This window comes from Perca flavescens, chromosome 3, assembly GCF_004354835.1.
Source record: "Perca flavescens isolate YP-PL-M2 chromosome 3, PFLA_1.0, whole genome shotgun sequence".
Taxonomy (NCBI): domain Eukaryota; kingdom Metazoa; phylum Chordata; class Actinopteri; order Perciformes; family Percidae; genus Perca; species Perca flavescens.
Genome location: NC_041333.1, coordinates 21,140,524 through 21,212,612, shown reverse-complemented (window position 1 = coordinate 21,212,612; position 72,089 = coordinate 21,140,524). Strand labels below are relative to the sequence as shown.

Sequence of the window (72,089 nt, the reverse complement as noted above, 5' to 3'; positions counted from 1 at the left end):
GAACGTCACCTCTCTGTGGGGGAAGGAGCCGGAACTGGTGCGGGAGGTGGAGCGCTACCGGTTAGATCTGGTGGGGCTTACCTCTACGCACAGTCTTGGTTCTGGAACCATACTCCTGGATAGGGGTTGGACTCTTTTCTTCTCCGGAGTTGCCCAGGGTGTGAGGCGCCGGGCGGGTGTGGGGATACTCACAAGCCCCCGGCTGAGCGCCGCTGTGTTGGAGTTTACCCGGTGGACGAGAGGGTCGCCTCCCCACGCCTGCGGGTTGTGGGGAAAACTCTGACTGTTGTTTGTGCATATGCACCAAACAGGAGTTCGGAGTATTCGGCCTTCTTGGAGACCTTGACTGGAGTCCTGCATGGGGCTCCAGTGGGGACTCCATTGTTCTGCTGGGGGACTTCAACGCACACGTGGGCAATGATGGAGACACCTGGAGAGGCGTGACTGGGAGGAACGGCCTCCCTGATCTAAACCAGAGTGGTTGTTTGTTGTTGGACTTCTGTGCTAGTCATGGATTGTCTATAACGAACACCATGTTCGAACATAGGGATGCTCATAAGTGTACCTGGTACCAGAGCACCCTAGGCCGAAGGTCAATGATCGATTTCATAATCGTTTCATCTGATCTGAGGCCGTATGTTTTGGACACTCGGGTGAAGAGAGGGGCAGAGCTGTCAACCGATCACCATCTGGTGGTGAGTTGGGTCAGAGGGTGGGGAAGACTCTGGACAGACCTGGTAAGCCCAAACGTGTAGTGCGGGTAAATTGGGAACGTCTGGAGGAGGCCCCTGTCCAACAGACTTTCAACTCACACCTCCGGGCGGAGCTTTTCGTGCATCCCTGTGGAGGCTGGGGGCATTGAACCCGAGTGGACAATGTTCAAAGTTTCCATTGCTGAAGCTGCGGCGAGGAGCTGTGGTCTTAGGGTCTTAGGTGCCTCAAGGGGCGGTAACCCACGAACACCGTGGTGGACAACGGTGGTCAGGGAAGCCGTCCGACTGAAGAAGGAGTCTTTCCGGGATATGTTATCCCGGAGGACTCCGGAGGCAGTTGCAGGGTACCGAAGGGCCCGAAGGGCTGCAGCCTCTGCCGTGAAAGAGGCAAAGCAGCGGGTGTGGGAGAAGTTTGGAGAAGACATGGAGAAGGACTTTCGGTCGGCACCAAAGTGCTTCTGGAAAACTGTTCGCCACCTCAGGAGGGGGAAGCGGGGAACCATCCAAGCTGTGTACAGTTGACCTCAACTGAGGAGGTAATAGGGCGGTGGAAGGAGCACTTTGAGGAACTCCTGAATCCGAATAATACGCCCTCTATGTTAGAGGCAGAGCTGGAGGATAATGGGGGATTGTCGTCGATTTCCCAGGCGGAAGTCACTGATGTAGTCAAACAACTACACAGTGGCAAAGCCCCGGGGATTGATGAGATCCGTCCAGAAATGCTCAAGGCTCTGGGTGTGGAGGGGCTGTCCTGGTTGACACGCCTTTTCAACATTGCGTGGAAGTCTGGGACGGTGCCAAAGGAGTGGCAGATTGGGGTGGTGGTTCCCCTTTTTAAAAAGGGGGACCAGAGGGTGTGCCAATTATAGGGGGTATCACACTTCTCAGCCTCCCTGGTAAAGTCTACTCCAAGGTGCTGGAAAGGAGGGTTCGCCAATAGTCGAACCTCGGGTTGAGGAGGAACAATGCGGATTCCGTCCTGGTCGTGGAACAACGGACCAGCTCTTCACTCTCGCAAGGATCCTGGAGGGAGCCTGGGAGTATGCCCAACCGGTCTACATGTGTTTTGTGGATTTGGAGAAGGCGTATGACCGGGTCCCCGGGAGATACTGTGGGAGGTGCTGCGGGAGTATGGGGTGAGGGGTCTCTTCTCAGGGCCATCCAATCTCTGTACAACCAAAGCGAGAGCTGTGTCCGGGTTCTCGGTAGTAAGTCGGACTCGTTTCAGGTGAGGGTTGGCCTCCGCCAGGGCTGCGCTTTGTCACCAATCCTGTTTGTAGTATTTATGGACAGGATATCGAGGCGTAGTCGGGGGGGGGGGAGGGGTTGCAGTTTGGTGGGCTGGGGATCTCATCGCTGCTCTTTGCAGATGATGTGGTCCTGATGGCATCATCGGCCTGCGACCTTCAGCACTCACTGGATCGGTTCGCAACCGAGTGTGAAGCGGTTGGGATGAGGATCAGCACCTCTAAATCTGAGGCCATGGTTCTCAGCAGGAAACCGATGGAATGCCTTCTCCAGGTAGGGAATGAGTCCTTACCCCAAGTGAAGGAGTTCAAGTACCTTGGGGTTGTGTTCGCGAGTGAGGGGACAATGGAGCGGGAGATTGGTCGGAGAATCGGGCGCAGCGGGTGCGGTATTGCATTCAATCTATCGCACCGTTGTGACGAAAAGAGAGCTTAGCCAGAAGGCAAAGCTCTCGATCTACCGGGTCAGTTTTCTTTCCTACCCTCACCTATGGTCATGAAGGCTGGGTCATGACCGAAAGAACGAGATCCAGGGTACAAGCGGCTGAAATGGGTTTCCTCAGGAGGGTGGCTGGCGTCTCCCTTAGAGATAGGGTGAGAAGCTCACTCATCCGTGAGGAGCTCGGAGTAGAGCCGCTGCTCGCTGCGTCGAAAGGAGCCAGTTGAGGTGGTTCGGGCATCTGGTAAGGATGCCCCCTGGGCGCCTCCCTAGGGAGGTGTTCCAGGCACGTCCAGCTGGGAGGAGGCCTCGGGGAAGACCCAGGACTAGGTGGAGGGATTATATCTCCAACCTGGCCTGGGAATGCCTCGGGATCCCCCAGTCGGAGCTGGTTAATGTTGCTCGGGAAAGGGAAGTTTGGGGTCCCCTGCTGGAGCTGCTCCCCCCGCGACCCGACACCGGATAAGCGGACGAAGATGGATGGATGGATGGATGGATGATTGAACAATCTGACTGAAAACCGTTTGGCCAGCTAAATTCGTTCCAGAGTAGACATGTTAAACATAAAAACTTGTTCTCTCTAATATAAAGTCTTCTCCTATTCTCAACCTCCTTCAATCCATATCGATTCCATTTACATCTCAATTAGGTAGCCCAGTATTTGCTAGGGAGATGCACGGATCCCATTTAATATCTGATAATTTAATAAATAGCCAATAATATGGTGTATCAATTTGGATCAAATGTACTGTAGGCACTGGACAACCAAAATGATTTATACGGGCTACAGGAAATCACTGGTAGATTACAAGACAAATCAGGGAGAACCGAACAACATTTAGCTAAAACTGGATTTGTACTCTGTTTGTGATCAGGACAGCTGTATTACATCTCATTACATACATCACACTGCACAGCTTGTTGACATCGCTAAATGAATGCATCCATCCCATTCCCACTGACTTTAATAGACACACAGAGTAAAATATGAGCCTTGTAATAACATTTATTGAGTGCATTGAGTTGAATCAATTTGGTGCAATGTAGCTTAGGTCCCCATACCACTCTTAGCCACATGGAAATGTTTTTATTTACATTTCCTTCTTGATTTCAATTAAATATAAAAGGCACGTTCCTACCAGCCTGGTGTATGGACTTCCATCAGAAACCCCTCCAAAAATACGATACTAACCGCTGCTCCTTTAGCTGCATTGCACAGTACATCACAAGTATACCTACTAGATAAAAAAGTTGATTCCAGATCAAGTTTCCTATTGCCTTTTTGAAACTATGAAACTGCATTTTACTTTTACCATTACACTTACATGTGTGTTTCCTCCAGGTACTCCGGTCTCCTCCCACAGTCCAAAGATAAGCTATTTAGATGTACTGAAGACTTTAAATTGGCCAAAGGTGTGAATGCAAGAGGGAATGTGATTCTGTGAGTGTGTCAGCCCTGTAATACACTCGACACTTGTCTTGGGTGTAACCCACCTCTCGCCCGTTGTGTGTTTGGATTGGGTCAAGCCCCTGTACTAGAATCCCAAAGTTAATTGATTAAAACTACTGATATAATATTATAAAATTCATGCAGAAAATTAATGGTAGCATGCAACCACATATTCTTTCAGTTCAGTATTTCAAAAATAATTATATGCTTAATTTGCACTTCAACTAGAGGACAAGAGTTTTTGCCATGGAGGTGCACAGCTCCTCAATTTTCTCCTCAACCATTTTCTGCATGATGTTTTTTGAATGTAAAAAGTCTTGTTTTTTATAAATAACAAATTAAATGATATATATTATCTTTTGCTGCCCTCCAAAGTAAACATATGCAAACAGTTTTACAGTATTATATATTCTGGACCCAGAGACAGGGACTCAAAATGCAGATTAATCAGTGAATGGAAAACTTTTAAGCAAAATGTTTTGCTGAAGCACACACATTCCGTAAACACATATAAACACAACTCACAGTGGCTTCTCTCTGCTTTCTCTTTGCTTACTCTCTCCCTCTTTTCTCTCTCTCGCTCTCTTTCTCTGAATATTTTAGTATTGATGAGCCCATTACTGATGATAACACAGTGCTATGTCAGCATCATTTCTCTCTCTTTCTCAAACACACACACACACACACACACAGTTCAGAGCAGCAGCAGAGTTGTAACCTGATTCCTGATGAGTGTGTGTGTGTGTGTGTGTGTGTGTGTGTGTGTGTGTGTGTGTGTGTGTGTGTGTGTGTGTGTGTGTGTGTGTGCGTGTGCGCGTGCGCATGCTTTCATGTTTGTGTGCTCAGCAGGAGGCTGGGGGATCTGACTTCCTGGCGTCAATCCAGTAAATTGCAATATTTTTCAGGCTGAAGACCGTTCACATGCACACACACCCAAATACAGATTTCAAGGGTAATGTGTGTGTTGGGTGCTAAAATGATGCAAGATGATAAACAAAGTGCATTAAATATGACCGTGTCCTGCTCAAAAGGCTGTGTAAAACAACACAAAGAGCAACATAACGACAGAGCATCCAGACATCTAGAACATCCTGGATGTCAGGCTTTGCCCCTCACCTTCCACTCTCTGTATGTTGCTGTTGTCAAAATCCCTTCGATACGGGAAACAACAACAGACTTTGAGCTAGCAAGCCACATGCTGAAAATAGCAAGTTTTGAAAAAAATTTGGATCGTGCAATAAGAGAGGCCTGCTTGGTTCTTTCAGTGAATGATTGCAAAGACTTACAAAGAATATGTTTACGGCATTTAACTGTGACGGCGATACAATGGTAAGAGCAAATTATGCCATTTATCCAGCTAATTTAAATAGCTCACGTTACTGTATTGTGTGAACATTTAAAGTGCTCATATTATGCTCATTTTCAGGTTCATAATTGTATTTAGAGGTTGTACCAGAATAGATTTATGTGGTTTAATTTTCAGAAAACACCATATATTTGTTGTACTGCACATTGTTGCAGCTCCTCTTTTCACCCTGTGTGTTGAGCTCTCTGTTTTAGCTACAGAGTGAGGCCTCTCACTTCTATTCCATCTTTGTTGGGAGTCGCACATGCGCAGTAAGTACTGCTAGCTAGTCAGTTGCAGAGCATGAGGGAGTACCATGCTAGCAGCTAGGCAAGCATTATAACGTGTGTTACAAAGTAAAGGCTGGACTAGAGCTGTTTGGAGCAGTTTGTGAACAGTGTTTTCTGTTGGAGATGGTAAGTCCCTTTGGGGTGGACTCTAGGCTTTTTCACTTTGTAAACATATAACGTGTACAAAAAGATATATAACACAATAAAGGAAAGGGAAAAAGCCAAAAAGCATAATATGGGCATTTTTTACGTGGTTTTTCTTTTCGCGTGGTGTAATACAAGTTCCTTTCCGAGACTATTTTGCAGAGGCACCATCGCTGCGTCCAAAACTATCACAATTCTGATTGGTTTAAAAAAATGCAAACAACCAAGAGCGTTTTTTCCTCCAATTTTAGAATGTATCTGTAGTGTAGCCAGACCTTACTTCACACAGCGCTGTGGAGATAGGTCTGGCAAGACTAGCTTAGACAGAATATATGGATGTGATTCCTGAAACTGCAGAGCTTGGTTAATATTTCAGATGAATAACTGTCTCTCAAAGTTACATTCCAGGGATCCAAGACTCTAGAAAACCATCACAATGATGGAAACACAAAAGGCTGTGGATGTTGCTCTAGCTTGGGTTTATTCGATCACAAAGTTCAATCACAAGAGACATATCCCAATAGGTACAGGCATGACATCTGCTCTAGTGTATTTCATGACAGCATCACACTTCATGACCTTAACTGATCAGCAATGCTAAGTCTCTAAGTCAAAGCGACTCCAGATTGAAGAGAGCAGGTGAGACCAGCTACTGAAACTAATTGTATGTCAGAGATCACTGACGTCCACCTGGCAGATTCATTATCCCTCCACAAATCTAGTTATTTTCTCTGAGACTGGCCAATAAATGTCTAATGTAAGTAGCTTAGTCTTTTCGAACAAGTGCTGGTGAGGTGAATAAAAGCCATTATCCTTTAGTGATTTCCCTTATTGGATTTAAACCAATAACAAAGGAGGAGCACATTAGATGAGGATATTTTTTTTTTTACTTTGAGACAAAAAGGGGTTGAAACTTGATATCAGGAAGATGTCTCTAATATTTTGTGCAATCAGCGTATAAAGGCATTAGAATGTTATTATCTCCAAATGATGCTATTCAGCTATGAGAGCGGGGGAGGGAACTTACGGTATAGTATTAAAAAAAAAAAACAGAGTATAATCATCAAGACATATCCTGAGGGAAGCACTTATCGTATGTATGTGAATGCTGTTTAACAAGCCACACGCTTTGATCACAATCCCTTGTCTCAACAGCAGCAGATGCATCACTTATTATCATTTGAGAGCAGGTGTTGTGTGTGGCAAACTTTAATTTCAAACAGAAAAAACCTGTTTCAATATCAGGGCTCTATTTTATTAGCTAACATTTAGCTGGACACTGAGTGTGGCCTTGACATTTATATTTTTTGTTTTTTCCCCAGACAGGTGCCCCTGAGAGAAGTCATGACACGGACTGAACAACAACAACACAACTAATGGCTCTAACAATTAGCACAGAGTTCAATGAACACCTTCCTGAAGCGTTCTCTAGTAAACACTACAAGCTTCACAAAGCTAGGATGCAACGCTGGGCTACTTTATTGCTTTAATAATAATCATGTCAGCCTCCTTTGATCCATGGTGAAACCACTTTTCTCCAAAATGTCAACTTTCATGAACAAGGAAAACTGCCTCAGGGCCAAGAATGCTGAAAAACAACCTGGTTTTAAGCTCCTCTTCAAAGGAGAAAACTGCACATAAGTTTATCTAAAAACTTCAAAACCACCAAATTCGGTGAAACCACATGGTCCAGTTTGTGCGCAACCCTGTTCTACAAGGTAAGTCTAATCCATCAAAGAGAAGTTTCCACAACCTGGCAACCTAAAAGCTGTTCTTGTTAATGGCTTATGATTTAATTTCATTTTAAATTTCATTTACAGTGTCAAATCATACCAGAAGTTATCTCAGGACACTTTACAGCTAGAGTAGGTTAAGACCACACTCTATAATTTACAGAGACCCAACAATTCCCCCTGATCTATAAAGCATTAGTACATGTTTTATTAACCATTAATAAAGCTATTAGTTACAGCGTATAACCCTTTTATAAAGGGTGCCATATTAGAAAGTGATACTATACAAGGTTTTACTGGATTGTGAGGTTACAACAGATCAGGACAAACAGTATTTTAGGATGAGATGGTTTGCTCAAAGTTATCCCTTAAAAACACATTTGAACATAAGGATTGAGAGAATGCAATTGGGCTATTGCAACAAATGTATATATCCTAATAGAGTAGCGAGAGTATACTGTTATAATAGCATGGAAGATTTAAGTCATGATAAGGTAAATAAACTCTCTGTAGAGCAGCCTAGACACACTATGAGAACATTTTTGTGATATTACAGAGTGATAGAGATGAGCTACACACCGGTTTATAATGACAGTCACCTGCACAGTTCACCTGGGGTCTTTACTTCCGCTGTCGGGGTGGGGGGTTATGACACCCAGCAGGTCACACTCACAGACTATACCACCGGTCACTATTTGGCTCATGCGCCTCGTTCAGTTTGTGCGCTGTATGTAGAAGTGGCAAGAAGCGTCAAGGTACAAACACAACACACATAGTTATTAGACACACTTACATCTCGGAGGATGGCGGTTGGTTACGGCAGAGGAGCGCGTGTCCGCACGCTTGTCCCATCGCGCATCCTGCCTCGCGCCTCCCCGGTTAACCCAAACAGCTGCAGTCAAGGAAGAGGGGGGGGGGGTGAAGGAGGATAGACGATGGATGGACACAGAGATAGATGGTTGGGTGTGTGCTCCTCTCGCGTTCTCTCCCCTCTGTCTTCCTCTCCCCGGTCTGCTCCCTGCTGCTGTCTCCTCTCGAGCTCTGACAGCGCGCGGGGATTGGTCGGGACCCAGTAACTGATACCCGAGCTTCGGTGAGCGAGAATATAACACTGCTGAGCGAACAGAGAGAGAGAGAGAGAGAGAGAGAGAGAGAGAGAGAGAGAGACCAGTCGGTACTTTAACGCTCAATGCCACATAGTCGAAGCGTCAGTCAAACCGGAGCTGAGCACATCACTCATCTGCGTGCGCTTACAAACAATCTTCCTGCAGGTCATATGCCTGCTCTGCCATCAGCACCCATTCACCCGTGAACATGAAAGTCGTGTTGTGGTAAAAATTCAACTTTCACGGTGTATCTTCACACCGCAGCTGCGTATTTTCACACAACTCCCACCATAGACTCGTCTTCTTCCTACTTCATAGGCTAGGCTACTTTAGATCTGGGACCAGACAGGACTTGAAGTTGTTTTCTCTCCCAACAAACACAGATCATATCGGTTCGTGCTTGGCAGCGTTTCACTATAAACCACATATTGCACTCCACTCCTCTATCACGGGACACAGGCATCAGGGTCCAACACAGATCCTCTGCCTTATATGGCCTGCCCAGTATACACACCACGGAGCAGCACAGGGATTCACTACTAGGAGCTGTGCCTCACAGGAGCCTTTTAAAATGTTTGTTGACATTCAAGGCCTTTAAATATCCTCAAGTGGCTTCATATGTCAGGTGTTTTACATTCCAAAGACCCAGTAAGGAGTTTTGAACATTATCACATAAGACAAATAGAAAATCAGTATTTTATGTAAACAAAGCATTTGAATATATTACATCCCCTGTAGCCTACAGCCATGGTCCACCTACACAGGTGTTCTCAATTACTCTTTTGCCTAAATTAAGGCTACTCAAGGCTGTGTGAGCATGTGCATGTGCATGTGCAGCATGATTGATTGACAGCTCTGTCACTCACCTGACAGTTCAGACTGATTTGTTGTTTCTGTTCATCATCATCATCATCATCATCATCATTATTTGATAGTGAGTTTGGTGACCTTAGGAAATTTCTACTACCCAACTCCAACCTGAGCAGAGGACTAATTAGCCATAACTGCTAACACCTGTGTGAATATACACAACCTCCATATAATTTGGATTTATAGTGTTAATCCATGTAAAACATGAAAACATTTTTGTGCTTTAAGTTTTGGTGGAGGGGCTTCACTTGTGTTAGCGTTTGGATTATAAATTTCACCTTAATTTTGTCCTTACCTTTACATATTAACCTTAATTTTTGACACAGAGTAATACGTCTGTGGCTGAGTCTTTAAAACATTCTAGAAAAAGTCTTGCAGTCTGATTGGCTTCCCAGTGATTAGAAAAAACTCAAGGCATAATTCAAGTCAAACATTACTTTGTGTCAAAAAACAGATGCAACTACTAACATTAATAGTCTGTTCCATTAAATGTCTCAATAAGAAATATTAGCCAATATACATAAAACCAAGACCCTTAGAGTGGCACTCTTAAATTGAATGCAGACACTATTAATGTTATGAATTACAACTGTGCTGGAATGTCAAAATACCTGCTATGTACAGCAGATCCCTTATTTGTAATAACAACAATATATCTGACAGAAGAAATACAGAAAGTTCAGAGGTCTCCTGGCAACCAGCACATAAAAAATGGAGGGATGGCAATGGACCTTACAGATCGATCACTGTGGTGGATTACTTATATCCTAAGTTTTATGACAATACCGTTATAGTGTGCTGATATGAATGGAAGTTTTAATGGGTTAATTATTAGAGGTAAAACTATGCAATAGTACAAAGGGCAAAAATTAAAGGCCAAATAATTTTTTAACAGTATTTAGACTGGGATATGCTTTAATTAAATTGTGGATGTATTTTTTTGTGTTCATGTGCATCTATACATGGGTTATATTTGATTATAGCAGTCCTTCATTCGATAAATTGTGTCTTTGGTTTTATAAATATAAACATAAAAATTTAGACATTACCTCAATGTCATCTATAGTTACACAAAAAGTCAAAACAGTTTATTTATAATTTGTGGCATGTGGATGATCTCCATATCACTGTCTAAACAATACAATCTGATTTAAGCCAGACTATCTCACTGTAGAGAAATAGAATTAGACCAGAAGGAGTTCAAAAATTAGATCTGTTGTGCCCGTGTAAATGTATCCATCTCTATCCATCTCCATAGTTTTTTATGTTAACATAGGATACATAGTTGTTGATATAGATTGTGTTCAAACTTGTGTCAGGAAAAGCATTTTAAAAAGAAAGCAATTTACGACCCAATAAGATGTTGTTGTTTTTTGTCTTCTTTCAGTTGTCACGTATGGAACCACCAACTGGAGGCATGTGGCACCTAATTTTATGAAACACCAATTTAGAAAATACAAAGGGACAATGCATTACAAGGAGGACAAGACAGAGACATATGGAAACACGGAGGGGGAGAAGAAAGAGAGAGTGTGTGTGTGTGTGTGTGTGTGTGTGTGTGTGTGTGTGTGTGTGTGTGTGTGTGTGTGTGTGTGTGTGTGTGTGTGTGTGTGTGTTTGTGTGTTTCGGGGAGCCAGATGGCTGCTGGCAGACTTAGCAGCAAGAATTAAAGGAAATCATATGACACAGTGCATGCTTATCATTCCATTAATACATTTCAGAAAGAGTGCCTGATATGCACACACACACACACACACACACACACACACACACACACACACGCACACACACGTAAACATGCACACACATGCACACGTTGGCTGCATGTACATCAGTGTTTTCAGGCTTGATCCTCTTTCCCATGACATTTTTGATGGTTCTTTGACAACAGTATTTCACAACCTTGTTTCTATGCTCATTCATTTATATGCTGTTAGCACTGACAATTGTCATTAAGCCAAATTCATGTGATTAGCTTTCCAAAATCATGTAAACACGATTATTATAGATAAAAGATATTCACCCCTGTTGCCATGAACAGTACCATCAAATTGATGGTACATTTTGACACGGTTCCTGATTAACCCTTTCAGTCCCAGCAACACACTCACTGTTTACAGTAAATTAACTGATTGGTGAATCTCCTTGTCAATCAACATGTCCATACTTTTGAGCAAAATTAGTAATCGTGATTGGTTGTAATCCGTCCTTATGTGTTGTTATGGCCATCCAAGCAATACGTGTGCATCAAGTTTGTGTGCATCATGTTGCTGTCCGTTTAACCTCACAGATTTCATTTATTAGTTGGATTACTGTTCTGTGAAGACCTATCATATTTGACACCTTCAGATTTCTAATAAATGCATGTATATAATATAAATGCATGCATATAATCCTTTTATATATCTCTGTTGCGATTCTTAACATTAAATGTTTTTATTTTTATTTAAAAAATTCACTGGTTATGGTGAAAAATACATTTTTGGTTAATGTTGTTTGATAATAAAGTAACTAACTTGTGCTGCCAGTTGCAAATGCTCACTTAAGCTCCCTGGAATGTAACTGTCCAGAAGTCATCATCCATCGCCTCTGTGATCTCCTACTGCATGCATCTCTGGTTTCTGCTCTGCAGCCACCTCAGCTCTCTGGCCTGCTGGTTCTTCTCTGCTGAGTCAGAATCAGAATCAGAATCAGAAAGGGCTTTATTGCCAAGTACGTTTTTTTACACATACAAGGAATTTGTCATGGTGTTGTTAGTGCTTGTCACACATTCTCTAAATATAAGAAGGATAAAAAGAATATAAACAATATAAGTATAAATATATACACACAGTATGTATTAATAAAGATAAAAATAAAATGTAAAATAAAATAATAAAATAAGTTAAACAGTAATAAAAAGGAACGCTACAGCAGAGTAAGTACAGTGGCATGTAGAGCCAGAGGTGGGGTGTGGGAAGAGTCAGGGTGGGTTCCGGGCCTTGTTGGTAAGGCTAGTGGCGGAGGGGAAAAAACTGTTCATGTGGCGTGTGGTTTTGGTCCTGATGGACCTCAGCCTCCTGCCAGAGGGGAGTGCCTCAAAGAGTTTGTGCCCGGGGTGGGAGGTGTCCGCCACAATCTTTGCAGCACGCTTCAGAGTCCTGGTGGCGTAAAGGTCCTGGAGCGGCGGCAGATTGCAGCCAATCGCCTTCTCTGCAGACCGAATGACACGCTGCAGTCTGCCCTTGTCCTTGGCAGTGGCAGCAGTGTACCAGATGGTGATGGAGGATGTGAGGATGGACTCAATGATGGCTGTGTAGAAGTGCACCATCATTGTCTTTGGCAGGTTGAATTTCTTCAGCTGCCGCAGGAAGTACATCCTTCTGTTGTGCTTTCTTGAGGAGGGAGCTGAACATCTGAACTTGAGGTCATGGGAGATGATAGTTCCTAGGAAGCAGAAAGACTCCAAAGTGTCAATTGTGGAGCCACAGAGGGTGATGGGGGCAGGCTGAGACTGGGTTCTTCCTGAAATCCACAACCATCTCCACTGTCTTTAGAGCGTTGAGCTCTTAATTGTTTTGATTGCACCAGGTCACCAGGTGGTCAGCCTCCCACCTGTAGGCGGACTCGTCTACTAAGACAAACCAATACAGCAATTTAGTCTGATTTGTACTTTACATGTCAGCTTATAGTAATCCCATGTAGGCCTATCGTCATGAATAAACACGCAACACAGACACTCAGGCTTCAGAGTCTCACACAAATGGTGGCATTTGTTGGAAAAAGGAGATATGTTTTTGCAGCTTAGTGGCAGCCTGGTACGTCACACAGCAACATACAGCACTGTGCTGTTTGTGCACCCACTTGGCCGAGACATGCACTGTGAAACGAATAATGAAGCTGGAAGAGAGAGATGAGGGTGGTGATTTTGCAGAAAAGAGAAATGAGGAGAGAAAAGAGGATTATGCTACAAAGTCAAAAGTTGTGTGCACATTAAGAAAAGTGCTGAAAAAAGTTAGGAGAATCGTAATGGAAAAATACTTTTTTAGTTTTTGAATTACTGTGTGTGTGTGTGTGTGTGTGTGTGTGTGTGTGTGTGTGTGTGTGTGTGTGTGTGTGTGTGTGTGTGTGTGCGTGTGTGTGCGTGTGTGTGTGTCTTAGGGATTTTATCCCCTGTAAATTGTATTTTTGATACCAACCGCACCCCCGTCCCTGTACACACACACCTTACTGTGTGCAGAGTTTAGCCCAAATAGCTTACATAACTCAGAGAGCATAACCCAGGACTAAACACACACACACACACACACACACATACAAACACACACAGAGGACAAGGCCCTGTGGCGACATCATCTGCACAGTCTTTCTATTTTCGCTCCCGTTCCCTGAACAGAACCCATGCTGTTTTGTGCTCAGAGGGGTGATCCTAACTACAGACATATGATGCATGAAGGCCTCCCTTTGTCTGTGCAGTGGTCTATCTTTATGTCATTTTTTTCAGCACTGTGGCTCAACCACTGTTAGCTTTCTCACTGGGCATGATAATACAATTCACACAGTTGGGCATTGACATCCATCTTATGAAAGTAGCAGACAGATAGGGCTTTGGTGTGGCTCACAATCTTTAAGAGTAATTTTTAAACCAGAAACTGTAGAAATAAACTTAGTAGTATTAGTTTACACTACTTTTGTGACCTACAGGTTATGACAAATTCCTGTGTATCTCCAAGAGCCAATCCAAGCAATCACTATGCTTTCTGTAAAAACAAATAGACACTACATGTTTATTACAAGATACACTTATCATTTATCATCATTATCTCTTGAGTTATCTCTTGACTTGAGTTGTACAACACAGTTAATGAATGTGATTTACTCACATTAACCCCTCCCATACCAAAATTAATTTTACAAAGTAAAATTTAAGTCTTGGCACAAAGTCTATGGTGCTTAGACTCTAGAGCAGGGGTCACCAACCTTTTTGAAACTGAGAGCTACTTCATGGGTATTGAGTCATACGAAGGGCTACCAGTTTGATACACTCAACAAATTTGCTCAGTTTGCCTTTAGTTATATATGATTATTAATGATTAATGATACTCATCTATGTGAAGACACTGATCATGTTAATGATTTCTCACAATAATTATCAACAATAACTTAACAAGGTGGGAAACAGATCATTTTACAACAGGCCTGAGGGCTACTCATGTGGTCCTTGGGGGCTACCCCTGCTCTAGAGGGAGATCTGTAAATCGGGAGGCGTCTCATCTGAGCAGCAGCAAGATCTATATCCCCCCATGGAGTCCAGCCACTGGTGGTGGTGGTGGCTGCTGGTTCTGATGAGGCTGATGGTGCCGAAGAATCGGCAAAGACTGTCAGTGAAAGGAAGGTGGAGGGGTTTGCACTGAAATGACAACTGACAACAACAGAGGGAACAGATTTGAATAGTGTAACAGCTGGGAACATGCCACGCGCGTAACAGCAGCATGAATGTACTTAAGGCAGAAAGAGAATCAAATTTAAACAGAGGCAGCAGCAGGATGATAGGCTAACAATGTTGGTGTGTCACTGAGCTATTGGATAGATGCGATCAGCTGATGAGAACAGCTGATATCATGATTGACAGCCCCAGACAGGACAGGACAGCAAAGAAAAAATGAGTAAGCATGATGACAAATAAAACTAAAGCCTAAGCATGCGAAAGAATAGTCTGACTGAACTTGTGCTTTAGCTTCATTCAACACGTGATACATTTACACTCAGTTTTGGTCCCTTACAGAAATGTGTAGAAATGTTTAGACAACTGGAGGAAGGATTAAATGTTCCTTTATGAGTTGAGACAATTCCCCTACTTCTTTGGCTAAGTAAAGCATTTAAAACCTGAGATCAGATGAAAGAAAAGTTTACATTTTGGAGATACAAGGTTTACATAGAACAGTGACATTATGGGTAATTGATGTTACTAAATGTCCCAAAACCACAACAGCCTGCATGTGATTTTTATGTGATTTATATGTTTTGTTTTGTTTTGTTTAAAATATGATTTCCTATATGTTTTCTATGGCTGCACCATTTATGCTTCATGCATCCATTTATACACACTTTTCAAAAGATTCGACCTGGCATTGTTAGTATCTTTATGTTAGTATGTTAGTTGTTAGTATTTTTATGTTTTGTTTTGTTTTGTTTAAAATATGATTTCCTATATGTTTTCTATGGCTGCACCATTTATGCTTCATGCATCCATTTATGCACATTTTTCAAAAGATTCAACCTGGCATTGTTAGTATCTCAGGAAAACCTGTTAGCCCTTGACTAGATCTTAAATAAGGCTGATGCACACAGTTTGTGCGCACAACATGAGTTTGCAATGACAGTTGTGTCCTGGAGTGGGGAGGGCCAAAGAGGGGATTCAGACGTCAATGAAATACGCAAACACAACACTGTTGTGTCATCTGTGCTCCTGAGGGAGGGGAAACAGATGAACAATAATAGGGAGATAATGTAGAAAGATTTGCTCTCAAAATGTTTAAAGAGATAAGTAATAATTTAGGAATTTATGCCATTGTGTACAGAAGAGAAATTTGTCTGCCAGCACTCCTACTACAGCTGCCTTTACAACGTTTATAACGTATATCTGATCATAACATTGAGCACAAAAGACAGGTGAAGGTCTGGAATGAAGATGCCTCTCTTGCTCTACATAGGTGCTTTGACTGCACAGACTGGTTTCCAGTCTTTGTGCTAAGCTAAGCTAAGCTAACCTAACCAACAGCTGGATCCAGCTACATACAGACCCTACAGACATTAGGAGAACGGTATCAATCTTTTCATCTGACTCTCTGCAAGAAAGAAAATAAGTGTATTTCCCAAAAATTCAAACTATGTAGCTTAAACTATAGAAGCGTATTCTACTGTTTCACTCAATTACAAGCAGATCTGGATGAGTAATGGCTAATGGTACAAAGTAAAAATGCCTTTTTGTCTTTTTCCTCCATATGCTTGTCTCATTTTACCTCTGTCTTCCCCTCTACCTGTCTGTTCAGATCTCCATTTTTTTTTCACTCTATTCCTACTCCCTCCTCCCCTCGTCGTCTTTCTTTGACTTTATCTTTCAGTCTGCCCATTTCTCACCTGCAGCAGACACACAGAAATTGGAGAACATTTCGTGTCTGACACCAAGCTTATCTCACAGATAAAATCACCATGGAGGGACTCAGGAGGAGGAGGTGGTGGTGGTGGGGAAGAGGAAGCCTGGAGGGAGGAAGAGAATCAATTACAGAAAAAGGAAAGAGAGACCAAAAGGTAGAGGTATGAAAGGGATAAGAGGTGGGGGGGAGAGAATGATGAGAAAGACTGGAAAGAAAACATGACGGTAAGGACAGATTAGGTGAAGAACAGTTCAAAGGCAAAGAAAGAGAAGATGGTGAAGGTAAAGAAAAAACAGTGAGGGCCCTGAAAGTGCCATGAAAAACCTGATCAATGAATTAAGATTTTGTCATTTTATATTTACCACTGTTATTTTTCAAAAGATGCTAAACCCTTAACATTCAACAAGAACCTTAAGCTGAAATCAGTGAAGTAGGAGAAGAAGAGCAGAGGAAGAGGAAGGCAGTGGTGAGAAGGATGGAGGAGGAGGAGAAAGGGAGGGCCTTGGAGACAAGTGCTAATAGTAGATTAGTCACTCTAAAGATGCTGTGGGCTAGTGCACCACTAGTCACTATGTGTGTGTGTGTGTGTGTGTGTGTGTGTGTGCATAAGCCGACAGATTGCCCCTTAATCATTGTACAGTTTAATTAAACCTGATTGACTTGATGAATGTACACACACACACACACACACACACACGCGCACACACACACATACACACACACATACACACAGTGGTGCAGGGCAAGTCAAAGTAAAAAGTCAAGGTCTTTATTGTCCTTTACAGAGAAATTGGTTAGCAGCCAGGATTCATAAACAAAACACAGGACATACTGTAGTTTACAGAGTGGTTGGAATTTCTTCAGCGTCCAGGTCATAGGAATGAGCAATCTGAGCAATATAAGCAATTTCGGCAAAGGAACAATCTAGGCAAATGAGGAATCTGCAATTTGCGATCTGCAGACAACAGTTTGATCTACCATTTAACATGTGAAGGGCAGCAGGAAGGAAACCTTACTTGGCACTTTAGAAGGGAAGTAGCCTTCCTAAGCACTTGCTTGTTATAAAGTAGGTCTGTGAAATTGGCTTGACTCCTCCCTGTTTTACATTTAACTAGCCACTTTGATGAGGATATCAAACCTGTTTTTGTTGGCCAAAGTCAAGTTCCCATACCAAGCAACAATATAAAACATGTAAAAGAGTCATCAATCCCAGAGGGGACATTAAAAGAAGACATTTTCCTCAGAGAAAAATAGGTGTTGTTGGACCTTTCTCATCATGAAAGCAGCATGAGATTTAAAAAAAAAAAGAACAAAGTATTTAAAGCTATCCACCAACCCGATATCAGCATCTTTAATGGTGCTTAGTACAGGATTTGGAGAAAACTTTCAGAAATCGATTGTCATGCTTTTTGTTTTTGACACTTTTAATTGGAGGAAGGAATCATCACACCAAGATACAAAGTCACTGACCACAGGCCCATGCTGATGCTCCTTTCCTTCAAGAAGACTTATGATCACAGAATTATCTGCAAATTTGACAATGTGTGTGTTTGTATGGTTGCTGCGTCTTTCATTAGTTTACAAAATGTAGAGATGCTGGTGTGGTTAACTTTGGACAGAGCCAGGCTAGCTGTTTACGCTTGTTTCCAGTATTTGTGCTAAGCTAAGCTAAGCGAGTAAAAGTAATATTTAGTCCCTGCACCTCTCCTTTTTTAGGCTAGTACAGCTAGATAGTCGTCTGATTGATTGTGCAGTAAAGGAGAGGAGGAGAGCGGTTGCCATGGGGATGAGGAGCGGGGCCTTTTTCCTTTTTTTTTCTCTTCGAGGACCAGTAATTGGTGATAAACTTAAAGGGAGGAGCAATCAGACGCAGCAAATCACAACGGCTTTTGCAGAACTGAAAAAGTGCTGCAGGTCTCAGGAAGTGTGTGTGACACAAGACAGTTTGTGTGTGTTAAAGGCAGAGAAAGTAAGACACGTGTGTGTGTGTGTGTGTGTGTGTGTGTGTGTGTGTGTGTGTGTGTGTGTGTGTGTGTGTCAGCTGGAGGTGACTGAAGACAAGGTGTTAATGAAATGTACAAAAAGAAACTGTTCAGATGAACTGCATCCAGCTGAGAGACGCTCTCACTTGACGGTCAGAGAGCAGGCAGTGTGTGTGTGTTTATTGCATGCAGGGGTTTGGTGTTTCGGCTCAAAAACCTGGAGAAAACGATTGGAGATAATGGCTTCTCGGAGATTTGTGATTCTCCTGCAAGACATCAACATCAGAAACTGTTTGTCTGTTGTCGCCAAAACAATCTCACCTCACAGTCCATTTAGTAGCTGTTGTGGAGCTTTAGATCATATAATTTGATCATTTGTCATGGGATTGTAGATGTTCAAATTTCCATTCTTCTGAGCACTTTAAGGACCAAGTAAATAGGTTGTGTTTGTCGGTTTGTTTGATGACTGGATACAATCATCAAATCCTGATGTTTGCAATATATTTTAGCTATCATTATTATTCAATTAAGGTCAAGTTGGGGGTCCTGCAATACATACTGTATATACTGCAATGTCCCTGTTTTAACTCCATGCAGGGACATTTTGTTGCATGTTTTCCTGTCCGTATCTCGACTATGAACAATCCAAAGATGGCAAAAATATTTTAAGTAACCTCCAGCTGTGATGATATTGTAGCATCCAAGGAGGTTATGAAAAGCTTCCTATAGGCCTGCATGGAGGCAACACGTTTACATTAGTCCCTGTTTTACTGCAATTCTTTTGTGTGACATTTTGACCTGTAATGTTTCCATTGGTCCTACAGTTCATCTGTTGTTATTTCAGCCAGTATTAGGAGCAAATATGGTTGGACCATGCGTGTTGGTTTGGTGAAGGTCTGTTACTGTACTAATGCTGTACATCAATTTTGCCATTTCAATATGTTTGAAATATACTGTATGTTTGATAGGTAAACATGTTAAATTAAAATCAATATTTTGCATCTGGCTGCTGACCTGAAGGAGTTGATGTAATGATCTGCATCAATTAATGAATGTCTTATGTAAACATAATTTGGCTCATTTCTGCATCAGTATTTTGCTCACTAGCTGCAAAGTCTCTTGGGATACACTCTCTTCTCTCTCATCTCCCCAGCTGCCATTATCTCGCCACCATCTTGTTGAGAAGTTCTCCTGGGGTTAGAGTGGCTCCCAATCTCAAAATTCACATTTTCATTGATAGACAATGTATACGTCACAATTCAGAAAATAGTAGACAGAAAAAAAGAATACTGTACCATCATAACTGACTACATTTTAATGCCTTACATATTTTACAGCATCACATTCTCTTTCTGCATGAGCCCCCAAAATAATTCTGAGGACATGACAGAGCGCCTCTGACTTTTTTTTTTTATCTCTCACCTCTCATTATCTAAATCTAAATGACAAGTTATTTGAGGATCCAGTGACAAAGAACCAAAGTCTTGGAAGAAGGTAGACGTGCTTCCCCTCTCACCTGTACACATCTCTTCACATCTCATCAATCTCTCCGACAGCTGCTTCAATCAACGCGTGCTGCTGGACTCGATGTAACAGACAAGAGAAAGAAAAGGCACATGCTGCTTTAGCGCGTGAACCATAGACTGTATATTAATATTAACATTCTATGGTGTGAACCTCGTGACACAGCTTGATACTACGAGCACAGCCTACTGATCTGAAGTATAAGATTAAATAAAATACAGCATGACGATGCTGCCAGGATCAACACCTTTGATTTAATCGGTTGCTTGCTTGGCTGGTTTCCTTCACAACACAGCAGAAGATTTCTGAGGCTGAAATGATTTTTGTTTAGGGTCAAAAAGGAAAAAACATGTTTAGAATATGAACTGGAAAAAAAAAAAAAAAAAAAAAAAAAAAGTTTGACTGCGGGTGGCAGAAGGTTCTGGCAGGGTAACAACGAACAGGAGGCAGAGTAATTATCCAAATCTGGACTGATGCCTCATGCAGCTAAACACTGCAGGTGGATGTAAAAGGTGCAATGAAGGACACAAGGTATGACAGATAATCATGATTTATAGGTTAACATCTACAGTATGCCACAGATAGCTGGAGTACATGGTTAATGAGCGTTGTAGACAATCAAACCTCTATGGTTGTAGAGCAGGTCAGGGCATTTTGCTTTTAAAACAAACACTGGATGGTAGCGAAGAAAAAGAGATCCAAACCAAGACAACACACAGTAAATTACATACATTTCTTAAGATGTGTTCTATGTAAATGCTAAGCTGACATGAATTACTGATGTCTGTGAAGGTTTTCAGGTTATACAGTTGTGTTCAGAATAATAGCAGTTAAACATCACTAACCTCATAAATCACATTTTTTGATAGAAGTGATATTTCTACATGGCAAATAATTTACTAGTAAGTGTTGTAGAGTCATAGAAAACCAACAGACCCAACAGTCATGACATGCATGCTGCTCATTCTGTGTAATGTGTAAAAAAATACAGATGTGAAGCAGTTCTCAGAAATAATGGTTATGCAACTAAATATTAGTGCAGTGATTCAAAGTAAAGCAAACCCTTGAGACATGTTTCAGTTTATACAGTAAATGTTTGAACAGCCCAATATTCCTTTTTCTTCATTTTCTGTAAAGGTATAACACAAACTTGATCAATTTTGGTCATGTTTTGATTTAGAATTGAATGTGCAGTGTTCCCAATGCATTGGTATTATGAAATGTAGAGCTATTCTAAGGATCTTGAGCATTATTCACGTTTTTAAAATCACACTGCTATTATGTTGAACACAACTGTAGTTATCCAGGGAAGGGTTAAAATCAAGGGCAGCTGGACTTGGTAACGTCTGTTATAATACACTCAACCCGACATACGCTTCTTCAATTGCTGACTGGGTTCAGGCTGAACTTCACATTTGAGAAGCCTCCATGTCTGCTGATGCAGCACAGCATGCAGTAAAAGCCAATTTAAGTGTCACTCACTCACACGGTTTCTGTTGCCCGTGTACTCTGAGTGGAAATGAAGGAAATTGCTTTGCCCAGGTGGATGTCTAGATTTCTGTGGGAGGCTGCAATTGTCCCTCCTATTGTTTGTCTGTTTCAGGATTTGTGGCATACTGTGCTCAATGAAAATATTACATTTTTGGGGAGCTGGCAGCTGGGCTGGCATGCCCTGCCACCCTGCAGGTCCCAGTTTAGACTTTATCTCGTTCTTCCATTCGTTCCTCATCTTTCGTCATCCCTCTGCTTTATGCAACTGCTGCTATGACCTATGTCGTAAAGGCCATTTAGGTGTGCGTGTGTTTGTGTATGTTCATGCGTCTTCCTGTGTGTGTTTTTCCCCGTGTGGGTATTCTGTGCTTGTGTATGTGAACGGTGAACATCTCCTGTGTGTGCGAGTCCCTCGAAGGCCTCTATGGGGGGGAGGGTGTGTGTGTGTGTGTGTCTCGAGGTACAGAGTGACCCTGATGTGTCAGCTCTGCTTAGAAGAATGAATGGAGAGCTGGTGGACCACCGTGAGGGCTCTCCCTATGATCACTATACTGACATTTTTCCTCGAAGCACATCTTCAGTAGGCTTCCATTTTATGTAGCATGACATTGCCATGAAGCCTGCAGGCCTTGTAAAACTTCCTACCCCTATACAGTTGTGTGTACAGTCTGTGCATGTGTAATGGGTTGTGTACGTGTCTGTAGCCCAACTAGTTTTCACGGTTAGCCTGTAGGACAGATTAGAATTTGACTGTGTGTGTGTTTGTACATTCATTTTTTAAAAGCACTGATGAAAAACAAGTGGATTTCCGTGAGAGCATAGCAGAGCTGGAGGGCATCAACCTTTTGGAAAAACACTTTTATAATTCTATGCATGTTCAGAAAGACACAACATGCACACACAACTAGCTGAATGTGTTTATTAGAGTTTCAGAGATGCAAAATTAGTAAAATGGAAAGTAACAGAATAAGTAAAGAGGCAGAGATAGAACAAACTGCTTATAAAAAGTATTCCCCACACCGTTGGACTTCTATACTTTTTAGTTTTACTACATTGAATCACTGATGTGCTACGATGGTTTGGACAGTGATCACTGTAAACAAAATATCTCTACAAACTTCTAAAACAGGGTCAGGTCTAAATTACCCTGAAAGTGCAGCAAGATCCATCTTGACATTTTTTTTAAAAAAATGACACAATTGGAAATCTGCCTAGAACAGCTGACTATGTAAAAATGGCACAAACTTCAAAATGTCTGCCAGAAGGTACACAGGAGACAAAGTGGAGTAAGATTATACTATCTGATGAGGTTTAGTTAGCTAGTTAGTTTTAGTTATATAATTAACGCTATGATTGTCCTAAGCTTAATATCACACATCACCATCTCCAGAGTTAGGCCTGGTGTGAAACTGAAATTGATTTGATAGGACTGAAAACCTATGCAAACAATTATTTTGTGATTAATATTTGTACCCAATTCTCTAATGATCAGTGTCAAAACAGTACGTATGGTGCATTCCGTGATTCAATGTTAAAAACAATCAAATATGAAGTACATGGAGGGGAAGAATACTTTCTATTATGGATTTATGTTACTACACAGAATGGAGTCTTTTCTCAACTCTTGCTGAGGTCTGTGCTAGAGGGAAGACACGCACACACACCTTAAAAAGGTGTTAAAAAACAAACATTTAGCTTAACATCATGATGTCTCACCAGCAGAGGTGGAGCTCTCTACAGCACAGCATCTAGCGTCCTCTACTGTCCAAATAAATAAGAAATCTTTACAACCAAGAAAACCTACAGGCAACACTGATGCTGGGCAGTTCAATGCCCTTGCTAAGGCAACTGTTGACAGGTTAATACAGTTAATACAGATTGTTTTATGGCTCCCCTTTTGACAAAATATATACAGATTTGGACCCAAGTGGAAAAAAAATAATTAAGAAGATTATAATGCACTTTCATTTGTTTCTTGTGCTTACAGGTGTTTCAGTGGAACTTCTGCAACCTGTTTTCATGAACAAATTATAATGATGCACTGTTACAACAATTCTAATTTGTGCAAAACAAACAAAAAAAGAAGACGTGTTTATTCCAATGTGACTAATTCATAATCTAAAAATTCATAAATACTGCTGGTTAAGGACACAACTGCCCATGTATGTACATATAATGTTTACCTAAGCAACACAGGGTTCTGAAAAGGACCTACAGAGAGGAGACAGTGCTGGGGACAGAAAAAGAGCGCACAGCGAGAAAAGATTAGACTACTGATCTGGCCAGGGCAAAACACATTGTTTTGAATATGGTTTATAATGGGATTCAGAACAAGGGAAAATAGTGAATGAAGTGCTTCTCTTATTTAACTGCATTTTCCAACAGTGTTTGGCAAAAGCCAAACTGTGACTTCAGCTCATACCTCTCGTTCCTTCATTTCCCAAAAGACACAATGTCTTATGTTAAAACTTGCCCACTCACAAACACACTTACTGTACACATATTCACACATACTGTATGCACACTTGTGCATATATGCAACTCTGACCAAGGAGTGCAGGCAAATGTCCTGCAGAGTTAACAGACATGGATCCATCACCTGTCATTTCTTAGCTTTTCCTCTTAGTCCCGGTCTTGGCCCTTGTGGAACAAACTCTCAGGTCAGAATCAGGTCACCGTCTCCTATGACATCAGCTTTGCTTACAATAGCAATTATTGTATTTTTAACCACAGGCTTTTCCCCACAATTCTTTGATCAATAGTACAGAAAGAGAGTTGAAAACATCACAGAATTATAAATCAGATTCAGCCAAGTCAATAAACTTCAATTTTCTATTTAATTGTTAAGCACACAATGCTAGTGCCTAGAATAACCCGACTAAGTCTTTTCTGAAACACATTAAAGAAATAAAAGACTTCTCTCAGCATGTCTTTCATGCTTACGACCCATAAAGCAATGCAGCCATTGAGTCACATGCCACTGATCAATGGAAATAGTAGAACGTTGGGCGCAGACGAGTGATTGTAGTCCATCAAACTGTCACTCTTTGATTTGAAATGCCACCGCTCCCAGCTGATTCTATTGTACATCAAGTCAAGTAAAATTGTTTTGGGCAGGGAGACCAGTGTAGGTTATATTTGACATGTAATCCTGTTTGTCGGTTTATATTTTGGTCCAGGTCATTTTAAAAAAAAGGAGCAGATGGCAGTTGAAGGCCATAATCCACATACAGTACGAGTGTCCACCATCCTGGCCTTTCCTGTCACGGAATGATGATGTCACTGGAATGTTTAGAGGTCATCTGAGGTGTCAGCCCTTTAAAGAACAGAAAACCAGAAAGTTAGGCATTTAAACCAGTGCCCTGACGTACTAAACTTTGTATGAATTAGTCTGTTTTATACAGTACAGCAGACTTAAATTACATAGCCAACGCCGCTTTCATCCCTACACCTAAAACCAGTTTCACAACTGCTTAATAGGTTACCCAGGCTACATATGTCTCGCAGCCATGGCAACCAGATATGAGGCTGCTGAAAACATGTGGACTCAATAAGCAGCAGTCAAAAGAGCAGACACAGCCTGACAGATAAACCTTCAAACTTTATGTGTGTAGAACACCCTTATATACTAGGGGGGCTGCATCTAATTATTCATTGCTGATTAACCTGTTCATAATTCCCCCCCCGAATGATCTATTACTTTATTTTGTCTATAAAATGTCAGAAATGAAAGATATAAGACAAGCCGCATGCTCACATTTTAGAAGCTGGAACCAGCAATTTTTTAAATGTAATTTTTGCTTGATAAATAACAATGATTTATCAAAATTGAATACTTTTCTGTCACTCTGACAAAGTAGCCTCCGGAAAGGGACTTACTTTGGTGGAACATGTACATTCAAAAGTGGTTTTAGTCATGCAATGCAACAGAAAACTCAGAACAGATAGTCTAGCTAGCTGTCTAGATTTAACCTGCAGAGATCTGAGGAGAAGTTACCATAGTCCTCATAAATCGATCAGAGTTTAAAATTCCAACACAAAGAAAGCGGAAGGTACCAGACATCCGGCTGAAAAGAATTAAATCTGGCGGAATTTCCGGCAGCAACGGAGCAATCCTGGAAGTGGAATGTCGTGGATATAGACTACTGGGTTTGTAACCCTGAGTTCATCATGTTTTAACAGCTATAGGTATAATAGTGAAAAATGTAAGCATTAAGAGAAAATAACTAACAGAGTAAGTTCCCATCTACTGTAATTACTCACATTCACAAGCATTGGTTTTATCATAGAAGACTCACATTTACATCGACCAATGAGCTTAATGAAGCCCACAGACTACATAACAGAAAACTCTTCTGACATATGAATCAGTTATTTAATTTTGAAAATGGTACATCTAGAATTTGTGTGTTATCCACTTTAAATTGTCTTACCTTGCTTGCAGTGATTATTATCGAACATCTCTAAAGAGCTGAAAAATAAACAACAATGGGTTATGACAGGGAGAGACAGAGCGAGAAACCGGGAGGTGTAGAAATAGAGGGAGGTGAAGGCAGTGATGGACTGAAGACAGGAGAGAAATATAGGGTGAAAGAGATGAAGAGTGAGGCAGGTGGTGATGGTATGTCTAAACAGCAAGAGACAGAGAAAAGAGATGTGATATCAACATTCAAATGTCATCGTTGGATTCACCTTGAGTCATAAACAAGAGCAGTCAAGAATCCTCACTCTCACTCACACACACACACACACACACACACACACAGTCTTTCATTTCACATTGAAAATAACACACACAAAACTCCTTGTCCCCCACATACACAAACATCTTGCATAAATCCAGCTTCTGCTGCTGCCCCATCACCAAAGCAATCACACCTCCCCTCACACACTACTAACACATTTTTTTTCCAGTCAATACACTGAAAAGAGGAGGATCAATAGAACATATCTTGAAGGCAACAACAACCCTGGAATTGTGTTTTTGCCAATGAAAATAACGGCAGACTGAGTTGAATTCTTATGTGGTGCTGCCGTCTGCAGCAAAATAATGAGAGGCATGTGATGGCTATAGAAACAGCAGGAGGAGACAACTGCATCATCAGATTGTGGACATTTTGTCCCATACCACCGAGACGGAGTGCACAGTGAATTATTTTGGATGGCTGCACTCAGTTTTTCTATGAAAATAAGCAAACAGATGGAGAGGGTGATATTGAGGTTGTTGAACAGGTCTGGTTTAATGTCAGTGTGCTTCAAGTGTAGTCCAACAAACCAACTGTGCTGTTTGTCAAACTCTTGCCAAGTATACAACTCTGCAAGCTGATATGGCAGCAGTGCTGCGAAACACGGTGTTTACCATAGTTTACGGTTCTTTTCCGTTTCTGTCTCGTTGGTATTTTTAAGCAATGTGTTGGCAGAGCTTCACCAAAATGATTTGTTTTAAATCTGTTTTGACAGTTCTCAGGTCAAACCTCTAACAATAGGATGATGCTTCTGTCTACTCCTCCTCACATCATCTGGATTCTTAAAACATTTTTAGACCCAGACACAAATTAGTGATTTATTCTCTTGTCCTGGAATCCAGGCTCATGAAAACACTTTATTTAACACTATATTTTTGGTATAAACACCCAGTTTAAGAACCCAGATCCTGTCATGATGATTAAATCAAAGATGAATCATGGAACAGAGATTATCGATTCTGCACAGGTGGAACCCCCAATTCCAGTCCTCCTTTTGGCAGGATTAAACAAAAACCGTATAAAAAAAAAAAGACAAATGTTGAAAGACCACTGAATGTGATGCAGTTGGTCATGCCCAATCATATATCTCAAATATTTAAACTAAGTAGAATTCTGAATAGACTTCGGTCATCCAAATGTATGGTACATACTACACAACTAGCACACGAGCAGTGCAAATTTGTTTACCTCAGTGAGGACCAAGGTTGAGGGTCTGAACCACCTGTTCAGAATGAATGTCTCCAATTGGCCAGTAGCTTTTGAGCTTCCTGGTTTGTCCTAGATTAGTCCCAGTGATTGGTAGGTTCACTCACAGCAAGCGTGTCTTGACTGAAAGCTGCCACGCTGTTCCGCATCTCATTCTCACTGCCACGCAGCGGTATCAGTGACACATTACCATGACGCGTATCCGGCAACATGCGGCTTACTCGTGTCTGCTGGAGTCCGTCCTGAGGCCACACGTTGCCATCATACTTTAACGAGGAGTGGACACGGACAGAGGGAGAGATAGCAAGAAGAGATTTTACAATACTATCAGCAGGTTTAAGACATTTTTTTTAAAGCATGTTGCATGGCATTTAAATTGTCCTGTGATGTTAAGTCCATCTAATAGTTCTATAGTGCTAATAGTGTTATCACTAATACTAAAGGACAACTGTGGGTTTTTTTTTTTTTTTTACAAGCTTTGAAGATTCTTTTCCAATATCACAGATTCATACATTTGTGTGTATATATATATATGCAAATAGCTGAGTTACAGAATGTCTGTAAAATATGTGTAGTAAAACCTGTCAACATATTGTGTGTGTGTGTGTGTGTGTGTGTGTGTGTGTGTGTGTGTGTGTGTGTGTGTGTGTGTGTGTGTGTGTGTGTGTGTGAGAGAGATAATTCGCACCTGGATACTGAGAAAAGTAGCATACCACTCCCTCATTTCTGACTGGATGTCACAGCAGAGATACCTGCAAATATATGGAGGAGTAAAAAGTGAGGGAGATAGTGTGATAATAATCAGGAGGGTGTGTGTGTGTGTGTTTTTTGAAAGAACCAGAAGAAAGAGAGGTATGCAACTGAAATTGACATATCCTCTCTTATGGCACCACAAGCATAAACACTGAATGCGATTCCTAATTTAAACTCCCAACAAGAGAGACACTGATTAGGACCTTTAGTGATCGGCGTGTGTGCCTGTGTTCGTGAGAAGTATATTTGTGTCTCTGTAATGTCTGTGCGTGCGTGCATATTCTGTGCCACTCAGGTTGCTGTTACATAGCCCTCCGAGTCATCAGCCATGACGTGGTGCTCAATAAATAGGCTTTATTTATACAATTATTATTGTTATGAGCATAGATTCAGACTACAACAATTATTCAAGTGCTCTCCACTGAGACACAACAAAACACTGATAGACTTGAGAACCAAACATTCCGGCTTGTCATCGTCACACACACACACACACACACACACACACACACACACACACACACACACACACACACACACACACACACACACACACACACACACACACACACACACACACACACACACACACACACACACACACACACACACACACACACACACACACACACACACACACACACACACACACAGTTTGCATCATTAGGGCCAACAAAGCTCATTAGTGCTTACTGGGATTCAAAATAGGACAGTCACTCTAGTATAGCACGCATACCTACAGTGCAGTATTTGGTAATGTTCTACAATATATTGACTTTCTATGCCATTACCTGGGCCACTAATATAAAAACAGTATCAGCTGCAGAAGAATTAATGCTGCTTATTTATCATCATGGGTTTCCATTAAGACACATAATGAAATTTACATAATATTCTGAAAATGTATGTAAGCTTAAGTGCAGTGACTGCAAGAATATGCTGATCAAATTGATGTTGAAAAGTGTTTTGAGGGGATAAAAGCGATACCAGGACAAAACTAAGCGACATTTAGTACAGGTGGGTAAGTAAGATTTGGAGAGAGAGCCACATGAGCACATCCTCATCCATTAATTTTTCAATTTCAATTTTTCAGTCACTGTGACTTCTAATGTGACTATTATCACCACTGTTCATCACGCCCCCAACCGGCCCGTCAGACACCGCCTACCAAGAGTCTGGGTCTGCCGAGGTTTCTTCCTAAAAGGGAGTTTTTTCTTGCCACTGTCGCAATAGCCACTGCTAATGCTTGCTCTTGAGGGAATTACTGTAATTGTTGGGGTTTTGGAATTTATAGAGTGTGGTCTAGACCTACTCTGTCTGTAAAGTGTCTCGAGATAACTTTTGTTATGATTTGATACTATAAATAAAATTGAATTGAATTATTTCACTGTCTGCCTTATCTCTTACTACTCTTCTCTCACTACGTTTTCTTTTACCTGCAGTAACTGCAAAATTTCTCACTTAGTATACAGTTTCTTTCCTTCAGCGTAACACGTTGCTTCTCGTCTCTACTTTCCACTTCGTCCCACTGACTTCTTTATATTTCTATCACATTCCCTCCCTCTCTCGGTTTTCTTCCTCTCAGGTGTGTTTTTTTTGTTGTTGCTTTAAGTGGCATGGCGATGGAGCGTAACCAAGAGATGATACCGCCTCCAGCATGACGGGAACAGCACTCCCATTACAACAGTGCTGATGTCTACTGCTGTTGACAGAGCAGAGGCCCACTGTGAACATGAACACAAGGACACACACGCACACAGAGAGAGATAGATAGATAGAGAGATAGATAGAGATAGATAGATAGATAGAGATAGAGATATAGATAGAGATATAGATAGATAGAGATATAGATAGATAGAGATAGATATAGATAGAGATATAGATAGAGATAGATATAGATAGATAGAGATATAGATAGATAGAGATAGAGATATAGATAGATAGAGATAGAGATATAGATAGATAGAGATATAGATAGAGATAGATAGAGATAGATAAATATATAGATATAGATAGATAGAGATATAGATAGAGATATAGATAGAGAGATAGATAGATAGATATGAATATATGAACAGATTAGAATAGAGGCATGGGTTACGGGTGTACACGTGTTTATCCCTCTTGGGTGGATGCCTCCTTCTCCAAACTCTCACGCAGGGATCTGACCGGTTTTCTCTGCCTACAGAAAAAACGCTAGCTTTTTCTAAAATTGGTTATGTATACATGCATAAAAATGTGATCATACTGCCACTAAGGGAAACAAATGAAAGTGCTTGATAAACGTAGGAGAGCAGACATGTCAGAACGACCTTATACGTTTGCACTGAAGGCTGCATGCCACTAAAGCTGTAGTAGTTTTAGTATTATGCTTTAAAACAAACTCATATTATATTTCTATTTTATTTGCCATACTAAGTGACACTAGGTTGATAAATGAAAGTTAAAAGCTTGGAATAAACTGCGTCTGCTTGTTAAAACTTAAAAACTATGAGCAGGACGGGCCGCAGCTGTGAGTGCTCTGGGCTGACAGCGGTGTATTTTATATAAAAAAGGTCTACAGTGGGGGAAATAAGTATTTGACCCCTTGCTGATTTTGCAGGTTTGCCCACTTACAAAGAATGCAAAAATCTACAATTGTAATCATATGTACATTCTAACAGTGAAAGACAGAATCCCAAAGAAAATTCCAGAAAATCACATCATATGAATTTATTAAAATTGATAACCATCTGATGAGGAAAAACAAGTATTTGACCCCCTGGACAAACACCATGTTAATATTTTGTAGAAAAGCCATTATTGGCCAGCACAGATGTCAAACGGTTTTTATAGTTGGTGACAAAGTTTGTGCACATTTCGGCAGGGATGTTGGCCCACTCCTCCCTGCAGACAGCCTCCAAATCATTCAGGTTCCGAGGTTGTCGCCTGGCAACTCAATTTTAAGCTCCCTCCAAAGATTTTCAATCGGATTCAGGTCTGGAGACTGGCTAGGCCACTCCAGAACCTTGATGTGCTTCTTCTTCAGCCACTCTTTTGTTGCTTTGGCGGTGTGCTTAGGGTCGTTGTCGTGCTGAAACACCCATCCTCGACCCATCTTCAGCTCTCTCACTGAGGGAAGGAGATGTCGGTCCAGAATTCCACGATACATGGCCCCGTCCATCCTCCCTCAATACGATGGAGTTGTCCCGTCCCCTTGGCTGAAAAGCACCCCCAAAGCATGATGTTGCCACCACCATGCTTGACGGTGGGGATGGTGTTCTTGGGTTGTACTCGGTGTTCTTTGCCCTCCAAACACGACGAGTTGAGTTGAGGCCAAAAGTTCTATTTTGGTCTCATCTGACCACATCACCTTCTTCCGGGCCTCTTCTGAGTCGTCCAGGTGGTGAATGGCGAACTTCATGCAGGCCTGTACATGTTTCTTCTTGAGCAGGGGGACCTTGCGTGCGCTGCAGGATTTCAATCCATGACGGCGTAGTGTGTTACCAACCGTTTCTTTTGTAACTGTGGTCCCAGCTGCCTTCAGTTGATTCATCAGTTCCCCCCTTGTGGTTTTGGGATGATTCCTCACCGTTCGCATGATCAGGGACACCCCACGAGGCAAGATCTTGTGTGGAGGCCCAGACCGAGGGAGGTTGGCGGTGGTGTGGTGCTTCTTCCATTTCCTGATAACTGCACCGACAGTTGATCTTTTTCTCTCCAAGTTGCTTTCCGATTCTCTTGTAGCCCATCCCAGCCTTGTGCAGATCAACAATCTTGTCCCTGATGTCCGTAGAAAGCTCTTTGGTCTTGCCCATGGTAGTGATGTTGGATGCTGGTTGTTTGGGTGTTCACAGGTGTCTTTTATACAGGTAACGAGGTGAGGCAGGTATATTTGATGTAGATAATTGGTTCGGATTGGGGCTGTGTTTTAAAGAAAAACTAACTGGCTTGTAGGAGCCAGAATACTTGCTGTTTGTCCAGGGGGTCAAATACTTGTTTTTCCTCATCAGATGGTTATCAATTTTAATAAATTCATATGATGTGATTTTCTGGAATTTTCTTTGGGATTCTGTCTTTCACTGTTAGAATGTACATATGATTAAAATTGTAGATTTTTGCATTCTTTGTAAGTGGGCAAACCTGCAAAATCAGCAAGGGGTCAAATACTTATTTCCCCCACTGTATATGTTGTACATACAGAACTAGACATCTACTCACCACTGCTGTCTCTCTGGCTTCTCTTGTTTCTTACTCTCATGCACAACTGTCAATCCCCAACTAGAAACACACAAAAGACAGAAAGATGAAATTAGTTTTACAGCAGTACAATTATAAATGCCCTTATGATTGATGTGCTTATGATTCTTGTGCTTAGTATGTCCCCTAGTGGTCACTCTGTTTAAAAGTCTTCATGTATCCAAAATTGTAAAATGAATTATTTAACTTTAGCCTTTGATTAATCCTTTAAATAAAGAGTAAGTGGAGTTACAGAAAAAGCTTTTAACCTCTGTACAGCTTAAAATGATTAATTTTAAAGTCCGCTCAGGGGCATTGACAGATTTGGATCAACTAAAGAAAAAAAGACTTAAGTCCATTAAAACATTTTGTGAATTTATTCTATTGAAATGTTCTTTGGACTATTTCTAGCATTTATTTGCATTATTCAACTGATACTTAATTTCAGTATATACATATGTGTAGCTTGTCTTCATCACCAGTGGTTTTATACTGTATACACACAGACAACACTAGTCACAAAGCTAAAGGCTTCAGAGATTAAAATAATTTTTTTTTTTAATCTGAATTACAGTTAAAAACATTGCATTTTGCTTAGTAGCTTATTAATACAAGCTCCTACCAAGTGGTGCGCAGAAGGCATTCCCTTTATGAGAAAAAAGGTAAATCAGGCTTATACCTCTTAGCAAGAAGTGTATATTCTTTAAAAAAAAAAAAAAAAAAAAGATTGGTATATTTTTTTTTTTATAGCTCTCGCCATTCAGAGCAGCCACCTGTTGCTTTGCAACTCAGTAGTCGTGAAGAGGACAAGAAACGGTATCACTGCCACATTTCATGCACTCACCACGTAGGAGGACGGAATTTCTTCTTAATACCCAGGTAGACCTTTAGGTTTTTCACTGCCCAATCACGTTCTGGACGGTTACTCTGACAGACAGAGATAGATACAGAAAACATAGTGAAGAGCCCATGAAGGAATGTGACAATAGAACATGAGAAAGTCAAATTTGTTGAGAGTAAATCTGACAATCTTACTCTGACTTCCTTGTACATTCTGAGAGAGCTGGAATTGAGGATGAAATATCGGTCGTGGAAACTTCCAGATGACAGTCCCAATCCCAAGATGCTTCGCTCTTCTCTGAATTTCATTATTCCGTGTTTGGATGCATCCACTTTACTGGCTGGAGGACAGAATGAGAGATTATTAAGAAAGACGAGGGGACAAATAATGCAGTGATTTAGAGAAAATCATTTTTATTGGCAGTTGGTATGTGTTTACCCAGGTAGACAGTCATCATCTCCATAGCAGGGTGTTTCTTGATGAGCAGATGGGAGTCGGTGCCAAAGGAGTGAAGGATGGGTAAGACTCGCTCCTGATAGTGCAGTGGACGCTCTGAGGGAAGCACAGTGACACACAACACAGGGTGATATAAAAGGATCTGAAGTATCGTCAAATAATAGGTTTACATAATCATTCTCAAACTTGACACCATGATTGACAGTGTACACAATTTCTAAAAGCTATGTAAATGTTTTTGTGTTTCTATTAGGGCTGGGAAGATTCGTTGATGTAGTCGATGTCATCGATTACGGAAATGCGTCGACACAAATAATTTGCGTCGATGCGTCACTTGCGTGCAAACAAAGAATTTTTAATAAGGTGCAAATTAATTAATGTAATGCGGAAATAATGTAATGCGGAACTACTGTTAGATATGTGGATTCTAGGAACACTTAATCTGTAGTCCTGCCTTGGCTCTGAAGCTAGCCGAGCTCCGGCTACATGCAGTTTTTTTGTCAGGTCTACGGTCCAGTGAGCGAGTCAGAGATAGCAGCACGAAAGGATGAGCATGGCGAGTGGTGGCGACCCGCAAGAGTTAAAGGACCCGCTGGCCTCTTTAAGATCGCAAGTTTGGGAAAACTTTGAGACTGTATGTGTGCAGCCTGCAGCCTTGCCCTCCCGCCTGGTGCCGTCCCCGCCTAGAAAACTTCGGTCTTCGGGTCAGTTCCAGTAGTAGGCTACAGGCGAGAGAGTGGTGGATAAGACGAGGACTGTGTCGGCATTGTTCAGCAGTTGTTGGGTATGTGAGTGGAAATACATCTAACATGCTAACTCATATTCGACTCCATCACCCAGATGTGCCAATCACTGGAACGAGACAAAAAAAATAAAAACTGTCCAACTTCTCCTCCCTACAGTGCTTAACCAGCCTTTAGATACAAATAATTAAAGTTAAATCAAAGGGAGAAGAGCTTGGATGTTAAACAAGAGCTTATTCATTATTTTACCTACTATTAAAAAAAGCAAATACAGGTTAATCTGTCATACACTACTCTTTTTGCACTTGCTCTGTTTACTTTAAGTTTTTATTTTTGTATTCCTCCTGAAAGTGACCTGAAAGTGACTTGGTTGGATTGAATGAGCCTACATCTGGCTTCAGTTGCACTACAAATTCATTTTCCTTGTACAGTGCAGTGTTAAACAATTTTAATAGATAGAAATTTTAACCTTACTGAAATTAGTTTTGTGTAAATTGTTAATAATTGAGCAATGGGAAAATAATCGCTAACCGAAAAATTTATCGTTAGATTAATCGAAAAAATAATCGCTAGATTAATCGTTTAAAAAATAATCGTTTGGGACAGCCCTAGTTTCTATTTTAGCGAACAATGGAATGCAGATTTGGCATACAATGACGTGGCTTTACATCCTTCCAAGCAGTTTGTGCTTTATATGCCTACATCAGAAGTTTCAAGTACCGAAGCACAAATACTTTGTTACCTTACTGAAGTAGAAGTTTTGGGTATCTATACTTTCTACTCTTTACATTTTTAAAATAGCCTTGTTACTCCTATTTCAGTTTGGCTTGTTTTCATTCCGGCATGTCATCGTCTCACACACACACACACACACACACACACACACACACACACACACACACACACACACACACACACACACACACACACACACACACACACACACACACACACACACACACACACACACACACACACACACACACACACACACACACACACACACACACACACACACACACACACACACACACACACACGATAAATCACGCCATTCGGATAGAGTGAATTTGATTGTGGTTGGATGAGAAGTATAAACATATAGGCTACCATTCCGACACCCTATTGGTTTGTACGCGATCCATCGCACCTGCACAGACCCGGCGCTAATTCATGCCTTAACGACCGTTATCTACCGGACCGAATAACAACGCGGATTTCGGTGCCTTATTAGGGAACTGAAACATCGCCGCACGGGACGCTGGTTTACACTACACTTGACAGCAGGTAACATTAGCCTACCGTTAGCTAGCAGCTGGAGTAAACACGGTTAAAATGCTGACAGCTAAATGGTGTAGTGTGTAAGTGTGTCTGTATTTCACCGGAGAGGATTGTAACACCAGACTGTAGCTGCCATTGTCTGAAAAACACAGCCTGAAATAAGTTATTATTACATTTTTAATAAATCATTTAATTTTGACCCTGTGGCCTTAGCAATACACAAGCCGTTCTTTAACGTCGCCTTGTGCTCCTTTTTTTTTTCTTCCAACTTTTTATTGTTTTATATTTTTGAACATACAGAACAGACAAATACAATTGAACAAGATGCTTCCTTTTTTGTGTGGAGGTGGGGTAGTGCACTATAGGCCCCTGTGGGGGCTAAGCTTTTGTCCTTAATGGCATTTTTTTTCCCCTTACATTACTTTTACTTTTATACTTTAAGTAGTTTTGAAATCAGTACTTTTACACTTTTACTTGAGTAAAAAGCTTGAGTTGATACTTCAACTTCTACAGAAGTCTTTTCAAACCCTAGTATCTATACTTCTACTTGAGTAATGAACGTGAATACTTTTGACACCTCCGGCCTACATACCAAACTCAAAAATAGCTTTAGATATTTTAGTAGTAAAACAAGTGACAGACAGGACTTCCTCCAGCTCTTCTTGTCACTCGTACGCTTTTTATATCCTTTTTCTCAGCATCATTCCTCCATCTCTTCCTGGAATCAGCACGTTGGTTTTCTGGCTAGTGATGGGAAATCTGCCAAATCATTTAAGCGTTACTGGCATTTGCTGAGCCACCTACAGGCTTCCTGGTGGGAAACCGAATGGCCCACATACCAGGCTCAAAACAAACCACGACACAGTCACATTGTTAGGAATGATCTTCTTGCCTCGAGATCGTGTGTCACTTTGAGTAGGTCATGCTACAGGTTGAGTGGAGAGCACGTCACAATCTTGGTATCATTGTGTTTGTTTCGCTGAGGGCCTTTTTTATCTTTCATGTTCATTTTACAAACCTATGTTGCTTTCTTAATCAAAAGAACAATAAATGGAGCGTTTCAGTACGTGCACAACGTGTATACAAGATAAGAACAAAAGAAATATAATTATCTGCATCAACATAAAAAAATTCAATCAACTACTGTGTCATCTCCCTCTGTCTTCCCATCTTTCTTACCCATTTCTTCCTTGTCGCTGACCTCCCAGCAGCTCCAGAACTCTCTGTCTTTAGCCAGGATGTTACGGCGGTCCAGGACCTCACAGGTCAGCTCTGCTGCTGTCATAGAACCAGGGATCTGAGGGAAAAAGAGTTTTACTCTCTTCAGCAAAAGGCAAAAGTGTGGCTGAATACTAATATAGCCAGTTGTTTTCCCCCACGTCACTCATTGTACACCACACGAGAGAAGAACTGGGCGGTAAACATGTAAAATGTAAAGTAGGATTGTGTCATGTGGTGAAGTCCAGGTCACCTTGACATGTTGCTCTGCTGTTTCCTTCTTTTCCTCCAGGTACACTGTACAGATGAAGTGCCCCCCAGGTTCAGTACTCTGAAGTGTTCGACACACAACACACCACACACAGAGAGAGACACAGAAAAGGTCAGACAGAAAGACAACAGCATTACAATAACAAATAACAGCGTGCATAAATGTCCAACTGCAGCATACACTGGAGAGTGTTTTGTGTGTGTGTGTGTGTGACTCACAGGAAACTTTGTGTTGAGTGTCTCTCGCACTTTGATGATAACCGTGATCTCTTCCAGCTGCTTGTTTAGCTGCTGCTCATCCACCTGCAATCAAGTATGACCACATTCACACAAACACAATCAATCATCAAATGACATAACACCCTCATTACAGCATCATCCCAATCTTTAGATCTCTAGCGGAAATCTTGTAGTCAATGTAAGATGCCACGTTCTTTGACATCTCAACCTTTTAGATCTATGATCTGTGTTGTGTTTACCCTTTTTTGATGTCATCACTTACAGTAGGATAAATGAATTCAACATGTTTTGCCCTCCTTTCATCACTAACAGTAAGCAGTGAGTCTGACCTCAAAGATGAGTGTGTAGTGCTGTATGAGGTCCTCTATCACGCGGCCAGCAGAGAAGTCCTTCCCGTCGGTCTGGAAGAGCGTGGGACCGAACACTATAGCCAGGTTATGGAGGTTCATCTGGTTCAGCTCAGAAAAACGCTGCACGCTGAAACACACGCAGGGAAAACACACATATGTATGTGCACACTGACATGATACAAGGTGAATTTAAAGTGTGTGTACGCGTTTCTCACCAATAGAGGTGGTTGATTAGGGCTTGTAGTGTAGCTTTGTTTACACGAGGCAGTCTGTTGAACAACAGCTGGTACTGGGAGATTTTCTTGCTTTCTTCCTGAATGGCTGGAGTAAGAGTCAGCGAGAGGGGAAGAAAAAGAGAAAATTATGAATACAGAGGGAATATAAAGAGAAGCAGGATCACAGTGTGTGTCAGCAGGCATAAGATGGAAAATGTAGACAAATACAGCAAGCAGGGTACCCCCGGGAACTTAAATTCAAGGCTTTTTAAGACCTTTTTAATACCATTTCAAATGAAATTCAATGCCAACTTCGTACCCATTCCGACAGAAGTATGAGGGGAAAATGTCAAATCTGTATACATTTTAAACCCTAGAAAATAATGTATGTACAAGTAGGCTACTTGAATAAAATAACACATTGTATTTAAAGTATCAGTCATTTAATACAATTTATTGGATTATAATATAATCTAATAAAATATATTACACTGCATAATGAGCACTTTTACTTTTGCTACTTTAAGTACAGTATATTTTGATAATACTTTTGTACTATTACCTAAGGACAATGTTGAATGCAGGACTTGTAACTGACAAGTAATTTGTAACTCTACAACATTGTTTTTTCTACTTTTACTGCAATACATGATCTGAGTAAGTCTTCCACCTCTGGAAATCACAAACAACAGTTGTGCATGAATACCTGCAGCTTTGTTTAACACTGAAAACACACAGCTCAGTTCAGCATTTACTCAGGGCTCTCAAGTTTTAAGGACAGTCAAGAGTCAACCTCCTTAAATGTGCATATGACAATTATTCACCTCAATGTTAAATTCATTCATTTTAATGAATTAATACACCCCTGGACTGTAATATTCCAGATGTGTTTTGAGCAAGATTTCTGCTCATGTTCAAAAATGTGTACACATTCAAAATATATCTGAGATTTGGAGGGGTCATGATATTTTGAAAAAAATAAAGTAGGCTACCTAAAAAAAAAAAAAAAAAAAAAAAAAAACTATAAAATAATCTACCTGCACCATAGTATGCTGTGCATTACGTGATTCCTCTGCTGATACGGTAAATATCAGACCGTCTGACAGACACAGAGCCCCGTTTGCTTTTTACATTGACTGTCACGCTCAATGTGTGACACTTGAGAGCCCTGGTTTACTTGCAGCTTCGCTACAGTAGCAGATAACCTTTAACGTTACCTGCCGGTCACATCGTCTCTAAACGGTCCGCTCACAGTGAACTCCTGCACGGATCAACAGATGTTAGAGTCCGGCAGCTGCTCGCTCAGTTTGTTATAAAACGCACCGAGCAGATTAATGGAGCCGCTCGGTGTTTGGCTAGCTAATAAGCCGTTAGCCTGTTATCTTGAGCTTTATCTGAAGGCGGCGAGCGGCCAGCCAGGCTCCGACACACCCGACACATTCCGCACATCCGCCGATCAGTTTAACCGAGAACCCCCATACCAGTCAGAGAGGCGTGTTTTGGGTCTCGGTCCTCCGGTGCGTCCAGCGACGGACTCCGGTCAGTTTTTAAATTAGCCAACATCAGTAATAGTTAATATTGTTATGGTATGCACTTAATCCTAGGGAAGGCAAAAAATATAAGACATTTATAACGAAATCCAAGACTTTGTATACCAAATTCAAGGCTTTTAAGGCCTTAATTTGAGATTATCAAATGTAAGACTTTTGCAATGCTTTTAAGACCCCGCGGGTACCCTGGGCAAGAGAGAAAGAAGGAAAAAAAAAACAGACAGCAACCTAAAGCGAGATTCAAAGCTGAGTTAAAAGTGACACGCTGATCAAGATTTAGTGTAGTGCTATTACACAAGGCCATATTGGATTGTGAACTGACAGGCAAACAAGTTCAGACGTATAAGCTTTGTATCAAAACAGCTACAACATGACACCTGACACACAGCTGCAGCATCTCCAGCTAACTGATCTGGCAACTGAAATCATTCTGCTTCCATTATATTTTCAGTGTAGTTTCAATTGTGAACACAGTTTGAAGTAACTTCTTCCCTAAACCTTTTTTTTTGAAAAAGGTTTAGGTTTTCTTGAAAACTTTTCCTTTTCCACAGTTGTTTCCTTCATTTCTTGCCCCTAAAAAGGTTCGAGATATCAGCCACTGAGACTTCTCCTGCCACACTAATGGTGCTTTTCCATTACATGGTACCTACTCACCTCGCCTCGACTCTACTCGCCTTTTTTGGTTTTCCATTACGACAAAAAGTACCTGGTACCTGCTAACAGGTACTTTTTTTAGTACCTCCTCAGTCGAGGTTCCAAGCGAGCTGAGGCGAGCCGAGAAGGTGACGTGAAACCCTGCAGGCTACAGATTGGTCGGAAAGAATAGTCACTGATCACTGCATTGCTAGCGACAGATGGCATTTTTAAATAGTTTAGCTAGCGGTGTTTTTTTGCTGCCGGAGGCTCCACGCAGAGCTTTCTCCGTAGCATACAAGTGGCTTGATGTTTATACTTGTGCGCTGGTGTGTGTGTCGAGTCGCAATGTGTGTGTGTGTAGCTGGTGAGCGAGGGAGAAGTGAGAGAGTGACGGCGATTAGCTCCGCAGCGAGTAGTGACTCTAGAGTCATATAGTGAGAGAAACAAAGTGTCTCCACTGGTCTTTCGGACCACGGTGGGAAATCTGGAGCAGGAAAAGTTAACTATCTTGTTGATTTCATGTTGTTTACGGCGAAGGAGAACCAGGAAATCAGTCGGGGGAAATGCAACGCTACCAAGCCACGCCCACGGCAGTCGCTATGATGACCAGCCACGCTGATGCGGTACTAAAATCTGCAATGGAAAAGGGACGCACAGTGCGCCAAGTCGAGTCGAGCAGATACCATGTAATGGAAAAACGCAATAATACAACATTAGGTCCGTTGAGACTACTTTTTTTAGTAGAAAATAGTCGCTAGTCCCCACAGCAAGGTATGTGGATTATCATGAAAAACCAGGACATTATCCTTTTTATTTACCTCCATTGTGTTGAAGCGGCATCAGAAGTTTCACTGCATCTCCAAATCTCATAAAATAAATACAAAACTATATACTATATACTACTAAATAGTTGTTTTTTTTGTGATTTGAATGAACTGACCCATCCTCAAATCACAGCTTGACTATACAACAGTATATTGTGAATCTTACCAGCAGTACTGAGCCAGGTGCAGGAATCTTCTGCCGTGAACAGTCCCATTTCTAACTCCCTGAAGAAGCGTTTGAGTGTGTTGGAGACGTCGTCCACCTGGTGCTCTCCTTCCCTCAGACAAAGACTGCGAGCATCACGGCGAAATCTCTCACACAACGCTGCCACACGGGAGTTCACACCGCTCTTACGATATATCCCCTCAGAGGTCAAGCCTAGAAAAAAAAATAAACATATATACATAGACATCATTTTACAAACACAGGCGATGTCCATACTGTAACACTATTGTTGGATAACAAAACCTTGTTCCTCCAACTTGATATTTATATTTCAACTTTAAAAGAAAAAGCATCATATGGTCCAGTAAAGATTTAGAAAAGTCAACTGAACTCATAAGAACTTAAAAACGTCATTGTATAAAGTGTAATGTACAAAGTTTTCCACCTCAAAAATACACTTACTTTGTAGATGGGGTTTTAAGAGGATCAATACCCAATACTGATGTAACATTAGATATTGGTTATGAGGACAGAATATGTGGCTATTCTATGTTGGGTGTTATAGATTGTTATAGATATCTTATAGATTGTTTTATGAAATAGGGCAAAACTGCTGCTGCTGCATCGTTCTTTAAAAGGTTAAAACTTTAAAGCCTGTTGGTAAACTATAACGTCACAGAATGTGGTATGTGATGGAAGAGCCAGAACAGCAACATACTTAGAATTTTCTCCACTGTGTGTACAAAGTATTTTGGTGTTAATTAGAAAAGTGTCTTGGGTGTAAAACTTTTCAAATGACTCAGTGCAGGTTATGTCCACTAGAGGGCTTCTGGTCCTGTTCTTCTGTTACAGTAGCTGCTTTTGGTAGCACTGAGTCATGATTGAAATTCCAGGTTCAAGGGCCTACAGTTCCCCATATGGCTCCAAACACCCAGTAGAAGTCACTATACTTTGTCAAAAAGGTTTGAAAAACTTGATCACAACATAAACGATGGTTACGTCAAATGTTGTGTCATGGTAAATGACCACTACCAGCACATGAAGGCGAGAACGGGGACAATTCTACCCTGGTTTCCCAGAGAGCTGACCAGAGGGATTAATGTCAGGAAAGTAGAAAAATAAGCCTCCCCCACACACACAAAGCTTCAAAAAGTGCTTTCTGTTAGGATTGCACATTAGATACACTGATGCATCAAGACTGCCTTTCCAACTCACGCAAACACAAGCATGAAAACACAAACACACTGCCGCCCCCCCACCCCACACACACACACACACGCGCATATGTGAAAACAGAAGTGCATACAGTTGGCAAAAGGGATACAGAAAACTAGTCAGAATGAAAGAAGACAGGTCAGCTGATGCAATCAGATACAGCAATGTAACCGGTATATAGACTCCTGTAATGTGTGGCAGAGAGATACGGAGCATGACTTTGTGTCTACACAGTGTGTGACGGGCAAAATGCTGGGACTCGTAAAACACGTTTGTGTCCGAATATGTGAACATCTCTGCATGTCTCTTACCGCACTGTGTGATGTAGCCAATGCAGCTGTGTACTATGACAGGTATGTCTGTCTCTGTCAGCTGCTGCTGGCTCAGTGTGTCACCTCCACTCCCTGCTGCCGCCTGGATGGCCCCACACCAGCCGGCAAAATCCAACTTCCTCTCTCCTTCTATGTACAGAGTTCTGAGTAAAGAGAGAGGGGGACAGAGGGGAAAGGGAAGGGGTAAAAAGGGACAATAAAGTTCAATAAATGAAGAGGAGATGGAAAAAGATCATCAAAAAAAAAAAATCTAGAAAAGACCAAAAAGCTGTGAATGATTCACAATAAAGATTACATTTTAAAAAAACACATTCTTCTACCATAGACTGTACACTTTGTAAAGTGGCTTGACATTGTGTGACAGGTGGTGAAGTCAAACACAGAAGCAAACATTGATTTTTCCCTTAAGCATCATCATTGTAACAACCAATCTGCCCTCTCACCTGCCCCTCTCCACCAGAACCAGCACCTCATTGTCTTGTTGGATCGCTGTAAAACACAAATAAATCGTAATATTTCAGATACTGATTTATTTCTAGATACTGATCTGTTTATTTCTGGTTGGTCAATCATCACTCTGAGCACTCCCACCCGGTTACTATGTGTGTGCAGATTATGCAGTAAAAGTGCAGTTTGTATATGTATCGATGTATTTATCCTAATGCATCTCACTCACAGAGTTCATTTAGTTTGCGGAGGTGGATTTCCTCTCCCTGGCTGTCCTCCAGGTAGACGTGAAGTGTGGAGCCCACCAGAGCAAACCAACCAACCTTGGATGTTTGCAGGTTCAAGCCGTCTTTACATTTCAGCCGCCCAATCCGCTCAAAAGCCAACCTCAGTAGTGGCTCTGCAGTGGCTGGGATAAAGCTCTACAAATACAAACAGACAGTATGGCTGTACATTGCACATTAATCATCATTTCCCTTCTCTTTTGATGATGATTTAACCACTTTAGTCTGTGCATTACTGAACCAAAAAAAGAAAAAACAATACTAATTAAATTGTTAGAAAGGTTAAAGCTCCTGTGCAATACTTCAATGACAATGAGATTTCTAGAAAAACTGCCTTTGTGGCTATTGGCTAGACATACATGAGCCATAAGGCATGAGGCATAACCCCCGCTTCGACCTACCAATCCAATCTGAGTGATCTGATCACAAGTGCACAAGTACGCACACTTTTCTACATCCACTTCAGCAGTTTCAGCACAGCAGGTCAAAGTAACTGTTGCTGCACATCATCATGCAGCTGACAATTATATCAGCTGTAAAGAGTGCTGTTCTGACGGAAAATAAGCAACATAGGAAACAAGTCAGCATTAGCCAGCCCTGTCCTGACCACTAGACAGCATAGTTTGAACCGCACACCATCCACTTTTCAGAGCTCTGCAATTTCACTACAAAAATTACAACTAATTACTAATTATTACTATGTTAAGTCTTCCTTCTGTAGGGCCCCACCTGAGAAGAAAGTAAAATGATTTGTGCTTGTGTATCTAGACCCCAATATGTATTTGGTGGTTACCTTGGCAATAGACTTGACCCATTCCTTGTGGCTGTCTGGGTCATCAGTGCCAAACAGATAAAGACGCTCTGACTCTGAGTAGAGTTCAAAGGTGCTGTCATACCTAAGGGTTAGAAAGAGAGGTTAGGAGGAAGTAAGACAGAGTGTTATATAAAAAAAATAGAAGGGAGAGAGAGAAGTCATTTTGCATCAAAAAGCTATTTTCATGAGGCCAGACACACATTTGGTATATCTCACTTGAACAGCCAACTGTGAATGATAACATACAGATTCAGTTTAGAGCTATGTATATTATTTAATTTTTTTTTAGTATTAATAATTTGATACAGACCGTAAAATCAAGGGAAAATGGATCAGTTTGCGTGCGTGTATACCCGTGTTTCTCAGGCGCGTCGACAGCCAAACAGACTATCTCCGAAGCCTTCAGAGATCCGTTAGGGTTTGAGTTCTTGTCACTCTCATAGTAGCTGAAGGCGCCATCATTCAGCGTGCACCAGCGCCGACTGAACTCTACATGGAGGGACGAACAAAGATTTATCAAGCATAATATTCAGAATCATAATAAAACAAATGACATCATTGGACACTGTAGTTTTGTATGTTTACTGCATTTGTGAATTACTTTGTTCAGAAAATGGCTTTATAAATACACATTGTATTCATTATGAGTGTTCTTTATCACTGTGGGGTGGAGTGTAGGTGAGTGTCAGTGTTGCAAGGTGTCTGTGAATACCCTCTCTGGCCTTGCGCTCTGTGATGGCCCGAGCCATGGATGCAGTCTTGAACAGGAAGCCATTGTAAGACACACAAGGTGGTGGTGAGTAATGTACCGCCTCCATGCCTCCGCCCACCTCTGATCGTGGTAGCTCTGCAGAAGAACAAAAAAATAAATTATAATAATCATCTTGTGTAAAAACATACTGGCTGTAATCTACTGGGAGTCTATCTAAAATAGGAGAAGTGCATCTGGTAAAATTAAGTGGAAAACATTAAACATTACAAACACTCCTGGGTATAACCGGAATGTGTGTGGTTATGTAAAATTTAGGAATGACATTGTTGCTGGAAATCAAATGTTGCTGGTTTGATAGTGGCAAAAAAAAAAAAAAAAAAAAAACAAGGAATATACATTAAATTGTCCACACAATAAATTTGACAGTATTATTGTCACATAGCCAGACAATACAGACACTATGAGGCTTACAGCACATATAAAGCAAATACCATTTGCAAACTATAATGTAATGTGTACACTGGGGGTGAGCCATTTTCATCCTGAGTTCTGACTAAACAAATTAATCACACTGTACAATATAAACCCTAACGTTTTTTGTTTTTTGAGATCTTTATGTAAAGTGGGCATGGATCCAACCCAGATGACAATCTAGATAGTATATCTGTCCCACATAATTGATTAACACTTTAATGAATTAAAAACAAAGAAGCTTTTTTGTGACCCTGTGTACTGTACCTGTGTTGAGATTATGGCGAATTAACTCAGCCTGTAAAGGTTGGGAATGTGCGTTGGCCAGGGAGAGAGCAGAAGGCCAACTTGCTATACCAGTTGGACAATTTACATCTGCACCGCAGAAAATCAGGCTTAACGTCTCCAGCACATCACTGCACTGCACATTTATACAAAGAGCCTAGGGAGAAGGAGAGAGGAAGAGAAAATTATTATATGATTAAATCCTCATGTACAACAATAACAACTGGAGACAATGATGGGTTGCTTGTGCAATGACCTCCAGCCTTTCAATTAAATTTTATTGTATTAATAGTGTCAAATCATAACAGAATTCATCTCAGGACACTTTACAAATTGAGTAGGTCTAGACCACTCTCTATAATTTAAAAGAGACCAAACAAATCCCGCAAGAGCATGCATTTTGTGCAACAGCCAGTCTGGGGGGAGGGGGGGGGGGAAGTCACCCAACTTTTGTATTCATAGTAACAGCAAAATTTCAAAGTGGCTCGTTTGGTGCATATTTTTCCATGTAGCCCTCAGTCTCGGCCCTCCTTCGCTACCAGATGGGTCTGACCCATGAGTTTGCTGGGGAGCAAGGGGAGCACTGTCCCCCTGGTAGCTGAAACGGATTATTATTTAAAAAATGAGTGGAATAATTACGTCTGGCATGACCAGATATTTTATAGATATCTTAAATAACACAAAACAACTAAACAGTGGTAGGTAGGTAATACATCGGATTTCATATACTGATTTAGTAAAAAAAATATTTCCTGGCTGACGATGCGAGCAGCAAGACGCAAAAAACAAAAATGACTCGCTAGTCTGGACATCTTACTGTGCCAAGGTTGTAATAAAGGTTTTCTACATGCCACATTTGATGTCAGTTTACTAATTTATTGCAGGTTTTGTGTAGATTTGGACTTACGTTTATTCCTCTTTGTTTAAACGCCAAAGTGGAGGAAGCCTAGTGATGAGTCGATAGCAACCAGTTTGTTTGTTGAATGTTAACCAGTGTCCTTTGCTGAATGGTCTCAATGTTTTATTGTTTTATTTCATGTGAATACTAGTTTACTAGAGGAGTAACTTAGTATTTGAAGTAATGCAGTAAGTGTGCATTTAGTTTCCATGCTTATTGTGTTTCCACAACTATGTTAGTGTAAAGAGTAAATGTGTTAGAGTAAATCTACTGAAATGGCCACCACACCATAACAGAGGAGTGTGATGCGTCAGATGAGAAAGCAGAGGTTTAGTCACGTATGTCATTGCTGTAAAAAAAAACAAAAAAAACAATGGGAATCTGTATATCTTTGCCAAGCGCAAACCAGTACAGAACGTATCAGTAAATTGTCGGGGGGTGGGTCTTCTTTGTTATTGTTGAAAAACAAATATACTGTACTGTCAATAAAAACCCCAAGTAATTATTTGGGGATTTATTGGTCCTGATGGGGTTATTATTGTGATAAAACTACCAACATAGTGTTCTCAAGTGTTTTAAGTCCTGTGCCCATTGCGGAGTCCACTCTAAATACACTGTATGCTCATTTAATAACAAAGTGACCTGGAGCCATTTTATTAGTATATATTAGTGTCTAAGTCCACATGAACCTTTTGCTTCATTTCAGAGGAGCACTAGTGAAGTGAACACTGATCTAAGAGCAGATGGAAAGCTAACTGATCTGATAAACCTTTGCTGCTCTTTGTGGGGGATGGCACAATTATTTGTAGATTACTGTATATTTGAATAATTGTCCTGTAATTCAGCGGTATTAAAGTGTGACATTTGCTGTTATTTCACTGAAGGAACTACAGTATTGAGGTATTTTCAATACTTCCATTATATTCAAGTGGACAAATTACAACCTTTAAATGTGCAACATGAAGCTATGTGACTAAAAACAAAAGTTAAGACGGAAATGCACATAGGGAAATAATGGTGGGTTAGGGTCAGGGTGGGAAATAAAAACAATCTCACATACTGTATATCTTTGGAAAAACAATTTGTTGAAAGTAGAAAACAAACTGATAACGTCCAAACAACAAAAGAGGAATGTCTTCCTACACTCAGAACACAAAACCACTGTTTAAATTCCTAGAAGTGGATTATCATCATCATCATTTGGAGATCGTTTGATTTTAAACAAGATTATAAACAAATACAGAATTTGGTACCTGAAAAGGATACAACTACTGCGTTGTCTTTAGACTGACATTTTGTCCAAATATTGTAAACCAAATTGTAAAGAAATAAAGGAAGGAGGGGAATGTGGAAAAGGGAATATGTTATGACTGAGAAAAGGAGGATGCAGTGTTTTTACAGCTGAGGAACCACACACAAGCTCTTTTGGATCAGACTGAGAAATTCCACAGCACCCTGTCACACTCACATAACCCCTCCTTTATTTAAGCAGGGTTGAGCCTCCACACACACACACACACACACACACACACACACACACACACACACACACACACACACACACACACACACACACACACACACACACACACACACACACACACACACACACACACACACACACACACACACACACACACACACATTAACAAAGATTCAAATTGCACAAGAATCCTCTCCACACAGTCAGAGACAAACTGCCTTTCTTGGTCTCCTACACCTTTAAAGACATCTGAAGGTGTAATCAGCCATCCAGAGTGGAACACATCCATGTAGGTATTATGTACACTCAAACAGCCTCACCCTATGGATCATAGGAGTGAAACGGTATATAGGGCCTGGGAATGAGTGTTATTTTACGTATTTCAGTGGCTACAATGGCCTGCCAAAGTTTTTTAGCAGCTTCTTCCCGTTTACATATGGAGTAAATAATACAGGTGTCATTTAAAGATACACGTGAGCTGCTGTAGCAGATTTAAAGAATGGCCTGGAGTAATGTTAACATTATCAATCACAGGGTAGCTCACAATACGATACGCGGCTCACGATACTGATAATATCACAATATAACGATTCTGCGATAATCAATATATTGCTAGACAATCCTATAATGATACATCACTAGATCGGTCTAACTATGAATACAAAATGCCTGTGACAAGGTTAAGTGCAGGATTTCTCTCTATTCACTACAAGTCCAAACTGTTAGAAAACAGCACAATTTTGCAGCACAAGTTTTTCAGACTGTAAATTATAATTACAGAACTATAGAGCACCTATGGGTCCATACTTTGGACTTAAACGTGGATGGGGCATCTGTAATTTTCTTTAAACTGCTGTTCGCCGTCCTGTTAAAATCCCCTCCCTATTTGGCTAGATAACTTTTGTTCAAGTTTCCCTCATTCATGGGTTGAGCACCACCTCGAGGAGCCGTGAAGCAGTGATGCAGGGAAATCTATTTAGAGCACCTTATTTTATTAATTAAAATATTCATATTTGGCGCCAGCATATCGATAATCATGTCGCACAAAGGACAATGATATATTGCAGTATCGATATTTTGTCCCACCCCATTGAATAAATTATTAAACAGCAGTGTGAAGATAGGTACAGATATATCCACAACTTGCTGTAATACTTCTAATACCAATGTCACAAGGTGAAAAGATTTTTTTCAATTGTGAAGGCTATGAGTTAAGATGTCATTAAAATGTTTTAACCATTGTCTTTTTGTATTCTTTCCATAATTTTATCTAAATTATAAATGTAATAATTTCAATAGAACATTGATTACATCAGGTATTAGACAGTATTTATAATCATACCTGGAAAAAAATTGGCAGGTACATGTAAAAGGCCAGCTTTCTGATTGCTTCAATACAGCGGATCGCATTATACAGTATTGTTGCAGAAAAATAGGGAAAAGGAGTCTGAATACCTACAACTAGAAAGAATAGTAGGAAAACTGACTGACTGACAGTGTGTTTGCAGCTAATCTCTGGGGTGGGTTTGATCAACATTTTATATCTTCACTTTTTTCTGCTTGGATTTGGCACCACACTTTTCTCTTTTTCTTTGCCAGAGACACAATTCACTGCATTTCCCCTGCATTATTAAAACTCACCTCTTGTAGTCTTTTCCTTCACTTTCCTGTAAACTCGTGTTTAGTCTGCTCTACGTCACTGGGTCTTTGAGAGAAAAAGGCTGCCCATTTGTTGACTCTTATTTTATCCATTTTAATCATCACATTAAAAATTGACCATCTTGTTTAGTTGTACTACTGACGAACGCCACAAACCACAAAAAACAATACTGTAGACCAATCCCTGCAGGCTAACATTGGCCACCATGTTACAAGGCGAGCCAAATTATAATATATATATACACTGTAATTTTACCACAAGCACAATGCAGTTCAGAAACAGTACCTCACTGGAAACAAGTACAGTATGACTTTTTTGTGATGACAAATTCCTAAGCCCATTAACTGTGTGTGTGTGTGTGTGTGTGTTCCAGTAAAAATGAACAAAACCAGCCCTCCCTTCCATGTGGCCATACATGTGAAAGCCATGTTGTATGTAGGTCAGTGTGCTGTAATGTATCAATAACCAAACATGTGTCTTCTGACCAAGAGAAGTGCACCAATCAGAACAAAATACAATATGGAAATGGTTATTTCAAGACCTCACGCCCTCCAACATCTGCTGCCTATGAAACAGGGAGTAATGTTATCACAGACAGACAGAGAGAGAGAGAGAGAGAGAGAGAGAGAGAGAGAGAGAGAGAGAGAGAGAGAGAGAGAGAGAGAGAGAGAGAGAGAGAGAGAGAGTTCAAGAATCTTACCCAATTTCCCCAGAGAGAGGGAGAGAGAGAGGGAAAGAAAGAAATAGAGATATTTTATCTGGGTGTGTCTAAAATCACAGGCCTCCATCTGGCCTCTGCAGTTATATGGGACAGAATTGGAGGAAAAGAAAGAGATACAAATATTGTGAAAGGAAGATGAAAGCGTTTAGTGGGGTACATTAATCAGAGACGGATTGTACTTGAATATAAACTCAACATAACACTCTTAGATCTCCATACAGACGCACTGTGCTTTGTCCATTTTAGCACATACTGAACATCCAACCAAAAACACACATTTATTTATATATGTATGCACGTCCAATATATAAAATCCAGATGAGGAAGAGCAGTTATCCACATATGTTCCGTCATTACCTCACCAGGGACAGTATATAGAGGGGGGGAAGTGGAGGTGAAAAGCCAGATAGATGAAGAAGGGGAAGAAAAGGATGAATATGGCATAGAAGAAAAACAGAAAGACAGACACACAAATTTAGGAAGGAAAAGAAAAGAACTGGGAAACAAAAAAGCAGATCCCAGATCCCATCTCCCTGTACAATTGAAAAGGATTTCTGACCTAAAATCCTACAGTGTGAATGAGGAAATGAGGATACTCAGTTGGAAAAGGGAAAAAAGATGAGACAAAAGAATGAGTAACAGCAGGGAATGGACAGAAAGAAAGGGTAAGAGAGATGGAGCTTTTCTTCTATGGAAGTCACTTTCCAAAACTGTAAAAGCACAAAAACTAAAAGAGAAAATAAAGAGTTTTTAGCAGTGTCTGTTTGCTATAAGTACAAATAACCTGCTGATTGTCACCAGCACACAGTCAACATATACATAACAAACACATGCTAAAGAAGGCTGGGATCAGTCATTGGTTGTGGCTGTCGAGGAGGGAAGATTTTCACTAATACGCCCTTATGCTCATAACAAAAACGGGATGTGTAATCTAATGTAGGATGATAACAGTGAATGGGTTTTACAATCTTTAGAAACAAATAGCTATGTTTTATCGAATGCAACAAAGCTGCATAATGTGAGTCTTACTTGTGATAACCGTCCCTAACTTAAACTTGGCACACACTCTCAAAATGCAACCCCTTTCCTCTGTGTTAATAACTCTATGCAATACTGTGCATTTCTCTATCAAACATCTTTTATGCTCCATCCAGTGCTCTTTGGCTTCTTTGCACTCTCACAAAGACATAAAGGAAACCAACAAACAACAAAGCATTTTAAGGATTTTGAAAAGCCAATCAGAAGGCTTTGATAAAGGTTCAAATGTTAGTATAATATAATAAGACACCATGAAGGAAGACAGGCTGGAGGCGGTTTTCCAAACATACTACACACAATATGTCCTCCAAAGAAGAGTTTTTATATGCTCCAACGCATTTTAATTAATTCTTTATAAAAACATGAACACTATGTTGTAGCAAGAGGATATTAAACCCAATTAAGGAAAGAGTGTGGAAAGTATTAACAGTTACCCAGTGCAAAAGAGAGAGGCGAAGAGAGAGGGCACTTAAAGCAGGAAGGAATAGAGTGAGAAAGACAATGATGTCCATTGACAGAGGTGAGCCTATCATCTACTCTGAGCACACAGAGAACACATGGACACACACAAGCACAGACTGAGAGAGCAACACATATCAAAAATGCAAAAAAGGCAGAGAAACATGCCTACACACATTTATATGCATGTTAATGTATCTCAGCCCACTCCCAGTGAAAATCATAAACACAATAACTCTAATGTGCTCACTTACAGAGCAACAGAACACAGTCTCAAGACCGAACTATGCCACACAAACACATTCAAATATGTTTGTTTTACTGCACTGAGATCACATACTGTCAGATATCCAAAGTCCATTCACCCACATTCCTATACTCGCACTAACCTACCCTGTTTAAAACTCACATTCTTTACGGATACAAAAACACACAGATGCAGACAAACAACACTTTCAGTACCCTCTCCTACAGCACAGCAGCAAACACAACCTTACCTGTAAGTTTTCAGTTCCTTTCAATCGCTCCTCTGTTTGAATGTCAGTCGACACAGACAGACACAAAGTTGCAAATGCAAAACAAAAACCTAGTTTGTGATGCTTTAGTCTGGCAGACAGTTAAGGGTATACTAGCAACTGACAAATAGGAAAACGAGCCAGGAGTGAAGAGATCAACTTTCTTCTCCAGTCGCAGCCAAACAATGAGGAGGGTAGAGAGTTAGAGGTGGAGTTACAGCACATTCCAGCTAAAGCAGTGAGTAATGATGTCACATTTAGAAAAAAAGAAAAGGAAAACCACTGAAGAAAGGAAACAGAAGTGGGGATATAAAGCCAGGACTAGACAAACAAACCTGAATGTGATCCAGACACCCCACAACTCAAACCGTACACAAATGTCAGTTTCTCACACACACACACACACACACACACACACACACACACACACACACACACACACACACACACACACACACACACACACACACACACACACACACACACACACACACACACACACACACACACACACACACACACACACACACACACACACACACACACACACACACACACACTTCAGCTGCTCCCTTCATCATTCAGTCCTCCTCCATTATGGTTCATTCCAAATCCAGAACTTCCCATCATGTCAAACATATGCTGCTCTACCTGTTCTTTTAGAAAATACTGGAAGTTCCTCACCTCTGTGTTGCTCCTCTTTCCACTTGGGTGTCTTAAAGAATAATAGACTCTGCAATATGTTTGTGTTACCAATGCAATTATGTGAAAAGGCATTGAAACAAAACTGTCTGGAGTGCTGGCAGGCTGCTCAATAAAAGGTACGTCTCTGCAAGTGTGTGAGTGAATATTGGTGTCACTGGTCAGAGAGACAACTTCCTTTATCTCCTTCTGCACATCACAAACAAAGTGACTCACTCACACAGTCACAGACAAGCTTAAAGCTTGAGGGAGGAAAAATAGAATTCACAGTCAGGTGCTAACTGTGACTGTCTGTGAGCAGTCCACGGTGTTTGTGGTAAGTGGGTTAAGCAGCTAATGAGTGACCCAGCAGGGTCCAACACAAAGACATTCACTGCACACAGTGGAGCACAGCGAGGGCAAAATACCCGAGAGATTCAGTCAGCTTTTGCAATCTAGGAACCTGCATTAAACTAAAACAGTGTTCAAATCAGTCCGTTGAAAAAATTTTGCTTGCCTGAAATAACTAGCTGGGAAAGAGAAAAACATCAAGCACTGAACGGGTTAACTGTAGACTGGCTACTTTATTGTAGCTGACTGGAGGAATGTATTACAAAATATTTGTTATTACAGACTATTAACATGAGTTTGCTGAGTGCTTTCACCGTTTGTTAAAAAAAAGAATAAATGCTCCCCTTTAGTGCAATATTAGACTCTAAAACTATATTTACACCCAGAGACTCACTTCGGACAGTCAGTCAGTCAATCAGTCAGTCAGTCAGTCAGTCAGTCAGTCAGTCAATCTATCTATCAGGTCAGTATAAGAACAGTTTGGTTACTTCTTTATTCTTGGAATCTTAGTCACGGTCTGAGTAGTAAGCATGCAGATGTACAGTGTCTGGTATGTGTATATGACAATGCATAATACAGTCACAACTAAGCCTGTGACCCTCTATGAGACACATGCATACAGCTGCTGGAAAAAAATCTTGAAGGAGGCACTGTATTGTGAGGCAAAGGGAGCAGTCAATACTACATTCAGCCGTAACGCATAAAGTGAATAAATGAATTAAGTCCAATGTAGTATAGTGGATTGCTAAACCAACCCTCTCAGCTTCCTCTTACTGTAACCCTCCCTACATACAACTCTCTTTCTCAAGGTCTGTTGACTAACTATATTAGATCTCCATAACCACAAGCAATACAGTGTGTATTATTCAAGTCCGAACATGAGGGTAGCACAGACAAAAAAGCAAACAAACAATCAAAGCAGTGATTTCAACTCACATTGTTGAGCTCTCTTTGGTTTCCGTACAGAGGGTGGTACTTCCTGTATTTGCCCTGGCGGTATTTGTTGGCGATGAAGCGCCGTCGCTCTTCGCTGCAGCTAGAGGATGTCAAAGCTTCACTTGGTGGGACGTTAGCTGCCCAAAAACTGTTTACCCGCTCGTTGCCCAGCAACAGGAACACCTGCATCACAGGTGGGGTTTAGGAAAAGTATTTCCACATAAAAAAAGGGTAGGAGGCATGTGTGTAGAGGTCAAGATGTGCACTGTCGTCTGACAATATACACTGTGCAGTTTAGTAAGTATGCCTGTACATTTTTACCATTATTATTTACATTGCATTATATTGGACCAAGTGTCTACCCTTATGTGTGTAAATCAATATAATGCAACACCTCCACTTAATACTGCCTCAGAAATGACCACAGCGTTGAATCCAAACCCTAACACAACTTGATATTCTAAGCTTCACAAAGGTTAACTGCAGGGCCATTATTAGACTGTATTACGTTATACAAGTGTACCTAATAAACTGCTACCTCAGTATAAATTAATCAGTAGCTCCATCTGGGTTTAAGGAGCTATATGTGAATAGGCCATGTGTTTTTATATATACAGTACAGGCCAAAAGTTTGGACACACCTTCTCATTCAATGTGTTTCTTTATTTTCATGACTATTTACATTGTAGATTCTCACTGAAGGCATCAAAACTATGAATGAACACATATGGAATTATGTACTTAACAAAAAAGTGTGAAATAACTGAAAACATGTCTTATATTTTAGATTCTTCAAAGTAGCCACCCTTTGCTCTTTTTGATAACTCTGCAAACCCTTGGTGTTCTCTCAATGAGCTTCATGAGGTAGTCACCTGAAATGGTTTTCACTTCACAGGTGTGCTTTGTCAGGGTTAATTAGTGGAAGTTTTTCCCTTATTAATAAAAAGCAAAAGGTGGCTACATTGAAGAATCTAAAATATAAGACATGTTTTCAGTTATTTCACACTTTTTTGTTAAGTACATAATTCCATATGTGTTCATTCATAGTTTTGATGCCTTCAGTGAGAATCTACAATGTAAATAGTCATGAAAATAAAAAGGAAACGCATTGAATGAGAAGGTGTGTCCAAACTTTTGGCATGTACTGTACTGTGTGTATATATATATATATATATATATATATATATATATATATATATATATATATATATATATATTATAGTTAGATTGCAGATTATATGACCTTTTATTCTGTAAAAAAGAAAACTCCTGTGTGCGTGTGTGCGTGTGTGTGTGTGTGTGTGTACCTGTATGAGCTCCTCTGTCCAGATGTTCTTGTCCATCTTCAGACTGCGAACCTTTGAGATGCTTGGACCCAGTCCTCTGTGCTCTCCTGGAACAGACACACACACATTTTTATGACAAAGTACATACATACTGTTTAACAGTACTGTGAAATTCTACTGCAACCACCCTAATAACCGTTTTTAAACCAGGCTAATTGATATTTTCCATGTCATTGCAACATACTGTACAGCAAAAATTAAATCAATACATACACCCCTCCATAATTCTAACCATATCAACATCAAAACTTTTTTTTTTTTAAAGAAAATATTCACATTGACAAATGTACAAACACAGATGCACACACCAGTGTGTGCACACAACAGGTGAACACAAAAATACACACAAATCCAAAACACACACACACCCACACACACAAACCTGCGCATCGTTTGCAGACCACCACACACAAGTTGATGGCAGCCCATTCCGGCTTGGGAGCCTCACAGTCAGCACATAGGCTGTTGCTAGGCTCAGCCCAGATCCGCTCTGCCACCTCGCTATTTGACAGCGCCTCATCTATCGCAGCCCGCATGGCGTCCACCCACTGCTCTCGCAGTTGCTCTGACTCTGCGATAAAACTGCGGAGAGACAAACACAAGGCTATATGTTTTTGCCGGCATGATGGTGTCGATAACAACTCCCAAGTAATAGAAATGAGAAAGCCTGTGTTTTCTGTGTGTGTGTGTGTGTGTGTGTGTGTGTGTGTGTGTGTGTGTGTGTGTGTGTGTGTGTGTGTGTGTGTGTGTGTGTGTGTGTGTGTGTGTGTGTGTATTTAGCCTTTACCTCAGATTACATGTATAACCAAATTATCATTTGAAAGTGTATGTTCTGCTCTTTATATGGGTTGTCTCAGTTTGTTTTTAGCACTAACACTCATGGAGATATTCAAGCAGTTTAGCACCATGGATTTCGTTTTTTAGCTTGTGCTCACCTTTCTTTGAAAAGAAGACAGTTACCAATTGTTTCCCCTCATTTAGTTTTCTCTCCTTCTCCTGTCTTTTCTTTCTTTTTTGGTAGCATGATTTGACTTTCTTTGAGAAAGACATTTCTACAGCAGAAGTTTGCGCTCCAACAGACGCTCAAGCGTGCAGATGGACTAAACCATTTGGCGCATTAGCAAGGGGTGGGTGAGACCTTAGTCTTTTTCTGTATACAAAATGTAGTCAGTCAATCAACCAAGTTATTCAGCCAATACACTAACTTTACATTTCATCTGACATGCATTATGAAATGAAAATATCCAGGTGAAATAAAAATATATTACAGACTTTTCAATGGCCCTCTCTCCCCTTGGGCCCTAGTAATCAGTATCGGTTTTACCCCCAGTCCAACGGCCCTGTCTCTACTGCCTTCATCACTAATGTGACCAGTGTGGGGGAGCTGAAGTTTGAGGTTGTCACAAACAACCGAACATTTATCTGCAGGGCTGAAAGTGAAGGTCTGCTGTGTGTGTGTAAGTGTGTGTGTGTGTGTGTGTGTGTGTGTGTGTGTGTGTGTGTGTGTGTGTGTGTGTGTGTCTGTGTGTGTGTGTCTGTGTGTGTGTGTGTGTGTATCCTTATGCTGATGAGCCCACTGGGCACTCTTACTCTGCTTTTGTTTTGCTAAATATACTTGAGGACAAAGACTGGAAACTTTACAAAACACATGCACAAATTTAGATAAATTTGTGGCTTGATGCATGTCTGAATCCTTCCTCTTCCCATCCCGTCTAACACATTGGTTTCTGTTCTTAAAACACACGTACACACACTTCTCAAATGACCAGAGTTGCAAAAATGCACACTTAGACAGAGACACTCACTGACCACAGTCCAACTCTTACACAAATACGTACACAAGCCTTTTCAGATTTCTCCATCCTGTCAAGCTGAGCCCTTGCACTGCGGGCTGTACACTGTCAGCCAAAATACCACACAAACACTTGTGCACACACATCTCCCTCACTCCGCCACACACCCCTCCCTCACTCCGCCACACACATCTCCCTCACTCCTCTACACACACCTCCCTCCCTCACTCCTCTACACACACGCACACCTCCCTCCCTCACTCCTCTACACACACGCACACCTCCCTCACTCCTCCACGCACACACACACACACACACACACAATGTCCAGCTGAGGACAGCTGGACAGTGGAAGCTCTCAGTAAAATAACATGATCTAATAATTAACTTTGCACTTCAATACTTATGGGAAAAACATAAATCCATAATTGAGATGAAAGAAGTAATAATCAGACAGACTATGTAACGTACATACAATTATGTTTATGCATAATTGTTTATTTACAAAGCAAACATCCAGGTCAAGAGTTACTGTATACACTTGACAAGAGTCAGTAAGTTTGTGTTGCATTTTTGTGTAGATGCAGTACCTGAATATGCGGTAAGGTGTGGTGAGATCAAAGCCACGGCGATCTGTGTCTTTAACATTTCCTACATTCATCTCAATGGATGTGATACCCACTCCTATACGATAGTCCTGGAAGAAAAAAAGATTTTTTTTTTTATTTTTATTTTTATTTTTTTTTAATGTGGAGTAGGCTGAATAAATCTCCACTAGTTTATCTACAAATGTAACCTTAAAGTTAAACGATGATCTAAGTTAAAGTTAGATTGATAAAGTTATCTGTATTTATTAAAATTGGATAACACTGAAATTTTAAATGTATTATTTGAAGGGAAAGCTAAACAGAAATGAAGGGATTTAGCAGATTACTTTAATTTAATACTATTTTGTAAAATAAAGACTGCAGTGAACTACTAGTATGTGATTTGAACCCTCTGCTCATCTCTGCAGTCACACGCAGAGGGCCCTTACCTCCATGGTTTTGTAGAGGAAGACTTTATCTGTGGCGACAACAGTATAAAGTTTGGAGCGTAAGCCTCTGAGCTCCAGATAGCCCTGATAATCCGGAGTTAACGGTGAGCTGGGGTTCATGGTGCTGCGCCAATGGCGCCCCCTGCTGCAGTCCTTCAGTACAGTCACCCAGTCGTTTCTCTCGCCTGGATGGATGTGCAAACACATGTATGAGTAAACATGTTTAGTAAAATATGCATGCACAAGCCACATGACATCTTACAAACAGTAACATACATTATTTTGAATGCACACACAGACAGACAGACAGAGAAAGCGAGAGACAGACAGACAGAGAAAGCGAGAGACAGACAGAGAGAGAGAGAGAGAGAGAGAGAGAGAGAGAGAGAGAGAGAGAGAGAGAGAGAGAGAGAGAGAGAGAGAGAGAGAGTAGACAGACCTTCACTTTCAGCCCTGAAGATAAATGTTCGGTTGTTTGTGACAACCTCAAACTTCAGCTCCCCCGCACTGGTCACATTAGTGATGAAGGCAGTAGAGATGATCCCCTTAGAATACACCTCCTACAACAAACCACAGACACAGAGTCAACTACTCTGTTAAACCGCTACATATCAAACATACAGCATGCAGGAAGTGTGTGTGTGTGTGTGTGTGTGTGTGTGCGCGTGTTTTCATGCTTGTGTTTGTGAGTGGGAAAGGCAGTCTTGATGCATCGGTGTATCTAATGTGCAATCCTAGCAAAAAACGCTTGACCTTCTCACAGAACAGATACACTTTCTTCTTTTCAAATACATCAATCCACACTAACTGCGAGACACACAACACACCTACGTGTGAAGCACGTCACCACAACACTCCCCACTTTTTGCTTATCTGGTGTGCTTCGTAAAATGTTTCATGCACAGGCAGCTGTTGATATCATACAAATCTCTCAGTGCGCTTATATGTTAAAACTTATCTCTAATGATTCATCATGGCCCCCAGTTTTGCTATGAGCTTTACGGTTTCACTAACGTTATAGGCATACTTCCCCTACTCACTACAGGGAGTAGGGTGGCCAGAGAAAGTCAATACATACAATATGTATACATGGAGTCCACTTGAAAACTATTTGGTCCAAAGAATTCTGCTGTCAGACAGCATGGTGACAATTTGGCAGGCTGCTGTCCTTTCAGTTTCTCAAGAGCTGTGGTGCTGACAGCTGGTTCTGACCATGGCCTGTATAAAATATGGATGTAGTCTCAATGATGTCACCCTTAGGTTTCTGAAGAGCCAAAATTAATCTTGAAGTGGGCAGCTTCCCAGTAGCTCCGGCTGTCGCCATCTTGGCAGTGCCTGACATCGGCTAATCCAAAAATAGGCAAAGAGGTGGAGCGTGGAGGAAGCTGAGGCGGACTGAATGAAGCCTACAGTCTATGCTCGACTAACTTTAAACCTGAATGTGATTAAACGGGTGATTTGTCATCAAGGGGTAAACTTAGCTATAGAGACCAAAACCAATTTTTGTACCAGGCTGTAAGCATTAATTCTGCTGTAAAGTTGTGCGTTTTAACATGGGTGTCTATGGGGATTAATAATGCATTCCATTTACCTCGGAAGTCAGAAGCCAGAAGCCAGAACTGGGAATGATCTCATACCCGAGTTGACCGCATTCCATTAAAACACGTCGGATTTCACTGTGGGGTTAGCTCTATCCAGGATAGCCATTGTTAGCAATACCAGTTGATAACAACGCATTACGCCATTTTTTTTGTAGATACAAACAGTGTTGCAACATGTCCACAGATAAAAGTTGGACAGTACTGTGTTTAAAACTAGTTTAATGATACACAAATAAGACAGAAGTGCTAAATAAACTGTATATTACTACAGCTTTCACTCCTGTTGATGCATGGAGCAGCCATGTTGGATTTTGAGGTTGGCTTGCTCGGGGTACTGTGAGGCGCTCCGACTTCCCAAGTTGGATATCCGACTTAAGGGGGAACGTTTCCAACTTAGAACTTCAAAGTACAAATAGAACGCACCATGACTCCAGTTTGGAGCCAGCCTGACGTGGCCACTGTATTAAATGCAGTTTGTGGCACCTCCGGATTGGCTTGTTTTTCCAGCACTGGAGATTGACGCTTGGTTATGGCAACAGTGACGTAACATGGTTCGGCCTTGGGTGTGGATTGAACGCTTCAGTTGTGCTTGCGTGCTGTTCACGGCTCACTTTTGAGAGATTTCCAGTAAGAGTGACTACTGTGATCATGTGATAAGGTTACTGTACATGTTTGTTGTCACCTTGTCATTGTCAAAGTATCTCAGGTAGTCCACATCCAGCTTTACCCATCGTCTCTGATAATAAAGGGCACTGTGTATGAGAACACACAAACATGTAGTCAAAAGTGTAAAGTACTAACTCCTTTTACTGTAATACAAGAGGAACTAGGATAGAAGTTTTGCATTGTTCAACTGGATAGTAATTTGAAACACTTCAGCAAAAAGTCCATGCAAAGCATAAAAAAAAAAAATCAACTGTACAATGTTAAAGGTCATTTTGTGAATAATAAAATGAAAAGGCACAAAAACGCTTAGTTGTATTTGTTCAGGCATAAAAACAGTGCTAACAGTGAACCTTAAAGTGTGATTGAGATAGTTCTGTCATATACACAGCAGATACCTGTGTGTTGATGCCCTCAACCTTAGCTTGCGTGTGTGTATGTGTTGTCATTCATACCCCTGAGGTGGATTCTTGTCCAACCAGCCCATCTTGATGACAGCGGTAAGCTGAGAGCTGTCATCTTTAGGGGCTGGAGCCAGTCTGCCAGTGTTTGGCAGGTAGAAACTTCCTTGCTGATTTTCGATGCCCCCGTCCTGCCATGGGCTAGGACTTTGGATGCACAGAAGTAAGCACACAAAAGCACTCGGTAAATGATATTAAAAGGAAGAAACTTGAAATGAATGTTTGTTTAATAATATTGTATAATCTTTCTAAATAAATCTACCAGTTATTGTAATATGGGACACATTTCAAAGTGCCACTACCCATTAATTGGACTTATCAGCCATGAAACCAACAAGTGTATATTTTGTGTCACCACGGAAATCAAGGCCATTGCCTAAAGGTTTCTGCAAGGCACCAAGAATACGTTTCTGTGAGTTTTTATCCAACTGGTGACTGCCTTGACAATTATAAAACATACATTTGCTGACTATATTTACAATTAAGGTGTAAATAGATTATTTTTGCTCTAAAGTTGAACTTTTGACATCATCACATGAGAGGTAATGTGCGTAAATGCAAATCTTGAGAGAGTAGTTTGCGCTTGTGCATAGAGATTTATTAATTTGTGGATGAAATGGATTGTCAAAAAAAGTGGACATTGCACCAGAGACAGTAGTATTGTAAATTATAGAGTGTGGTCTAGACCTAATCTATCTGTAAAGTGTCTTGAGATAACTCTGTTATGATTTGATACTATAAATAAAATTTAATTGAATTGATGTGATTGAGCCGGTCTCGATTTACTTTTTACCACTATTTCAAGCTTTCCAATACTTATAATAGAAAAATTAAAAACGCTCTTCACTAAACTATACTAGTAAGACATGTGATTACATTTACAGATAACTTTATGGCACAGACAACTCGAATATTTATAAAAACAAAACACAAAGTAAATATTCAAAGAGCAAAAAAGGCCTGAGAGCAATTCTGGTGGGTAATAAAGATTAACCGGTCAGAATTCAAAACCACAACCTTACATAGAAGCTATGGATGACTACCATGGTCAGCGAAGAACTGGTGATAAAGTTGTCTCTGCAGTTGCTTGTCGGCTATATTTCTACTGTACAGCATAATTGTGAGTTTCTGGGTTTGTGGTACTGGTTTGTTTGTTTTAATGCATGACTCACTCATCCTCATCCAACTGCTCGTCATCGCTGTACAAAGAAGTGGACCGTTCCTTTTTTTCTTGCCGGGCACTTGCAGGGACATATCCTAAATGAGAAGACAGGCATCATTCACAAGGTGCAGGAGCAGAAGAGGAAAAAGAGTGTAAAAGAAGGAAACATTCTCACTTACCCTGTCTGGTGCGTTCATTTGATGAACACTGGGGAAAAACAAGTCTGGATCCTCGTAGTCATCTGAATTATAATCGAGTGAATCCAGCCCTAAGGGAGGGGGCAGAAGATTAGAACAAATTGAGTTGTACTGCTTAAGTTAGTCTTCCAGTTTAAGTCTGGTTTGCAGGAAAAGCTTAAGGCACTGACATTATTTACAAAAAAGAACACACACAATATGATGTCCTGTCAAGAAAAGAGAAAAAATATAATACATACTGTTTTTCAAAAATTGAACAGTAACGTTCTGTACTGACACTCAATAGGATTTTGACAACCCTCAATTAACCATAATGCATCACAACAATACTGTACAAGATAAACTTTATATGTAAAACACAAAGTATATAATAAGTATTGGATTTTGGATACCTTAGGCATTGTAGTTTTTCCATTTTCAGTTGGGAAACAAATAATCCAAACTATACTGAAGAAGGCATTTGGCAGGACGGATATAAAGAAAAAATAGATGAATATTGAACATTTTGAACCTTTACCTTTACCTGGCTCACACAACAACCCACAGATAAATTCAACATGTTTGCATTCTTTCTCTGAGGGTTACAAGAAGTAATTCCCGGAAATGCAGAAAAATACTGATAAAGCAAGAGTAGGGAAATTCGGATAGAATTAAAAGTAAATAAGAGCACTGATTATACCAGTTACTCAAGTTACCCGATTCTGGATTAGAGTGTTAGCTGTAGATGTTTGTGAACTGAGAAACTAAATGGTCTGGGAAGGTATCATAGAATGTTACTAGGCTTGGTGTGGTAAAACGCTCTCTTAAGAACTAGCTTTTCAGGCTGAGCGACTAAGTAATACATATTAAGGAGTTATGTTCCCTCGGCATGCAGAATAGGTTAAATAAACATTTTAAGCGGCGACACTAGAGGCGGTTTCTATAAAGCACTGGGATGTAAAGAGAAAGCTGCAGTTTTAATGGCCTCAGTATTTATTTTTAGCAAGTTAATCAGCATTTTCAAGGCTCTTTTAGTTGTATTAAACTACTTAGTTTTTACAGTTTCATTTCTATAAATTTCATTTACATGACATTTACAGTGACAGTGAAAATGCTATACAGTGAAAGTATATAAAATACTGGTACTCAGGTAAAAGTCACCTAAAGCAAGAAGATAATATTTGTAAGCACATAGGCTGATGTTGAGAGAAATACGGTGCAGATTTTGATTTTAGTTAAACAATATTTCAGCACAATTTCTGTCTTTCCTCTACTGTTTATATACAGATATGTTGGTTCAACATAATTCATAATTCACACAGTGAACCATGAACACTGTTAAAATCTGTCTGGGGAACTATTATATGCTGATTATACTACTTACTGGACTCAGAGGGAGGTTGGGTGACTCTCCTTGCAGGCAGAGCCAGCTGAGCGTCAGGTTGCGTTGACGGATGTGTGTCTTCTAGAGTTTGGGGTGTCCTGATGCGAGGTGCGACTTGTGGAGTTTGGTCTTTCTGCATCTCATCAGCGACCGTCTTGGTGGGAGAGGGGCTGGGAGATAAAGGGGTACAGGACAGGTCAACAGAGGTTTGGAGAGCATGAGAGGAGTCCTCGGACACCACGGTAAAACATCGGCTGAAATTGAGTCAATACATCCTCTTTAGGGTAGAAAGCCTTCCTCCCTTGGACATCCTCTTAATGTCTTGTCTTTTTCTCATTCCATAGTAAAAACTACAGAGATAACTGCAATGGAGATTTTACTCCAGGCACCAACTACAAAAAAAGTTGCTGGCAACAAAGTTACACAGAGCTGATGGTCAGAAGTTACAACTCTCTAAAAACTGCATAATGAAAAAAATGAATCACTCTGGTATCCTGTTTCAGTCCACATTATTGACGGCTGCTCTCTCTTCTGCACTGGAACAAGAATTGATACCAGAGCTGTTGCAAACCGGCGTCCCTCTGCTCTCCTTGTTACTGTCTGACTGTTTTCTCTCTTCACTTCTGGTTTAAGTAGCAAGTCTGAACCTGCCCCACTCTGTAAGATCCTATCCCCATGTAAACATGACATGCCTTTGGCTCCGCTGTAAACACTCACAATCACAATGTGTCACATGCTGGTACACCAGTTGTACAATACCGTATACCATGATGAAACATTCCAAGGGTAACAATACCGCCAACAATTTATATAACCGTCACTACCATGATTATCGCTATTTATAGGGCACAGTGAACATAGCACAGCTCTCAACATAGCGGTTTTATTTTTTTCTCATTTGTCAATGGCTTGAATGTAATGTTCATTAATATCAAAAAGTTACACACAAAAGCTTTAAAAACTTTCTAAATGGGGAGCTATTTGGTTTGCGAATCTATTGCCGGATCAAAGATTAAAAATGCTGCACACTAAAATTGAAAATGAAAAAATGAAAATCTGAAGATGGAAATGTCCTGACGTGCCAACCTGCTTTTGTTTATGGTGTTTTTAGTGTAATTGAAGAAACAAAAAATTAAAAATATAGTTGATGGTTTACAATATATTTCAGCACCATTAAAATTATTTCCTATCTCTACTCTACATACAGAAATGTAGGTTCAATAAAATCCATAACACTCAGTGGTTGAGGGGTTATGATGCTGACGATGGAGCCCAGTTTGAATGTGGCTTTTGCGGAATACAAAATAGCTAAGAATACAGCTGATGTTTTTTTAGTTTGGATTAAATCCAAGGCAATCCCGATTGCTATATTTCCGCACTAATAGCAGCATTTCAGGAACGTTTGCTGAATATTGTGGTAATACCGTTTATTATGACATTTAAAATATGCTCCCATGTGTGCAATATTGTCACTTACAATACACATTTATCTATCTGCTTCTTCTGGATTGGGTTGTGGTGGTGGTGCAAGGCTAAGTATCTCACATGTACCTCTCCCTAGATACTCACTAGCTCTTCCTCTGGGATCCCAAGGTGTTCCCAGGTCAGATTGGATACATATTCTGGGCTGGTCTCACACACCATCTTACCCTCAAATGTGAACAACACCTCAAGCTATTTTAACTCCTCTACTTGTTCCTGCATATATTGAGCAATTGTAATATTGACTAAAATAATAACAATTTGACTGTGTTTTCCCAGTGCAACACTTACAAACCGGGCCAGTAGGTTTAGGGCTGGGTATCTGTTCTTAACCCAGTACCAAATAGTATCAAAACTTCTCCAGTCAAACAATACCTGCATTTGATCCTTTATGTACCCAGATATAGAAAGAAATTACTATTTGTATGGTTTAGCTCGCAGCCAATCAATACAAGCGTTCTTCAATTTAATGAGACGTGTGACTGGCCCACTACAGCAGCAGCTACACCCTATACAGTCTGTGGTGTGGTAAAGTGGATTTTAATGTATTTGACGGGGTAGGCAGTTCAGCGTGCAGAGATGCCACCAAAACATTGGTATGGCTATACTACACGCCTGTGGTGTCTGATAAAAATAAATTCATAAAATGCTGAAAGATCATTTCAAATTAAGTACTCTATTGGTATCGATATCACTTTAAGAGGAATGGTATTGGTATCATAATGTTTAGTTTTTTGTCTTTTTTGATAGGCTAGAAGAATGGAAAGGGGAGAGAGGGGGGATGACATGCAGCAAAGGGGAAAGGGTCGGATTCAAACCCAGGCCGCTGGCAAGGACTCAGCCTACATGGGGCGCACACTCTATTGGGTGAGCTAGAAGTGGCCCCCTGGTATCCTACATTAAACGATACCCAGCACTCCTAATGTTACAAGGAAATTACACATTGTTCATCAAACATTATCAAAGCTCAGGTTTGCAAGGAAAGATGAGCAAACCGAAAAAACAGCAGCCCTACTATTGTGGTTTTGAATGTGAATACAATGCACATTGTCTTTGATCTACATGTATTATTTGGTTATCCTAAAATATCTCTCGTGGCATTTAATAGTCGTAGGGTTAGTCATTAAGACACCTAAACTCAAAAACTGTGAAATTAATTTATTCATACAATTTCCATGCTAATAGGAAAGTCAAGAGTGGGCACACTGGCCTGGTGTCTATCCATCCAGTATTGTGAAAGTTCCTCTTTAATCCCCCTCCTTTTTAAATTTCCTTCTCTTTTTACATAAGAGATATTGGTCACACATTACAGCGAGCAGCTCGGGACAAAACATAAAGAACATGTCATTTTGTTTCCAAACAAATCTTCAGTTTAGAAGTTCAGTAATTATGCCTGAATGAAAAACTACAAGAAAACAGTTACTGGTTTCTTTTACGTCAAAACGGGAAAGGTTGCCTGAAATAATCACCAGACATTACCGGACCATTAGTTAAACGTACTTTAGAGACAACCTACCGTAGTTGTTACGGTGAGCGGTGTCGGCTCAAGTAACAAATTAAAAAATGGTTCAGTCAAATTCTGTGGCTAACCGAAATAAACTGCTTTGTTGTGTTTTTCCAAGGGCCCCTTTAAGGTGGTAAAACCATGTTGGCAATAGCTGTCAAAATACCTACATTAATATATGTATATAGTCAATTATTAGGAGGCAGACCATAGACCCCTGTGGACAGATTGCATTTTCATGCACTTCAGTTCCAGCACGAGATACTTATTAATGAAGTAGTAAACCATAATCCATAAACTTGAGACTCTAAATATTTTAGTCTATTTATGAGTTTTTAGTTTAATAATAAACCAGAAAATGATACACAATGACAGGAAACTGACCTATTGACACAGTTCCTTCTTTTTCTCAGAGGAAGAGTGCTGAGAGAGGGGTTTTAGCTAGATGCTATATTTAACCTGCCCTCTGCTAGTTAAGAGATGACTACAGGCTGGAGAAACAATGGCCACTCATTTCTCCTCCCATATGGTGTTAATGTGAACTTATTCCGGGCAAATTTTTACACTTTATTCTTACATCAGCGGACATAATAATAATAATAATAATAATAGCTAATGGACCCTTTAGTTGTTGGTTGGTGTTGACAAATGAGAACTTTCTAGTTAACTTGTGCTAATGTGTTTATTGTAGAACCTCCTCATCTTTATCTTAAATACACACACAATGTAGCAGTTTGGCAGTCAGGACCAGCACCTAGTTATCCTATGCTGTGGCAAACAGCCAATATACATTATTTATAACCTTGGTCTAAAAACCGTTAGTATGTCACTGCTGATAGGGAGTGCTAACAGTAAAGCTAAAGAGCACAGTTTTGCTCTTAGAAAACACCTGCTTTCCATAGCAGCAAAACACGCCAGGGATGCCTTTGCAAAATCCCATTTTACTGGTTTTGAATGCTTTACAGACATAAAGTTAATACACCAATACCAGTGCACAGCCCCAGGACTGGGCAGGATATCTGGTCTCACACAGGATCATTACAAGAAAACTACCTTACTCTGGTCAAGGTGAAACAAACTCAAGTAAACACGATAACATTTTCACTGTCGATAACATAACATTCCAACAGCACCTTGTTTCCCATTTACTGAAAATAGGTTTTAACCGCAAAAAAAAACATGAACACAGCAGTAAAGAAAGGCTTCTTTGTCCGAAAGGCTAGCACAGAACAGCGAGTAGGGGGATTAGAAGGTAAGAGCGCATGCTAAAAACAACCACTGACTGACAAGACACATTTAGAGAAATGATCACTATCAATGTTACCTGTCCTGAAATGTTCAAATAGAGTCCTCTTCCATGGCGATTAAACAATCTTAAAACGCACACACATCGGAGAGGGAAAAAAGGAGGAGGAAATGACCAGTTAACCGGAGGATGCAACGAAGCATACAGACAAGGAAACTAGAGAGTGTGAATGTTATTCGAGGCTACAAAAAGTCTGTAGGTATTTCCTGGTAACAAATCACTTTTGCCTTTCTCTCTTATCTTTATTTCTCACTCTCTCTTTCTCCCTGTGTCACTCACAGAGGCTAATGAGAGTTTTTAACAGCTCCATGTGGTTCTCCATTGTAACTTCCTCCCTCTCTCTGCACCTCGTTTCCCTTTAAAACACAGAGAGAGAATATCCATATGTTGCTCATAATAGAAGTACTCTGTGAGGCAAGGTTTAAGTTTCTTTTTCCTTACTGGTGACTAGACACAGAAAAAAGAAAGAGTTCCCAATTTTGTATGCTATTACCAGGAAGTACACAGACATGTGATAAATGACTGCGACAGACTCAGTGAAACAAGTAGCATGATAATAGTATGCCGTTAAATGGAAAACGCGCAGCCTCTTTGTTGTGAATACATTGCATTCCTTTCTGTAAAAACTCTGAACAAAGCCTCTCGCATCGGTTTTACTAGGTATCATGAATTTGTATGATAAATTGTTACACTGTTTTCCTTCCTGAAGATTTATCTGCGTGAACCTACCTTAAATCAATCCTCGTCTGGTGCCTCTCCCTCATCTATCTACTCTCTCGTCATCAAAGTGAGTGGAGCGATTGTTAGAATATGTATATATCCTAGTGTGTCTTGTTCAACCTTTAGAACATTGTGAAGTGAACCCTGCTTCGTGTCACTTTGTTTTCCGAGCGCTCACAACTACTTTCAGAGTCAACTCACAGCGGTCAAGCCAGTAGATGATGGGATACGAACCACAAAACAATCAGATGATGGTCATCGGATTGTTTCATAACACTCTTAAAACACTAAGTGTCTTTTACAGATCCACAATTCTGCATATACGGGTACAAACAAGCAAAAACAATACTGCCTTTCAGTTTTAGGAAGTGTACAATTTGAATTTCAGGAAGTGTTTAAAAGCCAATAACATTTTTGGCATCTAAACGGCTTTAAAAAAAAAAAAAAATAAATAAAAAAAAGGTTGACAAGAGATGCAGTTTTCCTTCTTGTCCAATAGGTGGCAGCACAATCCTCAGAACTAATAAACGTTTACAGAGGTGAGATTTGTTTTTCATTTCTCAATTACATGCATCTTTCAACACACAAAAATACACACACAAACACACACAACTGACAATCATTTACATTATTCTGTAATTTTGCCTTCAATACAGCACCCTCACACACTCGGAGGAACAGCATATTACTAAATCTCACTCTTTTACATAGTCTTCCACTCAAAAGTTAATACACATACAGTACACAGCGGGAAAGACAGGTAACCTCGTCCTGTAGGAGCAGAGAGGCCCAGGGAAGGGCCCATTTAATGTTTTTTTTAGGTAATGTGAGATAAAAAGAAGAGTAGTTTTAGATAGAGATGCTCCAATACTGCCTAAAACGCTGGTATTGGGAAGTACTAGAGTTTATGCACCGATCCGATACCACGTAATAAAGCCCTAAAGAAAATCTACGTTAAAGTAGTTTATTTATGTTCTTTTTCCGTTATAACTGACTGTCAAACTGGATAATAAAAGAAAGTTCTGTGGCATTCATTGTTTGTATTTGTTCATGTTTCACAAAGAGTTTAACCTGAGCCAGACCAACAACAAAGATAGAAATAATATCACATCCATGCAGGTAGTATACAATTGTTAAAACATAATTAAATATATGACACACTGGTATCGGCTCGGTACTCGGTATCAGACGATACGCAAGTTCAGGTATTGGAATCAGGAAGCAAAAAATGGTATCGGACCATCTCTAGTTTTAGATCCACAAAAAGGACATAGACGGTCACACACCTCAACTCCACTCATACATGTCACACAGTGCAAAGGTTGTATCTGTAATAAACTCAGTGAGGCAATTTAACCGTTTTCTTCATCAAAAAAATCTTTAAAAAACAACAGCCAAATAGCAAACTGCATTATAAGTTGCATAAAGATCCATTAAAAATAATAGTCTTACTTGTTTGTTATGGGAGACTGTGCAGGAAACCGGTGTGGGATTGGTGGAGGGCCTTTAGGTACCGCCCCTGCTTTTGGAGGGAGAGGTGGAGCATTGATGTCATCGCTGTGGGAAGCAGTGGGGGAAACAGGTGAGATTTCTCTTCCTCCATCACTACCCAAAAGTTGGGCAGGTAGCTGAATGGTTAAAGTCTGAGGCCGAGCTCGGGCAGAGGGGACGTTGGGAGGGTGGAGAGGTGCATGTGTGGGGCTATGGGTGGAACTCTGGGATATAGCTCTGCTATCTACAGCTGGGGCTTTAACCGCATGTCTGTCCAGTTTGGGGGAGGCAGGGGTTCGAGCAGGAGGTGAGGGGCTCAGGGGAGATGTGAAGCGCTGTGGAGGGCAATTGGGGGTGCTTCGTGGAGGGACAGGGGGTAAAGAGGTGTCTGAAGTTAGAGAGACAAGTGGGCTGAGGTCACAGTCCGCTGGAGCACTAGAGCGAAACCTAGTTCTTTCTTTAGGCACAGGCCTCTCCTTCTCTCCATCTATTCCTCTATCCCTCTCTTCCTCTTCTCCTCCCCTGTCTGTGGTTTTTCTTTGTCCAGGAATTGGCTTCTTCTCTCCCCCTTCTCCACTTTCCTCTTTCATCATTGCCACATGTCTCTCCCTGGGGACTGGTTTCTCTCTTTCCCTGGGTGTAGGTCTCAATGGCTCTCCATCTCTTTTCTCTCTTTCCTTAGGGACAGGTTTTTCTTCCACTGGTATAGGCACAGGTCTCTCTCTCTGCAACACCTTGGCATGTCCTATTTCCTGCAATCTCTGATCTCTCCCAGACTGTAGAAGGTAAGATTGTGTGTCAGATTGTGTGTCACTGTTACCAAGTGTTTTGTTCAGGCTAGCCAGGATGCGTCTCTGGTGACCCGGCAGGGTGATGCCCATCCGCTCCAGCTGATCTGGTGTGAGGCTGCGACATTGTCGTAACGTTGTCAGCCCTTCACTCCGAAATGCCTCGGAATACTGCTCCAGGCGAAGAACACATAACCAGTCCCACACAGTCAAACAGGAATCAGTCTGAAACATGATTGATGTGTGCGAGTGCGGCATTTGGGAAGGCAGGCCTACTTCCACAGAGAAACTGCAGACACCTCAGATCATGGCTTACACAACCTATGGAAGAGAAAAAAAACATAAACAGTACAGAAAAAGCACTGCATCCATTCAAGGAAATAACTGGGTTTTTTTTTGTTTTTTTTAAAAAGGAGGAACAATTAAGAAAAGCATACATCAGCGCTAAACAAACTAAAAACTTAGTTTTAGTTCCTAAAAATTAATCATTGTGTGTTACATTAGTCTAATAATAGACCATATATGAAAATACTTTTTGCATACTACACAATTTTGAGAAATTCCGCATTGGCAAATGTGTTAATGTATAAATACATAAAATCATTTTGCTTCTTGAAAGACAAATAATGATAATAATGAGGATGACAATAGTATACACTACAGACTGTAGTGTCAAAGTTGTGTGTGATAAA

General features: G+C 40.7%; 1 protein-coding gene across 1 annotated transcript; it reads right to left on the bottom strand.

Moving 5' to 3' along the window:
• Window positions 1-22,375: 22,375 nt before the first annotated feature.
• On the bottom strand, window positions 22,376-71,631 carry arap1 (ArfGAP with RhoGAP domain, ankyrin repeat and PH domain 1). The gene is made up of 33 exons (XM_028573981.1): window positions 71,430-71,631; window positions 70,571-70,997; window positions 64,107-64,276; window positions 62,557-62,641; window positions 61,379-61,531; window positions 60,943-61,012; window positions 59,099-59,219; window positions 58,660-58,844; window positions 58,214-58,320; window positions 56,213-56,412; window positions 55,792-55,877; window positions 54,485-54,667; window positions 45,725-45,899; window positions 44,987-45,121; window positions 44,628-44,763; window positions 44,254-44,356; window positions 43,406-43,598; window positions 43,173-43,218; window positions 42,709-42,872; window positions 41,183-41,395; window positions 38,007-38,112; window positions 37,771-37,918; window positions 37,421-37,504; window positions 37,185-37,262; window positions 36,893-37,010; window positions 33,672-33,785; window positions 33,428-33,573; window positions 33,237-33,319; window positions 32,375-32,434; window positions 28,110-28,173; window positions 27,529-27,687; window positions 25,904-25,941; window positions 22,376-24,786 (listed from the first exon to the last, which is right to left on the bottom strand). The coding sequence occupies exons 1-32, from the start codon at window positions 71,629-71,631 to the stop codon at window positions 25,921-25,923; spliced, it is 4,335 nt and encodes a 1,444-aa protein (XP_028429782.1). The 3' UTR covers window positions 22,376-24,786; window positions 25,904-25,920.
• Between the last annotated feature and the right edge of the window lie 458 nt (window positions 71,632-72,089).

Bases quoted from the DNA above. Each gene is read 5' to 3' on its own strand.
- arap1 (XM_028573981.1), bottom strand. From the start codon at position 71,631: ATGTTTCAGACTGATTCCTGTTTGACTGTGTGGGACTGGTTATGTGTT. The intron at 45,900-54,484 runs GTGAGTTGAAAT...CCTTCTCCCTAG, and splicing joins ACCAAAGAGAGCTCAACAAT to GCTCTTTGTATAAATGTGCA. The intron at 44,764-44,986 runs GTATTCACAGAC...CCCTCCATGTAG, and splicing joins AGAGCGCAAGGCCAGAGAGG to AGTTCAGTCGGCGCTGGTGC.